Source organism: Anguilla anguilla, chromosome 9 (assembly GCF_013347855.1).
Source record: "Anguilla anguilla isolate fAngAng1 chromosome 9, fAngAng1.pri, whole genome shotgun sequence".
In the NCBI taxonomy this organism is placed as follows: domain Eukaryota; kingdom Metazoa; phylum Chordata; class Actinopteri; order Anguilliformes; family Anguillidae; genus Anguilla; species Anguilla anguilla.
The window spans coordinates 28,261,849-28,333,937 of NC_049209.1; the positions used below are offsets into that span (position 1 = coordinate 28,261,849).

Genomic DNA, 72,089 nt, shown 5'->3' on the forward strand with positions numbered 1-72,089 from the left:
CACCAGCGGCTGCTGGGAAAAGTTGTGAGTGGGCGTTACTTACCAAACCACAGCCTGGAGACCCTGGACAGCACCAGACAGAACAACTGAGGTGACACCAGGCAGTACCATGGACAGGGCTGCAGCAGAGGGAAGGTAAGGGGAATTTTCCACTCTGCTGCACACCTGCAGCTGCTTGATAGATTGGCTGCCGGTGCCCACCTGAAGCTGCTTGCGCTGACGAGCGGGCAGGCTTTTATAGGACGGAGTGTGGCACAGTGGGTAAGGAACTGCGCTTGTAACCGAAAGGTCGCAGGTTCGATTCCCGGGTAAGGACACTGCCGTTGTACCCTTGAGCAAGGTACTTAACCTGCATTGCTTCAGTATATATCCAGCTGTATAAATGGATACAATGTAAAGTGCTATGTAAAAAGTTGTGTAAGTCGCTCTGGATAAGAGCGTCTACTAAATGCCTGTAATGTAAATGTAATGTTATAGACCAGCACAACCACAGGAAGAGAGAGCTGCTGGGGCTTTCGTCGGAGCTACACCAGGCGACTTTCTGCACCTGGACCAGAGACCGTAAGCGGCCGTGGGCCACTCTCTCCTAGGGCAGAGGAATAGATGTGACAACTTGCAAATTGTTTTGTGTAAAGAGCAACCGTGAGTCCAGGGGACCGTGTGACCGGGGGCGACGACAGGGACCGCTCAGGGCTGGACCTAGGAGGAGGTTGGAGCGCGACCGCACTGGGGAGGGAGACCTTCACCCCTACACCCCCTCTCAGACGGGAGGAGCACCAGTCGGCACCTGGAGGAAGGAGCCGGACCCGGATCGGACTGACCAAGCCCCGCCCCCCTAACCTATGTGCTTCTTGTTTCTCTCCAGAAGGGGACCGTGTGAATATCTGGAGTGGAGCACCGATACCCTGACCGGGAAGACGTTTTAGTTGTTTTTGGCTCCCCCTACCTTTACCCCCACTCGTTACCACCATTAAAGAACTTTTTGTTAACCACTACCTCAGTCTCCCTGCTCTGGTTCTTCTGGACTTCCGTCACTCAACCCCCGTTGGCTGAGAGAGTTCACAATGGATATGGCAATGGGTAACCTATTATTGTTGACATTGTTCTTGTTGTTACTGATAACAAACATAATAGTGGATTAAGTATTGTTGCAAATTATATTTTATGCCATTTTATGGCTATATTAGTCGCAGTTGGTTCAGCAGTAATATTGTTTTATTTTTCGTATAGTCTACTAATGTCCATTTTACTTAATGATGACAATCAATGATGATATCAAGAAGGTATCAGTATCCAAACTCTCGAGGAAGCCTTGGCGTATACATGGTGTAATCACACACTTGTAGACTATTGCACATCTCACTACGGTGATCAATATTGATTCTAAATGTCCTAAAACAGTCCACTCCTGTCAAATAGAATTTGGTCTTATAGGTGCCCAGACAAGAGGGTGAAAGATCAATGATCTTGGGAATCAGACCTTGCTTCCCACATCTGGCATTCACAACATGAGTGCTGGAATTTCTGTATGGCTTCCCATCCTCATAGAACCAATTATCGGTGGTGGAGTTCTGCTAGCACTCATGCTGGCTCGGGAAGAAGTATAGTCTGGTTGAAGTCTTGCATGAGTAGTCTCATAAGATGCTGATGTAGTTCCAAGACGATGGAATGGACTGTATCCATCAGTAATTTCTCAACTTAGCATTGCCTGCTATACCAAGTAGTCCCTTTGCCTTGTTATACTATGGAGATAAGGGCCCCAACTGACAGTCTGATGGGCGAGACCAATAACTTAAATTGTGCCAGGATGAGATTTTTAGCAGCAAGGTTGTCATCTGCATTGGTAGGTGGATGGGTGAGTCAATCAGGCACTCTGCGTAAAGACCTGGTTGTGCCGTGGATGAGTTACTTCTATGTGGAGAAGTTATTAAAATCTGGGAGCTGAGGACTGTCACTGGTGGACACACTGCCAATGAAGACAGACTTGTTCAGATCACTGTCATCAGGCTTCACACCAGAAGAGGCAATGATTGGCCTTCATGGTGGGGACTTCAGTCTGCTGGACTGTCACATTTTAAGGTACTGCACCTTGCAAGTCTTACAGGGTTGTTTAAGAGTAAGAAGTGTGTCCAACACCATTGGCTATCCTTGATCCATTACATTACATTACATTACAGGCATTTGGCAGACGCTCTTATCCAGAGCGACGTACAACAAAGTGTATAATCATAACCAGAAACAAGTATGACGAAACCCCTAGAGAGAAGTACCGGTCCAAGTACAGGGAACAACCGCATAGTTCAACTTGGACCCTGATGATTAAACTGATTAACACTAACAACGAGAACGGCAACAACGCAATCTATGGAAAAATAAAAATAAATAAAAATACAAGTAGTCGTTAAGACAGGCGCATCAACTAAGTCACCTATGAAACAGCTGCCTAGTTACAACCCTAAGTTTAGTCATTTACAGGGGGGAAGGGAGGGATGGGGAGAGGTGCAGCCTGAAGAGGTGGGTCTTCAGTCGTCGTTTGAAATGGGTCACAGTCTCAGCTGTTCTGACCTCCACAGGGAGGTCATTCCACCATCGTGGGGCCAGAACAGACAGGAGACGTGTTCTGGAAGTGCAGGTGCGAAGAGGGGGAGGTGCTAGGCGTCCTGAGGTAGCAGAACGGAGGTATCTGGCTGGCATGTAGGGTTTGAATATCTTGTGGAGGTATGCTGGGGCTGATCCCTTGACTGCCTGGTATGCTAGGACCAATGTTTTAAATTTGATGCGAGCTATAACAGGCAGCCAGTGGAGGGTAGTGAGCAGGGGAGTTACGTGGGAGTGTCTGGGCAGGTTGAAGACCAGACGAGCCGCAGCATTCTGAATGAGCTGCAGGGGTCTGGTGGCAGATGCCGGTAGTCCAGCCAGAAGAGAGTTGCAGTAGTCCAGGCGGGATAGAACCATTGCTTGGACCAGCAGCTGGGTTGAGTAGGTGGTGAGAAAAGGGCGGATTCTGATCCACTTCAGAACCTGGCTAGTCATCAGCTTCTTGAACTCTGGGTATATATTAGGGAAACACTTTATTACTGGAGTGTGAACAGTTTCAGCTTGAAAGTCCTTTGAGTACACTTTAAAATCCTACTTCTTTTGTTTTAATTAGTTTGCCTAATCCGGAGGTCTGCAATTGGTCTTGGAGAGCCAGATAGCCAGTTGGTTTCTGTTTGAACTTTGTTGCCAGCAGCCAATTAAGGACCAAGAAAGTTGGCTGTGATTGATCAAGTTCTGAGTAACAAAAACCATCAGACCCTTTGGCTCTCCATCATCAGAATTACAGATCCCTGGCCTAAATAAGGGAAAATTAAGTACATTTGCATTTAGGAATGTAGGATGCTTGGGTCCAGACTACGAGTATGTACATGTAGACTACAAGAAAAGCAGTAGTCCTTGAAAATAGTCATAGACACATCAAGTATTTGTAAAATACCATTCAGAAAAATCCAAAATATAATGTAACCATTATCAGTAGGTGGCAGCAGTGGATCTTTTGAAGTATGTACTCAGAGGAAGAGGAAGAGGAAGAGGAGGAGCCAAAAGAAAACAAAAAACGTTGCTGCCACACTGCCATTCAACATTTCTGCCATTTTCTTGCTTTTAAATGTATTTTAAAGAAAAGAGAAAATTGTCATCGTAATTGAAATAAAATTATTATTTGTAATTTATATAGTAGTATAAATATTTATGCACGTGCATATGTTTTAAGGAATTAAGACTATCACACGTGGTGCTGTAGGGCTTTTCTGACAAGTGGTGGACCAGGGATTTATCTGCAAGGATTAAAAGCCTGCCGATCATCATCCATTGCCATCATATACAATCCAGACATAATAAGGTCAGTTCTATCGATTTTTTTTTTTACATTTGGGGATTCAAAAGAATAGCCATATGTGGTCATTTTTTTCCATCCTCACCAAACAAAAGCCATATGTTAGATTCAAAGGAAAAGGTACGAGGTAGCAACTGTACACAATTTAACATTTTAATGCCAACACATAATTGTGCTGGAGATCAGCACTGAATTTAATTACTTGAACTAAATTAATTAAATTACTTTAATTATATGTTTTAGAGATGCACCTATCCACTTTTTTCAGTTCCAATACCGATTCCGATACATGAATTTGGATATCTGCCGATACCGATTCCGATACTAGAGCTCTTTTTTCTTGAATAATAACAATTCTATTATTATTATTATTATTATTACTATTATTATTATTATTATCGTGTCTGTCCTGGCCCCTCGCTGGTGGAATGAACTCCTCGTGGCGGTCAGAACAGCAGAGAACCTGACTACCTTCAAACGCAGACTAAAGACTCATTTCTTCAGGCTGCACCTCTCCCCACCCCTCCCTAGCCTGTAGTTTAGCTCAATGTACCTAGTATAGTTTTTATTTGGCAGGTTTTTGTCTGATTCTGATTAGGCTAATGTGATTTTAGTGCTAGTTTGTACTTGGCAGGATTGTTTGTTTGCTGAACAGGTTACCCTACAGGGTTGGAGTCCTGATCTATGTGGTCACTTCTGGCACTACAATCTTTACTTCACTCTAGTGTGTTTCTTTTGCACCTCTGCACCTTGAACTAATGCACTTGTTGTACGTCGCTCTGGATAAGAGCGTCTGCTAAATGCCTGTAATGTAATATAATGTAATGTAATATTATTATTATTATTATTATTATTATTATGTGTAAGGTTATATGAGGCTGTAATAAACACACAGCACTTCTTATTAAAAGAAATTTGTAAAATATTCAAAAAATGCATTACATTTAAATTCCAAAGGAATTTATCTGAACTGTAGGTTAAGTAGGCTTCAAATACAAACTGGTAGTAATAGGAGTGTAAATTGCAATGGCAACTCCTTTAACGTTTTGAAATACTTGAACAAATCAAGTGCACGGCAATGTATTATCAACTACTAGTAAGTAGATTTGCATAGATTAATTCAAAAGCAAAAGTAATAAGAGAATTTCAAAGAAACATCAGTTGGCTACAATGGCAAACTGACAACTCCTTAAAGGGTTTTTCAAAGTGAATATTTAAAATAAAAGTGCAAGAACTGTGTAGAGAAACGAAAATAAGTTTAAAACAACGGTCTACCTCCTCAGCGCAAGCTCCGCGTCGCTGTTTTATACACTCACTGGTCACTTTATTAGGTACACCTGTTCAACTGCTCGTTAACGCAAATATCTAATCAGCTAGTCACGTGGCAGCAACTCCATGCATTTAGGTATGTAGACATTGTCAAGACGATTTGCTGAAGTTCAAACCAAGCATCAGAAAGAGGAAGAAAGGTGGTTTAAGTGACTTTGAACGTGGCATGGTTGTTAGTGCCAGACGGGTTGGTTTGAGTATAGCAGAAACTGTTGATCTATTGGGATTTTCACGCACAACCATCTCTAGGGTTTACAGAGAATGGTCCGAAAAAGATAAAATATCCAGTTCTCTGGGCGAAAATGCCTTTTCATGCCATGTTCATGGCAGAGATCAGAGGAGAATGGCCAGACTGGTTCGAGCTGATAGAAGGGCAACAGTAACTCGAATAACCACTCGTTACAACTGAGGTATGCAGAAGACCATATCTGAACGTACAACACGTCGAACCTTGAAGCTGATGGGCTATAGCAGCAGAAGACCAACCCGGTACTAGCAAGGTGTAGGCTACCTAATAAAGTGGCCGGTGAGTGTACTTCCGGGTAGTCTACCTAGTTCGCGTAGTTTACGTTGTGTGCGACACTCGCGAACGGGCCGATCAGTCCCCTTAGTGCGGCATGTTGCGCAAGTCACGTGATTACATTTTGTTACTGACAGTTGTAGTTCTAAAGAAAATAGCCTACCTTCATTCATATTTCCAAACCTACTAAATGCTGCACCAATGACCACAAAAATGCTTAGCTAGATGTAACTTGTTGCAACGAAGACATTCACCTGACAAAAGCGCTTTTAGCCGCATATTTAACGTTGCCTATCGGTTTTGTGCATCAACTGTTATAACCTGGGGCACGTTCAATCTGAAAATGGTGCGCACCGTTTTACTACGGTTTCTGGGTTGAACGACGTGTTTCCTCGAAATGGTGTACAACGGGCTTTGAGGAACGTTTTCTCTGGTTTGGTGGGTGTGTCAGAGGTGTTACCCAATCAGCAGCGACGTGTATGCATTGGCGGCACTTTCCCACCGGAATACGCCCCCTCAGTCGGGACTGAGTGGCAAAACATGCTGCTTTTAGTAGAGGAAACTGCAAAACCGGGAGTAAAACAAACGATTATCTGCTTAAATTAAAGGCAGTTGGACTCAACAGTGATCATTACAACTTACCAGAGAACCGGTGGTCCATGGACATTCAACAAGAAATCGGAGCTATCTTTTTACAGACTGCCGAAAGCTAAAGAAAAGAGAAGCAAACGCATCGCTGCAATTCGCAGAAACAACTCGAATCCAGGCACCGAAACGTGGATTTGTGGTTGTTATTTTGTGTCAGGTATGTTGGATTCGTGGGTAAAATCGTATCTTAGTATTATCTAGCCAAGCATATAAATTATTAAGATATGATTTTACCCAAAAATCCAACATACCTGACACAAAATGACAACCGCAAAGAATTCTGGGAGAAAAAAATAAGGAGGCTGCTGGATAACTTTGTAGAACTGTTTAATTATGATGTGCGAAAACGTTTTGACTATGGGCTTAAAATTGATACATATTTATAATTTATAATAAACATCAGAGACTGATTTTTTGGAATCTGGATCGATACGTGGATCGGTGACCTCAGGCTGATATCTGATAGGTGAATTACGTCAGCATGGGAACCCGATACCGATATTGGATCGGATCGGTCGCAATTGGGATGGCAGGTATGCCGTCCCGCCAAGTTACGCCTTGGACACTCAGCCCTTAAAAACATTAAATTCTGTACATTCTCACCCCATTTCAACAGACAGAATTCATAAACAACTTCACATGTCCACACAATAAAGCCCCAAACTAAGGGGATTTTGCGTTTCTTCTTCTTCTCCTTCTTCTCCTCCTTCTCATTCTTATTTTTCCTGCCACCTATCCCACTAACAACATGTTTCCCCATTTGACACTCTACCGACACCAGCCAAATCTTCACCTGCACAACCCAATCAAAAACTTGCATACATACGCCTAGTGGGCAAGGTTACAGTCTTGGGAACATGGGGTCCTAGGTTCAAGCCCAGCTAGGAACATATTTTTGTAACCTGCTTTTACCCTCACTAATAATTGTCTACTATTTCTCAATTATTGCTTTTGCACCATATCTACCCGCCGTTCACCGAACGTATACACTGCATTATGACGTACCATCTGCACGTTCAGTTATTAACTGGCTACAATATTGCAAAGCCATGTGGATTCAACGGGAGCTCTTCTGTGCTTACTGGCCTGTGTTCTTCTTTAAAACCACGGACAGGTTTGCTAATGATATTTCAAGCATTGCATAGCTATGTCATGGTGCTGCACTAACAAAGTCACAGACTGGTAAACCTCCGGTTGAAGGATTGAATCCCGCCTCGCCCGCAGGCAGATAATTTCCTCTTTTACACTAACGTTTTCTTACGCTTATATTTTCTTTACCAAAACTCACTCACGACCACCCATATGCATTTCATGATGGCAAATGTATTCCTTTTATTAAAAAGTTACACCAGTTCACCACTGTGCCATTTCTACTAACTATATTTCTTCACTTGGCTACCGTACAAAACCTTCTTATCAGCAAACGCCATGTTTCTACATTCATGTTACCTCGCCCTGTTCTCTATCTAGCCACATACAAACAATTACTACGTATGTACGTTCTGCAACTCCCCATTAAAACATTACATTTAAAATCATGACTCACTCATAATTATAACTACTAGTACTGAACATGAGAAAAGCACATCAGTGCAACAGATTTCACAAATTACTTAATCCTCCACTTTAATGACTACTGCTTTATACAGACTGTTATATATACTATTCGATAAGGAAACTAAGCTCGCTCATGGTCACTTCATTTACTTCGCACTATAGTCTGTGATCATGTCAACCTTCACCTTCATGCCCATTCTGCTAAAAACATATTGTTTCAACTACGCAATTTCATCATTTCTCCTCATTTCTCTCACACTGTTGTTATTTTCTCATATGCAAAGCCTGCTGGGACATATACGTCTGCTCCTATTCTCCACTATCAAGTTTTCCGGTTCTAGCTTAGCAAAACAGCGAAGAGGATTCCTACCTGCAGATAAGCCTATCAAAATGCCTTATTAACCTTACAAACACTAAAAGTGCACCTCCATGAAATAACAGACAACGGAGCAGGACAGAAGGGTACACAAGTTGCGACCTAGGGAGCTCTAATTCTACGGGCTTGCTGATTCTTTTGTCAAACAAGGCTCATTGGATGGCCGTCAAATCCGTGAGTACATACACTGGCCATATTTCACCTGCGTTTCTGATGATTTTACACTTACGCCACCGCACCCTTTGTCACAGCCACTGTTTTACATATATAGCAAACAGAAACTGCTAAACGGTACATGCTAATCAGACTGTACAAATTCACACAAGGATAGCCATAATCCACAACCGTTTCTTAAAGGGTAGGGTCACTTTGCATTTCTCAATCTCATAATAAAACGCTTTGCAAAAAGAAATGATATCTCATAAAAAAACACATTTTCAACGTATAAAAATGCCAAGTTACTCACACATACAAGACATACACCGTCTATAACTCATTCATTCAGACTGCCAAAATCCAGGCCTGCCAATAAAAGTATTGATATCAAAATGACGCCAAGTTACGGTACTACAAACAATATAGGCTATCTAGCCTCACCGAAATTAAATAAGATGTATTCCAAAGCAATGCTACCCAATATTTCCTCAATTCTTTCAAGTCACTTGGCCCTGTGTTTTGTAATCTTACCATTTTACAATGTCATGCAAACTTTGTGCCGGATCAAAGTGTCAAATATTTCGAATTGCCTAATGGAACACATTGAAATTCATGTAGAAAACTGCTGGTGAGTAACTACAGGAAGCATTTTTCTCCAGAAAACATATGTTTATACTTGCTTCTGAACTGAATTTGAGTAAATGTACAAGTGATTGTATATTTGCTACGTACAATAAATACTGCATGTAAAATACATATTGTACATACATACATAGAGAACTTCTTTATCCCCATGGGGACATTTCCCTTGGAGCATGTTACATTCACATTTACGAACAGACATTTATACCAAGAAACATACAATCATTCACGCAACAGAAAGGCTGGGCAGCGAAATACATACATACCAATACAAATTGGACATATAGATGCCTATTCAATCAATCTTGACTGTGAGAAAGCCATCCACACATATGTTTGGCCTGTCCATGTACTGCATGCTTATACACACAGGGCCAAGTGACTTGAAAGAATTGAGGAAATATTGTGTAGCATTGCTTTGGAATACATCTTATTTAATTTCGGTGAGGCAAGATAGCCTATATTGTTTATAGTACCGCAACTTGGCGTCATTTTGATATCAATACTTTTAATGGCAGGCCTGGATTTTGGCAGTCTGAATGAATGAGTTATAGACGGTGTATGTCTTGTATGTGTGAGTAACTTGGCATTTTTGGACATTGAAAACGTGTTTTTTATGAGATTATGTTTACTGGTTCAAGTGTATTATTAGCCTACTTTACCTCACTTTTCTTTAAAACTTAATCCAAATTATTTTTTTCAAGAACACTCTGAAATCAAGTGATGTTGGATGAAAAGAACTCAAATGGCCTTTTACATAATTTAAACAAATTTGTTAGCCTCTAAGATTTGTTTTTAGGGGGATGCATTGCTGGCTTGATAGTTTGCCAACCACGACTATATTCACACAGAATTTACATTTTTTAAATGTAGCCTATGCCCTAGATCAGTTACATTCAATAAGATAAAGTTGTGAAGGAATGACTTCAAAGCAATATTACACATAAGCTAATATCTGTGAGTGGATAGCAACTTCTCGGTTGAATGAAAAATAAAAACAATAAAAATCAGTGTGAAAATCTGTTGGATCAGTGGTGTATGTGGTGTTTAGAGGAGGGGGATGTGTGTGGTGAGGGTTTGTAAAGTGCAAACTCAAAGAAACCAAAATGAAAGCGTGGAGATGGGGGAAGGGAGAGGAGGCCGATGTGGGCACCTTTTATAAACTGCAGGACCCAGCCTGTCCAAGCACACCACACCAACTGACGACCCTCCAAACTCTACCGACCAGCCTTCTGCAACAGACGAGCAAACGAGAGAACCCAGCATGCAGAGTAGGTGTGACGGGTGACTCACAGTTGGCTCTAGCATTGCTGTGGGATGGGAGGACTGTCAGTTGACTGGGATGACTGTCCTCTAGTTTCACACAAAATGAATGCACTTCGTAGAAAGTAAACGTAGTGAAATAAATAATTTTCTTATTAGGAATAAATTAGCCTCCTGCATGAACTGTGTGTAGCTGAATAGGGTAGGCCTACGCTATTGTAATTTAATGTCTGTCATAATGGTGGTACTTGGAGAGGCAAATATTTCTGAGGTGGTACGCAGTGTAAAAAGTTTGAGAACCACTGATTTATTGCATATTGATTAGTTGACAGAATATATTTTTTGTTCATCAGCTGGTTTTTAGTGCTGTGCTATTCCATCACTCATGTCATGTCTTCTTTTTTTTTTTTTTTTTTTGGTCCTCATCACTGATCGAATGGCCTGAAATAACAGTGATGACTCAGTGTACTTCGCTTGGAGAAAATGAAGTCGACCTTCCAGGTAATTTTGAAAACAAGAATTAAAAAAAAAACCACATGGTCGGTTAACAGTGATCTGGTATAATCCACCTTGAGAGATACACACATTTGACAGACATATAACGAAAAGGCTAGTAATAGTAATGGCTTCCCTAGTGTCACTGTCATTTGGTATAAGAGATGAATGGTGGCAGTAGATTGGATGAAAGGAGGTGAGGAAATGAGAAGTATTGGGACCGACGAGCTGCCTACTACATGGGCTGCTGTTTCTTGTTCCCCACAATAAGAGCATCTTCTGTCAACTTGTTTATTCATCAAGAAAAAGATTAGGCTACTGTTTTAGACCTGTGTGTCCTAATCTTAATCGGTGTTTACATTGCCCCCCTTCCCATTCCCCCCTTCAGGTCCTGTTTTTCAGAACCATTAATCCTAAACAAATGACGGTCCTTACTTTTCCCTGACCCACTCCTCTTGCAGTCATTTTTAATTTTAATTTTATTTACTCCTTTAACCTCTGATTTACTGATTTTTACGTCTATCTGTATATGGTCTGTCTTGAATGACTTCAGCCATTTTACGAGCTGAAAAGGCATTGTAAAGCAATTCAATTCACTCGGTTGTCATTTTGTGTCAGGTATGTTGGATTTTTGGGTAAAATCATACCTTAAGTTGTGTACTGTACTGACTACTTATCAATTAAATACTTAGCATCTTTCATTTATATTCTGTGTAACTGTAAAGTTTTTGTCAGCATTTATTAAAAAACATCCATGATGATGAGCCTTGTGTTCTACAAACAAAGGGGGGATGGTTAGATAGTATTAGCTAGCCAACCATATAAATTATTAAGGTATGATTTTACTCAAAAATCCAACATACCTGACACAAAATAGCAATCGCAAATCCACGTTCCGATGGTTCTTTCGGAAATAACCGACTTCACGAGTTGACGAGGACCGGCCGAATGCACCATCAGTCCCGACTGAGGGGACGTATTCCAGTGGGAAAGTGACGTCAATGCATACACCCAGACAGGTCATTTGATCGTCCTCGCCCCCGCCCCCGCCCCCGCCCCCGCCACCGCCAAACGAGGACACGTTTAAGCCGACTGGGACATTCGGTGGTTACCGACATCCACAATTGAGCGGAGAGCAAAACAAGTGGCGCCAAATTCAGTTTTATACAAACAATTGCAAGAAGCTATTTTGAACGACTGCGATCTCGGTGCGGTATAATGTGGGTCGCTATGGCAGGTAGTGGAGGAGGTTTTGGAGACGAGGGCGAAGAAATTGCGTTTGAAGAAATTGCTGTCTCAGGTAAGAGAGGACCAGAGAATGAGGACAACAACGAGATGCGGTTTGTGTGGAGGAAAACGGTTGGTGAGGAATTTAACGTCATTCTGAAATCCAAGCAGGGTAGTGAAGTGAACTCGCTGAGTCCGATTATAGCCTACATAACAGCTGATTTGAAGAAAGCTATAGGAGACATAGAGATGGCGATAGTCCTATATAATGGGGGTGTAGGCCTATTGATTAAATGCAAAAGTGCGAAACATTGAGCTATGAGAGTGTCAGTGTCTGCAAAAAAGAGGCGACAGAAACTGCACCCCATTCCAGTTATGGGTCCCTCATAGGCTATACACTTCACTTCAGTGAACGTGCGAGACAGTTAACTCTATTGCCTTTCGTTGGCCAGCTAACGCTGCTAGAAACCGTTACAATAGGCTATGCACCACTGGAGCATTTTCCATTTAATGTTATTGCTCTTAGTATCAGCCAAAATATTCCACTTTTGGTCATTACTGTTATCGTTTATAAGTTTCCATTATTCCACTGCCACAACACGTTGCGCAGAATAATAGGAATGTGATATTACTCCTCTTGCGCAAGACATAACACCACCGAAGAAACATGAACATCTCTCCCACACACCCAAAAGAGAGCGTTTCCCCGAACACAACAGGTTCTCACGGAGTTAAGAAGCCAAATATTTCATCCAGTCATGTTCACGGAGCAGCCTCACTGCATGGTAGCCTATTAATCTGACCTCAGAGCAAATATGGTACAAATCCACGGCTTTTCGTGATACTTAACTAACGTTAGATTCCACTAGCTACCAAGTGTGTTCGTGTGTGTTCACACATGCAGTAGAAGAGCAGATGCTTTTGCTGTGGAGTCTCTGCGTGTGCGTGCGCCATAGTAGACTAAAAGCCGGGCACCCACCGCACGCGTATCGACCGCGAACGCACTAGAAACCGTTACAATAGGCTATGCATCACTGGAGCATTTTCCATTTAATGTTATTGCTCTTAGTATCAGCCAAAATATTCCACTTTTGGTCATTACTGTTATCGTTTATAAGTTTCCATTATTAATGTACCAAGAGTTTCAGACGCAAACATAGGCTACTCATTCTTTACAGTTGTCATGAGTTTTGTTTGAGTTTTGGTTTGCGGGTGCAAGAGTAGCGTAAAGATACGGTGGACATGTGGTTATATAGGTTAGTGTCAACAAACCTAACAACACTGCCACAACACGTTGCGCAGAATAATAGGAATGTGACATTACACCTCTTGAGCAAGACATAACACCACCGAAGAAACACGAACATCTCTCCCACACACGGAACCAGTGGAGACACGCTACGCGCCGCGCTGTGCTGCTTACGCGCCGCTTACGCTACGCGTGCGGTGGGTGCCCGGCGTTAACACTCGCGCTGCACACAGCATATTCTGTAGAGCATTTTACATTAATACATTTAGCGGTAATTTGACTTCAACATTTTGAAAGGTATGCGGGATTCTGTTCGCTAAAGCTGATCTATGGAGCTTTGGAACTTTGATTTAATCACTCGGCAAACCCCAGGCCAGCCTGGAGTTGAATGGCTACAAAAAACGTGATAACTTGATAGTTTATTTGAAAAAGTAAAACCTTGAAATTTATAATTGAATTGCATAATTGAAACTGAAAGATTTGCCCATTTAGAATGTTGGCTTTTGGCTGTGAATACAACACATCAACATGAGTGCATTGGTTGAGTTTTAAATAATTTATGGAAAAGTTAAAAGATCGTTCAGAGGCCATTAATAAATTAAAATGTGTCCTTAATTAAAAAATATTTTTCTTGACTAACTCTGTTTGGTTTTTAATTTTAATGACGCTTCAATGTAAGGTGGATTTAGATAAATAACCTCTTTCATTGCAAATAGATATTTCACTTCAGACTCAGCCACAAATTCCGTTTGCCCGTTAAACGTGATAACTTTTTTCATTAGATAAATGAAATTATAACTAAACTTGTTGAATTATGTTTACTCAGGTTCCCTTTGTCATTTACATTTAATCTGAAGATCTGAAACCATTCAGTGTGACAAATATTCAATAATATAGGAAATCCGGAAGGAGGAAAATAACTAGATAATCTGCAGTTTGTCAGTGACAGCCAGTGACAGTGACAGCCCTCTCCTGAGCTGATATACCCTCTCCTGAGCTGAGTAACCCTTCCTCAGCTTATATACCCTCTCTTGAGCTGAGTAACCTCTCCTGAGCTGATATACCCTCTCCTGAGCTGACATTCTCTCTCCTGAGCTGATATATACCCTCTCCTGAGCTGACATTCTCTCTCCTGAGCTGATATATACCCTCTCCTGAGCTGACATTCTCTCTCCTGAGCTGATACACTCTTTCCTGTGGTAAGTAACCTTTCCTTAGCTGATATACCGTCTCCTGAGGTGAGTAATCTCTCCTGAGCCGAGTAACCCTTTCTGGGCTTATATACCCTCTCTTGAGCTGAGTAACCTTTCCTGAGCTGATATAAGCTCTTCTGAGCTCATGTACCCTCTCCTGAGCTGATATACTCTCTCTTGAGCAGAGTAACCTCTCATTCTGCTTCTGACCAACAGATGATGAATGTGATTCCCTGATGAGGGACAGATGTACCAGGAAAATAATCAAGAACAAGGACCACCAGTTCCTCGTTGTGGAACCTAACGGCTCCTTGAAGTTTGAGTACAGAAATGACGTATCAGGTAAATCTGCTTCACTCTTGGCAACCACTACACACTTAGACCACAACCAATTCAGAATGCAGCTGCTAGAGCTTTAACTAATACAAATAAATCTGAACATATTACCCCAGTTATCAGATCTATGCACTGGCTTCCAGTGTGTCCGAGAATTGATTTGAAAATTCTGCTACTTTTTTATAAACCACTAAATGATATAGCCCCGAAATACATCTATGACATGCTCTTGAGATACAAAACCTCCAGACCTCTCAGATCTTCTGGATCCAGTCTTCTAAACTGCATTGTTATTATGCACCACATTGGTGGAACAATATGTTCTTTCTAAAGCACATTGAATTGTCACTGGAAATGAAATGTGCTGTATAAATAAACTTGCCTTGCCCTGGCATCAACATTTTGTCAGTGATATAGCACATGAATCCATTTATATTTCAGTGTTCAAAGCAATAATCAAATATATACATGATATGTTCTGAGTAAGGACCCACACGCAGACCAGGGAAATCCAAAAAACGTTGTCTTTAATCAGTCCGAGGTTCGAAGCCAGGTAATCAGGGAGAGGACGGTGCCGAATCGAGTTTCCAAAAGAATAGTGAAAAGACAGGCAAAAAATCAAAAACCAGGAGATCACAATGGCGAAGGTACAAAGGGACAGGCAAAAGAGAAGTCAAGGCAAAGCGAAGGTCAAACCAGAAGCAAACAAAACCAAAAGGGGCAGGCAAACTCGAAGTCGGGCAAAGGGGTGTCGCAGGAATCTCGATAGACAAAGGCTTACTAATAATCGGCACAATGAATTCGATCAACGTTCCGACTCTGAGCTGGTGGAAAAGACTGACATTTATACACTGGGGAAGGTAACAATCAAGGAGGGGTTAAGTGAGTGAGGGAGGAGTAACAAACAACATCCAGGTGAAGAACATTAGGAAAACTAATTCAATGACAGGGGACTGACAAAACGCGGACTGGAATCACATAGACAACAATGATAATAGACGGCCTGGGTGAAGCAGGTAAAACACGTGCAGAGAGAGAGAGGTGCAGTTAGAGCAAGAGACAGGTGCAGGCAATTGCAGAACTCAGCGTTAGAGCAGGCTAGAAAGAAAAGGGGCGGAGCTACAGCGCAGCATGGAAAAGGGGAGACTGGTTAATGTATTAGTATAGTGATCTAAACTATCAAAAATCCAAAACTAGTGCGTGTTAGTCCATTAGTAATATTCACATGTTAGTATATTAGTGAGGTTAGTACTTTACAATCTATAAATTAGTAGGGATTAGTAGAAATTAGTAAAACTAGAAATAAGCAGGAAGTAAGTAAAGCGAGACTGGAAAGAAGGGGGGAAACCACGAAAACCCGGAACCACCCGAATAGTGAAATCACACAAGTACAGGGGAGTGAAGCAGCTCAGGGAACACAGACACAGAGACAGTACTGGGGAGACAAGTGACCGGGAATACAGACTACAACATATACACATGCATTATTTACCTCGTCCTAAGGCTGAGGTTATGATTGAATTAGCATTTATTCTCAGTTTTGACTGAATATTAAATGCAAGTGTTTTTTCTTCACATACACTGTTTGGTTCAACACTAAAATTTACCCACTCTTCTGTGTGTGAGAGAAAGGGAACAATTACATTTTTTGTTTTAATTTATTTTATGCCAGATTTTATACCATTTTCCCAACCTCAAATTCAGATTAACTTGTTGATCTCCTGCCAGCAACCCTTCCTGCCGACATCAGGAGGTGGCAGACATGTGACCCCTCCAATTCACGTGGCGCCTATTCTTGCTATTGTCCGCCCTGCAGACGCACCACCAATCATATACTGCCCATGTCCTTGGAGGATAACGAGATCAGTATATTCTCGGTTTATGTGTCTGCAGGAGCCTGGTTTGACCAGGAGTGGCTGCTAGAGAGTGTTGAGACCAACAGGACTAGCTGGCTTAACCCCTATCGTTCCCTGGTGCCAATGTGGCTCTCCATAGCAGACCATAGCTCAAACACCCAGTCACAAGGCTACCGCTTTTGCTGTGGAATGAGCGTTTTTTCAGCGCAAGGCACCCAGAGGCCCCGAACAATTGAACTTGAAACAAATACTTATTGAATGAATCCTGGTCCTGAATTCTAGTCTTTGGTAATGGACATGTGTGTAAAACAAACTAGTTGTTTGTTTGCTGTTTCAATTTTTAACTTTTTTTCCCCAATTTTCAGATGATAGCTGCTTCTTGTTCCAGATGTATAAGAACAATTGCCAAAGCACACCCAGGGGAGTAGCCATCATAATCCATGTCCTCCTCAATGAGCAGCAGTGCGTTCTGAGTTGCGTTGAAGAGGGAAATCAGAAATACGTTTATGCAAAACAACCGGTAAGCTGCTAAGGGTGTGGGACAAACATTTCATTCACCGCCTGCCCATGTAAATCCCTTGCCAACATCTTCCCATATCCACACTTGGGACATCACCAAAACTTGGTCTTGCCCCCCTGTGCATGCTGTGTCTTGTTGCAGCCAGTCTCGATCAGTTAAGGGCACTGAAAACATGCTTGCATCCTTGGGTTGTTTGTCCTTAATCTTAGTAGCACAATACAGGTTTGGCTCGTTGCCATTTGCTTTCAGCGTATTTCCACAGATGGTTTAGTTTTAGTGACTGGGTTACTATAATGTCACCAGTTAGCACTTTCTCCTGTCAGGCCATAATTGAATAAAAAGAAAGGAATTTTGCACATAGTAAATTAATTGATAATATTCATTTATCTGATTGACTACCAGTCCCGGGGTGTGATATTTATTCTATGCTTAGCTGTTTCTGACATACTGTATGACCTTAACATTCAAATCCACCACTGAAATTTTGTGGACCAGGGGTTCTCAAATTCAATCATGGGTGCGCCCTGCATCTGCTAACAGTTAAAAACCCTGAAATGTAACAAGCTATCAATTGTTCATAAGTAGACACTTCATATGTATTGTGGAATATTATAATTTGACCAAATATAATTTCTTTGCAACTTCATTACATTTTCTGACGCATTGTTGGTTTGTTGATCGCTGTGTCTGCTGAGCCAACGCATGATACTAAGTTGTCAGCCATTCAATATTTTACGGTTTTCAAACCACCAGATTGTCAACCAGACTTTTGTGTCTCCAAACCCTTATCCCTCTGCAGTGCATTGAGCTCTATCATTTCCTTTCATTTTCAGGAGTCCCCCCTGCCAGATATAATTGAGGACTCCCAACATGAAGCTGTGTTCTTTCTACAGAGAGTTAGACCACCTGTAGTCATCCCAGGAAGAGGGGAACAGTATGGGAAATACAAGCTAGAATCTGCTAAGTGGCCAAACTGGTATTTTAGCTTTAGAGGTGTAGCTGAAGTCACAGAACCTGTTCTGAGCAAAGTCACTGATGATATTGTCAATGAACAGATTGAAGTTTCCATTATGTCACCAACTTCATAAATTTAAAAAACAGATGATAAACAACATCTAATAAAAAAACAACAATTTGTATAAAAAGTAAAACATAAATAAATTTAAAAAATTTAAAAAGAGAAATAAAAGTGAACTCATCAGATCTCTGTTTAAAATACAACATACTTTCTTTGCACTCATCACCCTCTCATGTCATTTTCCTTTCGAAAGTCACTAGAATTCAGTTATTTCACCGCTGTTCCATAAAAATAGCTCAGAAACAAAGGCCCCCCCACTCGTTATCAGTGAACTCCCTGGCTATTTACTGTTCCTAGAACCTGGATGATCCCAAACCCCTTTTGGATAATGTTCTATGGACTGATTTTCTAGGACTTTTTACATGGGTCTCTCTATGTCTGGCGTAAAACAAATACAGCATTTCACAGTAAGAACACCATACCAACAGTCAAACGTGGCGGTGATCGTGGGATGGTGTGGGGATGCTTAGCTGCCTCGGGATCTGGATGAGTTGCCATTATTGAAGGAAGAATTAATTCTGCTCTGTGCCAGAAAATTCTTAGGGAGAATCCGCCCCTTTCTCACCACCTACTCAACCCAGCTCCTGGTCCAAGCAATGGTTCTATCCCGCCTGGACTACTGCAACTCTCTTCTGGCTGGACTACCGGCATCTGCCACCAGACCCCTGCAGCTCATTCAGAATGCTGCGGCTCGTCTGGTCTTCAACCTCCCCAGACACTCCCACGTAACTCCCCTGCTCACTACCCTCCACTGGCTGCCTGTTATAGCTCGCATCAAATTCAAAACATTGGTCCTAGCATACCAGGCAGTCAAGGGATCAGCCCCAGCATACCTTCACAAGATATTCAAACCCTACATGCCAGCCAGATCCCTCCGTTCTGCTACCTCAGGACGCCTAGCACCTCCCCCTCTTCGCACCTGCACTTCCAGAACACGTCTCCTGTCTGTTCTGGCCCCACGATGGTGGAATGACCTCCCTGTGGAGGTCAGAACAGCTGAGACTGTGACCCATTTCAAACGACGACTGAAGACCCACCTCTTCAGGCTGCACCTCTCCCCATCCCTCCCTTCCCCCCTGTAAATGACTAAAACTTAGGGTTGTAACTAGGCAGCTGTTTCATAGGTGACTTAGTCGATGCGCCTGTCTTAACGACTAATTGTATTTTGATTTATTTTTATTTTTCCATAGATTGTGTTGTTGCCGTTCTTGTTGTTAGTGTTAATCAGTTTAACCATCAGGGTCCAAGTTGAACTATGCGGTTGTTCCCTGTACTTGGACCGGTACTTCTCTCTAGGGTTTTCGTCATACTTGTTCCTGGTTATGGTTATACACTTTGTTGTACGTCGCTCTGGATAAGAGCGTCTGCCAAATGCCTGTAATGTAATGTAATGTAATCCAGTAATTTTGAGTGGGCTAAAATTCCTCCACTGCAATGTGAAAGGCTGATATCAAATTACAGGAAGCATTTGGTTGCAGTTATTGCTAAAGGTGGTGCAACCAGTTAAAGTGACTGTAAAGGTAAGTCTGTGAATGGCTTCAGACTATATTCAGACCTGCCAACCTGCACGCATTTTGTGTACCAACCATGCAATTCTTGGTCAAAATACGCAGGGACGAAATGCCAGCTGAAACTACGCAAAAAAATATATTATTGTAATTTAATTACGGAAAACAACCAATTAATACAAAACAATACCGTACATTTATTCGGTATTTAAACTACATCCCTCGGATTGAACCAGATGCTACGACCTTGTGCTTGTGGTTCTGTAACCAGTAGGAGTAATAATAAAGCACAAAAATGTGACCGTAATGTTAACATAAAACGGTAAAACATGTTCGGTAACTTCGATACGAGATGATGCATTTCAAGGGGTATATCCTAATGAGATAAATTTGTGTATATAGTTAGCCGTAGTAGTAGCTCGCATGCGATTTAGCCTCGTTACGAGACGTGTGAATAACTGATGGAGTAATTTAGCTGCAGTAACTCAAACGCTACGGAGACTCCCTGTTCAAACTTTGAATCGCGCACGCTCTGTCGGAGCAAAGTGACCATTGCAAAGGTGTTTGACTATAGACTGCTAACGTACCAAATAAATCCTATTATTGCAGCCAGTCACCCGACCAACCTTGCAGTTAGAAAATAATCATGACGTCAGATGACGAGGATACTAACAAGGAGAGAGAGAGAGAGAGAGCAGCAGACCTACTAAAAATAAGCGAGTCCATGCCCCCCAGCGAAATACATACATACCAATACAAATTGGACATATACACGCCTATTTAATCAATCTTGACTGTGAGAGAGCCATCCACACATATGTTTGGCCTGTCCATGTACATGCTTATACACACAGGGCCAAGTGACTTGAAAGCAAATATTGGGTAGCATTGCTTTGGAATACATCTTATTTAATTTTGGTGAGGCAAGATAGCCTATATTGTTTGTAGTACCGTAACTTGGCGTCATTTTGATATCAATACTTTTAATGGCAGGCCTGGACTGGTCTTGTATGTGTGAGTAACTTGGCATTTTTGTACGTTGAAAACGTGTTTTTTATGAGATTGGGATGGCAGGTATGGCATCCCGCCAAGTTACGCCTTGGCGAGGGCATGCCCCATACCTATACAGCACCGAGAGTTTGGCACTTTTCAGGGTTCCCCACAGAAATAACCACAACAGCCACAGACACTCAGCCCTTAAAAACATTAAATTCTGTACATGCTGACCCCATTTCAACAAACAGAATTCATAAACAACTTCACATGTCCACACAATAAAGCCCCAAACTAAGGGGATTTTGCGTTTTCTCCTTCTTCTTCTTCTTCTATTTCTTCTTCTTCTTCTTCTTCTTCTTATTTTTCCTGCCGCCTATCCCACTAACAACATGTCTCCCCATTGGACATTTCACTGACACCAGCCAAATCTTCACCTACACGACCCAATCAAAAACGCGCATACACACGCAAAATACCCATACCTTTTTACTCTGAAACATTTCCAGTTTAAACAGCTAGTCCGCCTGTGGCCTAGTGGGCAAGGTTACAGTCTTGAGAACACGGGGTCCTAGGTTCAAGCCCAGCTAGGAACATGTTTCTTTAACCTGCTTCGACCCTCACTAATTATTGTCTACTACTTATCAATTATTGCTTTTGCACCATATCTACCCGCCGTTCACCGTTCAGTTATTAACCGGCTACAATATTGCTAAGCCATATGCATTATCACTTACCGTCTGTACGTTCAGTTATTAACCGGCTACAATATTGCTAAGCCATATGGATTCATCGGGAGCTCTTCTGTGCTTACTGGCCTGTGTTCTTCTTTAAAACCACCGGCAGGTTTGCTAATGATATTTCACGCATTGCATAGCTATGGCATGGTGCTGCACTAACGAAGTCACAGACTGGTAAACCTCCGGTTTAAGGTTGGAATCCCGACTCGCCCTCAGGCAGATCATTTCCTCTTTTACACTAACATTTTCTTATTCTTGCTTATATTTGCTTTACCAAAACTCACTCACGGCCATCCATATGCATTTCATGACGCAAATGTATTCCTTTTATTAAAAAGTTACACCAATTCTTTCAAGTCACTTGGCCCTGTGTTTTGTAATCTTACCATATAACAAAGTCATGCAAACGTTGTGTCAGATCAAAGTGTCAAATATTTCGTATTGCCTCATGGAACACATTGAAATTCATGTAGAAAACTGCTGGTCAGTCACTACAGGAAGCATATTTCCCCAGAAAACATGTTTATACTTGCTTCTGAACTGAATTTGACTAAATGTACAAGTGATTGTATATTTGCAACGTACAATAAATACATGTAATATACATATTGTACATACATACATAGAGAACTTCTTTATCCCCATGGGGACATTTCCCTCGCAGCATGTTACATTCACATTTACGAACAGACATTTATACCAAGAAACATACAATCATTCACGCAACAGAAAGGCTGGCCACCAAAATACATACATACCAATACAAATTGGACATATAGATGCCTATTCAATCAATCATGACTGTGAGAAAGCCATCCACACATAATATGTATTACACATATTATGTTTGGCCTGTCCATGTACTGCACGCTTATATACACACAGGGCCAAGTGACTTGAAAGAATTGAGGAAATATTGGGTAGCATTGCTTTGGAATACATGTTATGAAATTTCGGTGAGGCAAGATAGCCTATATTGTTTGTAGTACCGTAACGTGGCGTCATTTTGATATCAATACTTTTGAGTAACTTGGCATTTTTGTACGTTGAAAACGTGTTTTTTATGAGATCGAGATATACAAGAATTGTAGTTGTAGACTGATTGTGAGCATCGAAAGCGCATGCGTATTGTGCGTGTTGCCAGGGCGGACGGGGCTGCGAACGTGTGATCTGTTCGGCTCCTAACTTAAAAGGGAATATTGATCGTAAGAGGCATTTAAAGAGGTTCTTAGCGTTAGAGGCTTTCTGGAAACCCGTCGTGGTTCTACTTAGCCAAGGTATGTGCATTCACGTTTGCTATTAAACATTGCAAGCTTTATAAAACATATACAATTGCTACCAGTTAGACTACGTGCAATTCTAAAAAGTAGAACGAGTAAGTTATAGCGTATTTTTTTTTACGTTTTCTCTTCTGTCAAATGTACAGGCTAATAATGTAGACTCTGAACTATGGGAAAGAGTTAAGTACTGAAATTTAAGTGATTTATTTCACAAAGTAATGAATTGACAGAAAAAGAGCAATTAACTGATATAAAGGCAATGCACTTGTATAAAGCACATAGTTGTACTGACATCAGATGCAACGTGCTATTAGTAAGGTGTGACACAGAACATATCCTTCGCTTTTTGGGAATCGAAAGCGAAACAAACGACCAGACCAGTCCTTGTAAGGTGTCTTAAAATCACTCCAAGGTTTGTACTGTACTTCAAACGTTTATAGATGTGCTTTTCTTTTGTCTATTAATTCTTCTAGTGTAATGCACCGGGAAAATAGTACTAATGACTTATTTTAATGAAACGTTATCGTAGAGTGCGAATTTTCAAGTAAAACCGCAGAAAAGGAATGAACAAAGGTGAACAGCTGCTATTAATACAACATTTGTTTAAACCAGTAAGTTGTATTAAGTTAAATTTGATGGGAATTGCAACTATAGTCTATATTTTCTGACCTTCTGTGTTACAAAATGTTACGAGTTAAATTAGCTGCATCTTCTAAGAAATCTTATAACAAAAGCAGAAAAACGAGAGATAAACGAAACCTAAATCCTTGAAAATATTTTTTTTATTGTTGTATGTAGCTACAACTAATAATAGCGACATACATTTAGTGAGCGTGTGTAAATGTTTAAATGAGCTTAGGTACAGATAAAATAGGTGGTTTTAAATGATATCGGATTTTTAAAAAAGTATATTTACATTAATTTCCAGAGCCTACAGTAGTACGAAACTATATTAAATCGAATTATATGGCTAATAGTGCCAGAACATTACAGACCACTGAGTTGGCTACTATGAGTAACATCTAAAGCACAAATGCAATTGAACTTTACTATGCAAGAAAATACAAATCCTGGATATTATACAGTTTACCGTACATACATCATTAGGCCTTAAAAGAAAAAATATATAACCATAAACAATACTATGACCTAAACTGATGAATTATTTAATTTCTGAAATTATTTAAATATACTGTAAATATAGTTTTTTTTTTTTTTACTTCAAATGAGTGAACTTCTAACTTCTGAACACAAACCAACGGTATTTTACAGGAATGTGGTTTGTACAGTGACATTGTATATTTTCCTCATCCCTCTCTCTTTGAAAATTGCAAGTCCTCACCAACAGGGGTACAGTACTCCAAATATCTGAAGGGTGCAATTACTCTTGTTCAATGTCTTGCGTGACATGTTTTTTTTCTCCCAGGTTTCTCATTAAAACTGAAGATGCCAGTCACTTTTTCAGGGTGGCAAGTGGTGGAAGGCAGAAAGCCACTGCATGGGGGTGAGGAGCCTATGGGGGGGCAAGTCTACACCATGTACCATGGCACGCACATCAAAAATGCCACAACTATCATCACCCAGGGCTTCCAGCGCTCCCAAGATGGTCTCCTGGGGGCTGGTGTATACATTAGTCGAAACAAAGATAAAGCCAAGTGCTACCCTCTGAAGGTGGATAAGAAAGATAAGGTGGTCTTTAAGCTGCGGGTGAATGTGGGCAAAGTGAAGAAGATTGACTGCGACAACCACCCTCTACAGAAATCCTGGCACCAGAATGGCTATGACTGCGCCTGGGTTCCCCCAAAGAGCAACATCAGCAGCATCAAATCCGGCAGAGAAGAGGACTGTGTGTGGGACCCCAACAACATCAAGATTGTGGACGTGGCTTGCTGTATGGACCGGGTCAAATGCAAGGACCTCCGCAAGCTGATAAAGTCCCAGAGGATGTCAGGAGAAGAGTGCACCTACTGCCTTCAAGACATGGGCACTGGTCCACATCCGATCCAAAACTGCTGGCAGTGCAACAAGTCAATCTGCCCCTTCCAACGGAAACATTTCTGCGAACAAAATTGAGACTTTCCACACTGGAAAAGCCTCATTGTTGCAAATGGGAATGGTTCGCACCATACATTTTATCAATTAAATTTATCCCACAGAAATCATAAAGACTGACATATAATCACACTGCATTCTGAAATATTGAACTGTTGTAGGCCTACTCCTAGATGATTAAACCTGCATTGGGAAATTAAGTCTTCAGAAATAAAGATAATGATAATAACATGAGCCTATTGTTATAATCAGTTCAGAGTAATAATAGAATAACCTTTTCTGCATTTTTATTTTCTATTCAAAAACAGGAGATATTGGTGAAGCCCTGTATTGTATTAGACTATGGTCCTGTATGCATGTCATAATCGTAGTGTTAAGTATGACCGAACAAATTAACTTGTAAATTACAAAAAATGCTAGTTAGGCGATGAGTATTTCTATTCAAAATAAAGCCCGACCTGTTGCTATTCTACAGGGTAGGCCTATCGGATTGTGTTCTCACGTTGTTTTCACGCAGGGGACCTGTGCCACTTATGCAACTGGCGCAAGCACACAGCAGATCAGCCAAAGAATTCCTGCTGTGCGACGTGTATTTTTAAAATAATGTGGATAATTCTGCAAAAGAGCGGGGTAAATAACCTGGAATACTTGAAGGCGTTTTTGTTTTAATTCATACGACTTTATTTTAATTCATATTACTAGGAACGTTTGCAACAGGAACTATTCCAATAGTTTCCAGTAGGCTACAGTAGGGACAAGTTTGCACTATGATCACGTCAGTTGACCGTACGTTGCCGCAGACAAAGTTATGCCATCTCAGTCCACTGAAAGGCATTTTTAACGTAATCGATATCGTTATAATGTTACTGCACCGAAGCACTGGCATTTAATTTTAAAGATGTTTCAGGGACTCAAATCCTTGGGTGCCTTCAGCCAGAGACAAAATCCTCTCTGGTTTAGACTACTCACATTATTGAAACGCGTTTCCCCCTTTTCGACCACTGGTGAGCCCAGGAAACGTCACGCTGGAATTACGGGAAGTAAACATTACAGGTGTCTGGAAGATTGCGTAAACCATTGTGGTTAAATACGCGGACTTATTCCACTTAAAGCGAATTGCTAAATTTATTTTTCTTTGCCGATGTTGTTCAGTCGAATTGTCCTGTGACATAAAGGTATGTCGACCGGCACGATTTACGTGCAGAACTACACGGTGTCGGTTGCTAACGTTACGGCTTTGGTCACCATGAAATTAGATTAGGAGCTAATAATAACTTGTTACCTTGCTCCAGCGCAAACAGCAATTTTGAAGGAATCTTGTCTTGGACGTAATATTAAATAATCGGTATATTTCCATTCCAGATTTGGGTTGCATGGCATCTAAATGGAAACCTAGCAACACCAATATTGGTTTACTATCTTGCTGTCTAGCTTGCTGGATAAATAGATTTCTGTGACAATCAGCTAGCGCTAGCTGCCTAATGAACTAGCCAGCATATTGGTAGAGGCGTATTACTAGCTACTACCTTGAAAGAGGGGGCGACTTGCTTAAATCAGTCTGAGAAATGAGTGGATACGATGGATCAGGATACCTAGCCTGCTAATTAACATAGGCTACTGTATACCAAGCAATAACCAATTGATGGAGACGCGCGCGGTTATAGCTAATCGTGTATTTTGTACAAGTATGTCAGGAATTGCATTTATGTCCGAAAATACATTTACATGTTTTTTTGTCCAGTAAAGCATCTTGTTTAAAAAAAGATGAATTCATTTTGAATTTCAATACATTCAGCTCACCACCTAGAGCCACCGTAAGCATAGCTGTTTACAAAAACATGGTGGTGACTGATTCATGATATATAGGCCTACTTATACGATATGTATGATATAATTTCATGTATTTTGATATAGATACAAAACTAAGGGTGATGATCATTGATTAATCACATATATTTTGATGTAGATATCTGGGCCACAAAGAGAGATGTCTCAACCTGAGACTGTAACCCAGAGTCCATGGGCTTTGTCAGAGTTGCTGGGGCAAAGGAGACTGTGGGGCTTGGGGGCCCTTCTGGCCTGGATGGTTTTGTTCCACTTGCTGGTGAACATTTGGCTGCTGTGCATGTTCACAAGCCTCCTGGTGGTGCTGGGCGGCTGGTTGGGGTACCAGGCTGTCCTGGATGCCAACAGCGTGCTCCACCTGGAGCACTTCATCTCCCTGAAGAGGGTCCCAAACTTGCCGGAGAGTGAGTTGCAGCTGGACCGCGAGATCCAGAGCACCATCTGCAAGATCATCCGTGACTTTGTGTCCTCGTGGTATCGCTCCGTGTCCTCAGAGGAGGAGTTTGAGGTGGAGACGCAGAGGGCCATGCTGGCTGTGGCTCAAGGGCTGAAGACCAGAGCGCAGAAGGTGGACAGGAAAGCCCTGACACAGAGGGTCTTGGACTTGTGTGGGTGCCACCTCCAGAGCTACATTAGGGTTAAAGAGGTCCTGGCTGAGCAGGAGAAGAACCTGGTGGTGGACAGAGATGAAGATGACCGTTGCCTGGACAGCAGCCTCTGGAAGATATATTGTAAAGTGTGCAGGGCTCACCCAGCTATGGAGAGCTCTGCTGCTGAGCTAAACTATGCCAGGGCCATAGTTGACCTGCTATTGCACGTGCTGGTCCCGCCCCCTCACCTGGAGACCAGAACAGGTCGGTTTGTAGTTGGGGAGCTAATCACCTGCAATGTTCTCCTCCCCCTTATCGCCAAAATGTCCGATCCTGACTGGCTGAACTTGCTCATCATCGACATCTTCACAAAGTCCAGCAAGCAAGCCGTGGAAGATGTGGATGACCTGGAAGCTACACCCCCACCTCTGTTAACCATCCAGCAGCAGCAAAACAAAGTAATTGATGTCCCCTGCTTCTTGAACCTGACAGTTCGGCCAGAAACTCCCCTTGTAACTGAAACCCCGCCTCCTGAGCTGGCTGCCTATGATGTCATTGATTGTGCTGAGCTGTACTACCAGCAGGACATAGAAGAGGAGGCCAGGCAGGAAGGTGTGGCCAATCATGGCAAACCAGGGGCAGGCAGCACCTTGGACTACCTGAGACCTGACATGTTTAACCCTTTCTATCAAGAGTCTGACTCTGACCAGGAGTCGCCCATGTCTGATTTCAAGAAAAGCTCCATGGAGTCACTGATCCTGATTGGCCCAGAAGAAGGGCTGACGGACAGATTGTGCGAATACACTGCTGGTATTGCAGACCAGGATGAAGAGCCACAGGGCTGTCCAGGGCTAGGGGAGGGTTGCTGCCCAAAGGTGCTGGTCACTGAAGACCTGGACCAGCCTGAAAACCAAGTGAGCATAGAAGGAACAAAAGCAGAAAGGAAAAGTAGCTGGGGAAACATCTACCAAGATGGAGTCCCAGAGAAGGAGTCAGGGAGCATGAAACAAGCAGGGCGAAGCAACCTGAATGACCTCTCCATCGAAGGTCCCCCGCAGACTTCAGGTGCTGTTGCTGGGGGGGTCCCTCTGGCCACCTTCAGCTTTGAGCCCCTCACCAGCCCGGACGGCCCAGTGGTCATTCAGAACCTGCGGATCACTGGCACCATCACAGCCAAGGAGCACAAGGGTTCAGGCTCCCACCTTTACACCCTCTACACAGTCAAGGTATGAAAGTTGTTAAAGTCCTGAAAAAAACAAAATAAAGAGCTGAGAAGAGTGCAAAGCCATTGGAAATGGATGTCATTCACATGGAGATTGATGTGAAAATGCAATCATTTATGAAGTTTAATTATTTAATGGGAATTGTCTACCTAACATTATGGTAGCCCTATTCTTTAATTAGGCCAGTCCCATTTTATAACTATAATCCTTCCTTTAAGTTAATCACCAGTAGTAAAACCACTGGTAATGGGGATCATTTTAGAATATTCAGTTTTATGTTAGCTTTCCAGACAATACATCTCCTTTCAATTGACCTGCTATCTCTCATGCAAATTCTTTGATTGTGGTCTTTCCCTTCTCAAATATCAAACACCATATGCTGACTTGCTCACATTGTTCAATAATAGTGCAATAGACATTTCCCTTTATCAAATTTTAGTAGTGCATCAAGCGTTATTATCAATGGAATGTGTGCCTTGTTTTTATTTAATGTTTGCATATTTGAATCGATGAAAATATGAAATTTGATAATTGTGTATACTATTTCTGGGTTCTTTTCCTTTGGTTAGCTTGTCAGTCCTTAATTCAGAGGTTGATGTCTCTGTGATTCTTCTGAATGTGGTGCATTTGCATGCTCTTGTGTTGTTGATATTGTCTGGTCTTGGTTGCATGATGGATGGTTAGTCGGGTAAGGGGGGCGGGGGTGGGGGGTGGGTAGTGTGGCTGGGGTGTTCCTGTTTCTGTCTGACTGTCCCTGCCTTTGTGATGCAGTATGAAACCACAGTAGAAACAGAGAACCCAGGCACATTTCATTCCGTTGCCTACCACATGGTGAACCGGCGCTACAGTGAGTTCCTGAACCTGCAGACTCGCCTGGAGGAGAAGGCTGACCTGCGGAAGGTGATAAAAAGTGAGGAGCATTCTGAGAAACACTCATCAAACAGCTCCATGATTATTACTGTGACTGTGATCTGCAGACGCACTCAGACGCTAATGTATCTCCTAGAGGCAACCTCCTCTCCAGACATTAACCAGATTAATCTTGTAATACCTGAAAGTTTCAGGCTCAGACTTGATCCTCTTGGCTTGGCTGTTGTTGGAAAGAGAGCATCTTATCCGTCAACTTTCCTGATAAAGAAATAAAGGATTAAATAAAGTCAATGAAATATGCTTTGGAGTGCTCATCCCATCTTTGAAATGTTGACAAAGAAAAAAATTGACAGGCTGCTTAGAGACAAATTTTGAGGTGTGGTGAATTTCTGTTGAAAAGGAATGACATTTTGTTTAAAATGTAGATGTAAAAGGGCCCAAGAAACCTTTTCCGGATCTTTCCTTTGGAAACGTGGATATTGACAAAGTAGGGGCCCGGAAAGGCCAACTGGAGACATTTCTCAAGGTAGGGAATGAGCCTGTGACATTTGTTATACTGTATATACAGGTATACTGTACAGTACTATTTTCATTACAGATTAAGTTATCTCCTTATTATATCATGTACTTTATGTTAGTGTGTATTTTGTTTTGTGTTGTCTCTTAGCAACTCTGTAATATTCCTGAAACTGCCAACAGTGAAGAGGTGCAGGAGTTTCTGGCTCTTAATACTGATGCGAGAATAGCCTTTGTGAAGAAACCTTTTGTTGTATCAAGGATAGATAAGGTATATGTAATCTCCTTCCACATGTTGCCTTGTGTCCCTTATCCAACAGTAAAATTTAAATTCTATGATTTTATTATTATTATAATACAGTATGAACCACTTGAACAATGTAAACTCTGATCCCTGCTATAACATATGATATGTATCATGTCCATTTAATCAAAGAAGGTAGTTCATTGACAACAAGCCCTTAATCTTACCATTACCATTTGCGATTTTTACTTTGTCGGGTCTTAAATAAAAAATGTATTTGTAAGCACCAATCATTACACAAAAATAACATGGTCTGTATTGATTATGATACTGATGCTTGGCACATTCTCCTAACACTTTCCAAGGGAATCCCTTGTTGCCTGTGATTTAGCAACTTTTTAGATCCCCGCAAGTTTTTTTTTAACTAAAAGTGACAGAAACAAAATTTACCCACTTGTCAGATTTTGGCTGGAAACTTTTTCCAATAGGTGAGTGACTGCATCTATGAGAAACTTATGGTTGCTAAATAAATTAAAAAAATTACCTTCTTAAAATCTGACAAGTAGCACTTGTGGCACATGGCTAACTGTCAGTGTTCCTTTCGCCTCTCTCTCTCTCTCTCTCTCTCTATGATAACACACAAATGTGTAGATCGTGGTGAACGCCATCGTGGACACCCTGAAAACGGCCTTCCCCCGCTCTGAGCCCCAGAGCCCCACAGAGGAGCCGGAGGGAGAGGCCGACGGGAAAGCACAGTCCGACGGGAAGAAAACAAAGTACGGCTGCATCCCTTTCTCCGTCTCCTGAGAGGAGGATGAGACCTGCCCTGAAGTTGACCTCCTCTTACTCTCATCAAAGTTAAAACTAAAAAAAAATGTGTGAGGTAGCATACCCCACAAATAAACATCTGGAGTACTTACATTTGCACTTATTTTATTTTGGCACACACTAAAAAATATTAAAAGTTGAAATGCTAGGTCAGCCTTCATCATCATAATATTGCCTGTCACTTTTACTGTGATTCCACAGCTCGGTGAGCTGCAGTATCTGCACATGGCTTGGTACAAGCAAGCCTTTTACTGTGAAGATTGAGTGGATTTCTCTTGCCCAGCATATCCATTGAAATCGTCCTCATGTTATGCTTTTTATGATATAAGCTTTTATAAAAAAATATGCTATTCTGATCTAAAAGGACAAGCTTTATCTGCTTGCTTCTTTTGAGTAAGAGGGTGATTTGGCTTAAGTATACTGTTATGGTTTTACCCTTTTAAATCATTTTTTATCATGACTATGGCAAAATTTAAATGTATTTCATGCTAAAATCCATAAAACATTCTCTTAATAATTTTGGGCCATTTTTTGTGCCGTGCCGTGCCAGGTCTCGCCTCCGGTTCTCCAGTAAAATCTCTCCCGCTCTCAACCTGGACGAGCTGCAGCCCAAGGTGCAGTACTGCTTCAATGAAGAGAACACAGTGAGTGTTATCGTACGTCCTGCCCCTCATGTTTGGTTGCCATACAGAGCTTTTCACGCATCTCAGAGCTTTATTCAAATTAGGAGCGATACAGGACACTGTGGATGCTGTTACAGGGCTTTAGGGGCAGACCATATGGCACCACTGATGGGGATAATATGTAATGTATATGTATGCTGTGTGATGTCAAGTCAATGTACAGTGTACCCTGTGTATATACGTGATGTATATGTCTTCCTTCTATATCTTCCTTCTAACAATTATTGAGTATACTTGTGGTGTTTTCTTGTGTTGCAGAATTCCAACTGCTGTAGAATTATTATTCAATGCTTTGGAAATGAAATGTATCGTATTTCATGTGTGTTTAAAGTGAAAAACAGAAACCAGCAGACCCTGTGGCACTTCAAGACCGGGGTAGCCACCCGCACAAATAGAATGTGATGCAAGGATACTCAGACCTGGTCCTCGAGTCTGGTAGTATTGCTGGTTTTTTTTTCGATCGATGGTAGATTTATTGATTAATGGCCATTATTGGCCAGAGTTTCCACTCACCTGGTGTCCCAGGTCTAAATCAGTCCGTCATTAAATAGGTAGAATGAAAAACAGCAAGACTACTGGACACAAGATCCAGACTTCAGTATCCCTGACGTAGTCAGTCATTTCTGATATATTGACACAGTATTGATGTGTATTGCGCCTTCCTTTGTGTGTCTGCCCTGTTGGTGCAGGTGTTCAATGGCCTCTCCCTAACCGCCCTGGAGGGCTTCCTGAAGGAGCAGGAGAAGGCCCTGAGTAGGGCACAAGACCTCCAGGAGCCCAAGGGCAGCGAGGAGAACAGGGACCCGGTCAGCTCCGCGTGTCTGGAGAACAGAGTGCAGGGAGCTGGTGGGATACAGCACAATTCATTGTCTCGTTGTGCCTGTGTGTTTCATAATGTGTTTTCTGTTCAGTTGTTAGCTGCGTATAGGGTGAAACGTATCTGCCTTACTGCCAGTGCCTGAGGTGTTGTGTTGGTGTTGTGCTTGAGGCCCAAAGTGTTTTATGCTTTAACTTAAATACTAATAGAACTGAGAGAAAATTCTTGATAAACTTTTTCCATTTTAGACCATGTTGTTTTTGTTTTAGGGTGAACTTGGAGATTGAGTTAAGTGCACTTTAAAAAATAATAGGCATACAAAGGGAAACCTTTATCTTGAACTGCACTATTAATGTGTAGTTCAGAGATTATATTTCTGCTCTTAATGAAACATCAGATATGTCCTATCACCAGTTTTCAGTTTATTGTATCAAATTCCATCCAGGAATAATGCAATTTCTGCAATTGGTCTGCAATTGCTTCATACATCTTGATTATGCTACATCTTGTCTGTGTGCGTCTATCTAAAAATCTGCACCTCAGCTGTTTGGACACAAGAGGGCAGGTTCACATTATGCATGAGCCAGACTTTTTCCCAAAGGCACCCTCAGCTGGGGTCTAGAAGGAACATGCAAGACATTTCCTTGTCTTGTTGTGTGGTCAGAATAGGTTCATGCCACATTGTGTGGGATGCAGGTGATCTGGTCATCGGTCCTGACCTCTTTGTATTCAAATTTAGGGTATGGTGGGGGGTAGGCCTACTTCTTTGTACCCCTGAGCCTGGAACATAATCTTAATTGATTCAGTAAAGACAAAGATGCAAATGGTTTCAGTTTGAAACCCAGTTTTCAGATAGCAGATTTCTCTAGAATGATGTATAGTTTTTGTGATTAGGCTTTAATTTCATGTTGTCATGGACATTCAGGTGCAGTTAAAATGTACAGCCGACTTACAACTAAGAAGCTGCTTCTTTCTGTATTTATACATAGGTCTAGGTCTAGTAGTTGTTGTTTAGGTCCTAAAACATTGCCAGATAAGTTTTCCACAGTGCGTGTGTAGTAACAGTGGAAGACTCCCTCTTAACAGTGTTTTTTATTACAGTGCAAGTGTACACAAGTGCCCAAGGGTTCATAGTTAATATTTGCTCAACTTCAGTGTGTGATTGTATATTTGTGGTCAAAGTGGTTTAGGAACTTTTCTGAATTGTTTGTTTGCTGTGGTTCACACACAGTGTGTTTCTGTATGCTCTTAGTTACAGCTGCATAGGTCCTAAGTGTGACTGTGTTCTTGTATCTGCCGTGATACTGGCCTAGGTACTGTATGTATATCAACTTAAAATGATAGGATTTTATCTGGCATTTTCTTTGTCAAAATTCTTTTATTAACATGGGAATGCTCATTTGCTATACACCTGAAATTTCTTTTTTCAAACATATTCAAACTCACGTAGGTCCAATACAAAACAATGCTGTGATTTGGGACTGATATGGGAAGCATATAGTACCTCAGTTACTATACTACGTTATCTGCCAATGTATTTCTGCATTTCTAAGCTCTGGATTCACTGCAGTTAATGTTCTGTGTGTGAACGTGCGTTTGTGATCACTCCAGCAGAGACAGCGCTAGCAGACGTGGCCTTGAACATCCTGTGCTTGCTCATGAAGGACCAGTGGAGCTGGCTGTGCACTGAGAATGTCCAGAAGACCATCAGGCTGCTGTTTGGAACCTTCATTGACAGGTACCCCATCTGTGGCCTTATTTTACTGTGAGACCTTGTCACTTTGTATCTTTTTGGTGTGTGTATGGATGTGTGTGTGTGTGTGTGTGTGTGTGTGTGTGTGTGTGTGAGGGGATGGGCGTCATCCCTTTATGATTAAAACCAGCCTTTCTATCCAAAAGGATTTGGATTTAACATCATTGGACTTGAGTTTTAAAGTAGCTGCAGGGCTGTTTTCTGGCCATTCTCCTCTGACCTCTGCCATGAACAAGGCATTTTCGCCCAGAGAACTGCAGCTCACTGGATATTTGCTCTTTTTTGGACCATTCTCTGTAAACCCTAGAGATGGTTGTGCGTGAAAATCCCAGTAGATCAACAGTTTCTGAAATACTCAAACCAGCCCGTCTGGCACGAACAACCATGGCGCGTTCAAACTTAAATCACCTTTCTTCCCCATTCTGATGCTTGGTTTGAACTTCAGCAGATCGTCTTGACCATGTCTACATGCCTTAATGCATTGAGTTGCTGCCACGTTATTGCCTGATTATATATGTGCGTTAACGAGCAGTTGAACAGGTGTACCTAATGAAGTGGCCGGTGAGTGTATAGCGGAATGGTAGCAAAAACAAATTCAAAAGTCTGATGAAAATAATTATAGAAAAATACCATAAGTAACATGCTGTTGGAAACACAAATAGGTTGGAAAAAACATTTGAATAGAATATACTGGGCCTGATTCACAAAACTTTTTAATTCTTGTTACTTTTGTTCTTAAGAAAAGTGGAAACATACACAGACCTTCAATTTGTACATATCCCAGGTGTATCAGATGATGAATGCCACTTGTTCATAAGTTGGATGCGTGCACCTGTTCATTTTGATCAGCCTGAGGGAACACTTTAGTAATCCCGTAAGAGGCATGCCGCCTTGAAGGTCATGTGTATTGTGTGTTCATCGCGCTCCGGAAACATATCGGCACAGTCCTTATAGATATCAATGCCAAATTGTTTTTTGTTCATGTACATGTTCATAAGCGCAGTTAACCATCAAATCTGTTAGTTTTCATGTTTTGTGAACGAGGCTCACTGAGTTTGTCTGTTCTGGGAGAAAAGCTGCTTGGTAAAAATGCTTTGGATCAAATGGTGTAATTTGCTGTGGAGTGGTAAAACTTCTCTGGAAATAAATTTCAGATGAATGGAGCTAATTACAGCTGGACAGCATGCTGCAGCCTTTTAAGACCACAGTCATGCCAAGACTAATACTTGTTTGCACGCACAGTTTGCCTTGTGGCTTAGCAAGCATGCTTCCTCTTAATTTGAGTGAGCAGTTGTAGAACGTATGATTCTGTCAGTGGACCTGTACTCATTGCTCTATAATTTACAGTATTGTGAAAAAGTATGTGCCCCCTTCCTGATTTCCTCCATAGGATATTGCTTCAAAACCAAATTGTTCCTCCTCTTTGTCTGAGGATCCTTGGGTCACTAAAAGAGATGTGAAAGGACTCAAATTTCCTCATAGTGGGTGTGCATTATATTATCTTCTAGCCTAACAGCATTACCATACAAGTCTACATGTTGCAAATACTGCTCTGTAATTCAACAGTTTATGACTCGCTGACACAGTTCACACAGGCGATTTATGGCGTTTTTTTTATTTTTATGTCAGCCCTCCCACCTTGTAAAAAAAAAAGTTTTAGATCTACATGTAAAATGGGGTTTCATGCTAAAATAAAGGATAATAAAATAAATAAATACATTTAGGGACCAGTAAGGTTTTAGTGTGGACTCTAGTGTGGAATTTCCCCCTTTCCATGGTGTTTTTCTGCCCTGTTCCTGCATAGTCATAAGATGTGCCTGAATTCTATTTTGTTCCTAACACTGTTACTAACAAGGACCTGAACTGGAGAAATGGAAGTCAAGGTATCACTGCATAGGACAAGAAGTGGAGGACAAGTGGCTTGGACATTTATAGACATCCAAACAGTGCATTTATGAAACAAGGGCAGAAGTTGTCATTATTTGAAATGAATGCAGCACTGGAAGGTTCTCGGCCTCTGAAGGTTCCTTTCCTGGCTAGCTCTGCCTGTGACCTCTGTGCTGCGCATTCCGTCAGTACTGGATACACACGTATCCACTACACAGATGCAGGTCTGACCTGCTGGAGGCTGGATTTGCGCACTGTAGGAAGTGCCAGTGGCCTGTTGTTTCAGTCCCACGTGAGTATCTGACGGAGAGTGGAGTACAAAGAGAATAGCGGTCATTCCTTTTTGGGTTCCAAATTCCTTGTTTCTTCCTGCAACCACCTCATAAGAAAGGAAGCTGAGAGGATCAGTGCCATAGTTGACAGGGAACATGTCACAAATTAAAAAAAAATTTTTTTAAGATTCTCCTTTCTTGGCCTTGTTGCTTTGCTTCAATTCGACCAGCTGTCAGAGGTCATGGAAGGTGAATTGGGACTTTTTTTGTTGAAGCCAGATGTTTTCATGTTTTTGAATCTGTTTCTGCCTCTATCTTAGGTAAAACCATTTAAAAGGAACACTGTTTTTAACCGACTGTTTTTCAGTGGTGTATTTTATTGAGAAAATCATTGCCCCTGGTTTTTTTCCCCCCATCCATATTGTTTGTCTGTACTGTATAACTGGCAAGAAGCAGAAATCTTAATCTGGTCAGGTCAGGGGTCGTCTGACCTTTCCTTGTTAGAAACCTGAATGTAAGAAATAGTGCACTGCATGTGCTTTTCTGGCTGGAAACACGATCTGTAAAATACTGTAAATTAAAAAAATGTGGAGGGGAGGGCTGCTTGGCTATGCAGTAAAATGATGGCAAAAACGAGAATATAAGACATTCTTTGGTGTAGGGGTCTTGGAGAGAGATGAGATGGGGTCATCCTGGCTGACTGAATCCTTCCATGCGTGGTTCTACTGTTGTTGCGCACTTATGCGTTACCCTGCAGGGGTGCCACGTACCAGACTGTGAGGCCCATCCACCCCCATATCACAATTTAAACCCCCACAGGTTCATGTTGGCATCTTACACTGAGGAAGTTTGAAATTAATTTAAAGTGAAATTATGTTCACTGAATTAAAATGTTGAAAACCATCTGCATTCCAGCAGACTAGCTCCAGCAGGAATAGTTACCAATTTCCTAATTATGACAACATACAATAGTGTGGCTCTTCCTGAAGCCCTACACAAATGAAAACCTTGAGATCAGATAATAAGAAACTGTTCTTGTCGGTAGGATTCTTTGCAAAAGGCATGAAAATGTGGATCTGTTTGCTTTTTCCATGTTATACTTTTATACACAGTATTTCACAATTTATTAATTAAAGGCAGACCAAAAGTGAAATGGAATGCTGCCATTTTCATGTGTATTGAAGGCCAAAAATGCATAGTTTGCTGATTAATAGTTTTTTCCCCCTCAGTCTCAAGAGCGACTGGCAGTTATTTCTTCTGATTAATGATTATATTTGTCGCAGATGGCAAAACAGAGAATGTTGGAAATGGCAATTTCCTCTTGCGTATTTGTGTGTTTTTGTTTTTCTCTTTTTATGGCTCAGCCTTAAAGTTTTTTTTATTTTTACATATTCGGAGTTTGACTGGTTCTTTTTTCTGTTTTCCTTGAAGAAGACATGAGCACCATAGGTACACTGTACATATGTTACATATGTAAGTGGACTGTTTTTTTTTTTTTTTTTTTAATCTCAGAGGTGCTGAATCTAGCATTGTTTAGAATTATGGTTTTGCTTTTATTGCCAAACTGCTAAATAGAATGTTAACGACCTACCCCTGTTTGTGCTTTTGTGTTTAATACCAGATTTTTACATCATTCATTCTTTTATGTTAAGCAGAGAAAGTGAGTTGAGACATGACACGTGACCTCCAAACAGCAATGTTGAAAGCAGTCAGCTAGGCTGATGAATTTGGTTCTATTTTGTCTGATAAAGGTAAATAAGGATAAGGTATAGTGCTTATTCAAATGGCTTACAGAAGTGAGAAACTAAATGTTGTGCATGCTTTGAATCATTAATATACATATTTAAATGAAAAACGGCACATTAAACAATGCTAGGTATCACATTAAATAAAACCTGCAGTGAAACTGACAGAGAGGGAATAATGGTAATAATTGTTCATAAAAGAAATGACTCCCTTGGGTGCAATTTCTTACAGTAGCTACTGTGTTACAGTGTGAAAGGCTGAAAATCTGAGCAATTCAAGTGGGGTTTGAGAGTTTAAGGCAGCGAGGTGGTGAAGAAGTGCACTAAGCAGTGGTGATCTAGGCACAGTCAACTATACTGCTTCCTGCTAGCACTGAATCAAGCATCAGAAGCAAGGAGCCATCATCCCAGTGACAACTCTGGGCCTGTGTGCAGACTTTGGCTGGACGCAAGGTTCATAAGTGAGGACTGTGCATTGGCTGTGCTGTTTAAGGTACACGACAGCCAGGACTGGATACTGGATGAAACAATCCCAGCTCACAATGTTTAGCACGAGACTATCACTTCTCCTTTAATGACTTGGGTTACCCTGGAACAGCCCAAATAAGTTAATAAAGGCTTCAAAATAATCCTCTGGAGAGGTGGTTACTCCCTGATGATAGAGTTATGTTATGATCATGTATGATCGTTGCATTATATATTTATATACAGTATTTACTTATTTATAACAATAGATCTATATAGATCTGACTATGCCTGCTGTACATTAAAGCGGACATACATTGACAGAAAGGCCCAGTCTGTAGGCTTTTTTCACCACAAATTGTATTCTGAAAATAGTGTTTCTCTGTCCTCAGAAATGATTGACAGGACTGTCTTCTGGTCCTCTGGCTGGTGATGGCTCTCTGCGATTCGAGCCGGATGGGTAGTCTCCACCATGCTGCAGAGCACACAGAGGGCTGAACCTGATACAGCCAAACGCCGGCTTATTTTAATTCCTATAATTTGTAAATAAGTCTTATCCCATGACCTTCACAGAGAACCCATGTCCCAGTGGTGTCTGGTTGCATAACCCAGCATTAGTGTTGACTAACTCCTGTGTAAATCATGAGGTAAATATAACACATTTCCCCTTAAGGTGTGAACTGGCTGTTGTAGTATGTCCTGGAAGTCCAGGAGAACTGAAGGAATAGCACAGAGGGAACTAAGCTGTCTTATAGAAAAGAGTTTATCGGGCTCGCATAAAAATACCTGATTTCAAGGTTTTGTTAATGGCATAACAGAACATTGATTATTACCAAATTATATTCAGTCTTTGCCAATATAAAAATATATATTTGTTATACATACTCTTTGCAAAAATACACATTTGCAGAATAATGACATGCATTTTTACTGATGCAATAGCTAAAGTAAAATGGTTTAATAATGTTATTTCTAAAGTCTGTTTCTAGAAAGCTGGTGTGTTTTGATGTGCACTTTTGCCAAATCACTGAGCTGTCCCAGGACTCAGGGCGTCGTTGCATGAAGTCTGTGCTCTGCATGGGGGTTTTTTGCCCCTCTTCATGCCCTCTTTTTCCTTCATTTACCTACATTTTATTTTAAGGCCAAATTGATACTGATAAACAGCACAGTGGGGTGATGGGGGACTAGTGGCAGATTGATGAAGGGAGGGCTGCTTTTGTGGCTGCTGGGAGGTAGTGGGGGGCAGTTTCTGTCTACATAAGTTGAGTTTGCTGCAATTGTGTTGCAAAATTTCGCTGATCTCGGCAGACCATTTTTTAAAAAGCAGCCTGGGTTCCTCCTTTAGTAAACCAGGTCCAGTTCTGTCCAGAAGTTAAGGAATGGAGCTGAAAAGAATTCTGGGCATCCAAGAGATCGACTGCACCATCTCACATATGTGGACCCTGAACTGTGTCCCTTTTAAGGAAAAAGAAAAGGGAAAAAAAGGAAGAAAAAAACAGACCTGGTGGCCATCCAAAATCCAATTTTTTTTTGACTCACTTGAGAGTTCCTTCTGCCTTGTTTTCCAAATACCTTGTTAAGTACTCAAGAGCAAGTGTTTTATTTGGAGAAAAAAAAGACTTGGTTTGTCTCATTTGTTTTGCCCTGCTGCCCCACTGCCCTTGTTATTACTGAAGACTTTGCATTGGGCAGATGGCACACAAGAGACAGCCTCTTCTGTGACATACCTTGCCTATCATAAGGCATTTCAGCAGAACTTCCCACCTTTTTATTACCATCTGCTCAACAGATGCGGGACATTACATGTCAAATGAGTCATTTGAGTTCTTAATGTCCAAAACTCTCCAGGTCCTTGCTTAGCAAAATATTCGTCTACAGGGGAAACAGTATTTTGGGAGAGAGAGAGAGACAGTGTGATATACCAGATTCCCACTGCTTGATACAACAGCAGAAGTGTACATACATTTCTCTTTATAGGTACATTGTGTGGTTACTGGGCAGTGCATCCTACATTCTTTGATGATGTTATGAAGAGACCCCTGATCAGGAGTTGAATTTTGTCTGCGCTAAGTCCAAATATGGCCATCAGCCCCTTTGGGCAGCATGTGATTGGTTACAGTTCTGGCTGATGGGAGGGGGGGGGGGGGGGAGCAGGGGGAGGTGTTGGTCGGCAGGTTTGTCCAAGACTCATTATGCAAGGACTAGTGACTTCACAGCTTAGCTAGAGGACTGCTGAATGAAAAGAACTGGCAGCTGCTTGGCCTTCCTTTGGAAGAGATGCATGCTTGTTAGGACTCTCCTGAAACTGACCAATGATGTTTCACTGGTGGGACAGGCTCACAAATCTGACTGGACCTTTCAGTTCTTGAGAAAAAAAAAGGCGTTTTGCAATCGATTATTAGGCTGACATTAGGACATTTATTGACCAGTGTCATATTTCTGGTTCTAAGTATAAGTAAACATCTGGATCAAAATGGTACCAAGCAGAAACATGTTTGTGTTCTGAGCTGGTCTGGAACCAAATGAATTCCATTTCGCTGAACTGGAAGGCTGTGTGCTTTAATTCAGTATTTTTTCCCCCAAGTGTGAGTGTCTCCTGCTTTCCCCTGGGCGTGTTTTTTTCCACGTAACATAATGCAAAATGCCTTTCTCTGTCGCGGAGACTTTTCTCCAAACCCAGTCTGAATCTCTGACCCTGAAGTGGAGATTCCGCAGATTTATAACGGCACAGAGTGTTTTCTTAGCGCCAAGGTCTTTTGCGCTCCCTCGCATGCTTCAGTGAGAAGAGACGTGCTCTTCGCCTGCGGATGAGGGTCTCCGTGGGAGTCTGCTACAGCTGCGCCGAGGTCTTCATTTTTAATGCACGTTCGCCTGTCAGACGACTGTTACACAACAATTTAAGATTCCAAGGGATGAAAAAGTGTAAATCAAACGGTGGGGCATGCCCTTGGATTGAAATATACGGCTTTGTATTGAAATAAGTAATCGTCGTCTGAAACAACAATGCAAGAGTTCACAATGCATGGGCACAGATATAAATTACTGCTGCTTTGATGTATTACAATATTTAAAGAAATTATATATAGAGAATTATATATAGAGAACTGTGGCCCTCTCTCTCCCATGTCCTACTGTCCTGAGCTTATAAGGGCTGTGGCAGCTCCGAAGATGTGATCAAGACAGCAGCAACACAAAAGTTTTGCCATTACTTTGGAATTGTTTATAACAAAACATCAAAATAATTCTATTAATATTTAGGCATATTTATTATTTGATATAATAATTTGTGTCACTATTTTCTGATTATATATACGTATATTTATCACTATACATTTTCCAAAAAGCTGACAGAATATTGTAGCATATTTCATTTGCGTAGGGGCAGGTCTGTCTGTTCCAGCAGAGGGGTCATCAGTGAACATAACATGCGAGGAGGAAGGCATTTCATTTGTGATGTGGGTTGCTTCCCTCTTTCTTTGTATGGTTTATACCTCTACGCTATCTGCAAGGCAAAATAAGCCTCTGACACTTTTATTGTAATGTATAAGCATGTTCTTGGATGTGAGTCTCAGGGACTTGACTGGCTGATGCAGACTTAGGCTCCACCCACAGAGGGGTCCACCCAAGCAGGCCTTTGCCCTAGGGGACAAAAATGCAACACTGTGGATTCATCCTCCTGTGCCGCTGCTCCCTCTCAAACTACTATAAAGGGCTGTCTGCCCTCCCTCTCACCCTCCAGCAGCCCGAAATCAGTGCAGCCCCAGGGGCCCGCATTCCCAGACACACAATGAGATGTCTATATCAAGCTGCCTGTTGACAGACGCAGTGGGTCGGAGGGATGCAGCTCCCACCCTGCTCCCCCTCCAGCCGAAAACTCAGAAACTCGTGATGCAAGAACCCCCAGACCGGCCCGGCCCGGCCACAACGGCCCACAGAGGATATTTTTAGAATCCTAAAAAGGGGGCTTGAGTGGTAACACAATCCCATGGAGTAACATGAGCAGGACACGAGCTCATGTCATAAACATTCAGTGACATTAGGTCATCGAGTAATGCGGCCCTGCTCCTCTCCTGCACTCTCTCTCTCATCCAGAGGTTTGCTTGCCAATTTTGATTCAAAAAAAGGTCTCTGTGAGATCGTTTTTCCACAAATGGTAACGTTCCACTGAATGAAGGGGGCCATCATCTCAACTGTTGGATTTCTGTCAACAGACAATTTTTTTATTTGTGAATCCGTGTGTTATTGGCATTTAGTAAATAGGAATTGTAAATCCAGGCCAAATATTTCTTCAGTGGCTTGAGATTGTGACCCATTTTCAATGCGTTTAATGATTTAACTATATTAAATCTAAGATTATGTTTATTTTATGTTGCATTTGAAGGAATTAAATACAGTCTAAGTACCTGCCTAGCACTGGAGGTGCATGACTAAGTTTGAAGATTGAAGTAAGATGAATTAGAAAAATTGTTTACTGTTCCCCCTTATTCTAATATTTGGAATCAGCCATTATGCTGTGCTTTTCTGTCACCTCTGCTCCACATGTGTATCCACCCATCCTCCCATACAATCCCTTGTGAACCTGTACCTATTTCCCACAGTACAACCACACAGTACTATAGGAGAGCTAGTGCTGATTGGAGATGAGCAGCCCTCACTGACTGTAAGTACTACATTCAGGACAACAGTGTTACTGCCGCAGCCTGAAACACACTTATCTAAGCTGGTCATATTTATTTTATTCCTAGATTGTCAGGACTGTTCTGCATTGTCCTCTTCATTGAAGAAGGAAAACCTGTGGAAGTGATTGTGGTTGGCTGCTCCTCTGTATATCCATATTTGCATGTGCCCTGCTTCTCCTTAGGGTTCAGGATATTTGCTAAACAGCCAGCTTGGATTGCGCAGGTATGCCTCAGGGGCCTGCGCTTGGCTCCACCCTGGCTGTAGTCGCGCAAGGCGAGAAATACATGCCTCTAATAGGGAGTTGGAGCAGGGGTTGGTTGGTGTGAGGTGGTGGTTTTCATAAATGTTAGTTTTAGACACCTGTTTATACTGGTTATTTCAGTGGTAAATCATTCTGGAAGCAACGGTTTTAATATGTCTCTGAGCCCTGATTCATGGCTCGCCTGCAAGTTTCATCACACCCCAGAATGGCCGGTTGGCCGGCAATGACAACTGAGAAGTCATTCCCCTGCTGTTGATTTTTTTCAGCATTATTGGCTGTAATTGGGAGTGCACATTATTCATACTGTATGCCTACTTTTTGGAGGCACATTATATTGGACTTTATTTGTATATCCGAAAGAGGTTCAGCCGGTCTGGCCATTGCATTTCTTAGACTGCGTGTCAGAAGGAGCTAGAGACCACGTGCCCCTGGAGATTCCTTCTAATAAAAACCCCCCAGCTCCCGTCACATGCTCAGCAGACTCTGAAATATAGGTGTCAGGAGGCCAGTGCCTGCAAAAGCCAGTCTCCGGGAGGCTTTGGACGGATGACAGCCCCAGTGTCAAAACACTGGTGAGATTGCTGTTAGTTGATGGCCAGAAGACAAAGTGGGACAAACATTTAGCAGTATCTGTAATTTCATCTCTCCAAATCAACTAGAAGGGGTGGGATGGGGGTGGGGGGGTGGGGGGGGGGGGGGGGGGGGTACTGCACTCTCAGCGGCCTCTGGATGCCAAGCAATGCAGATAGAACACTGAGAGTCTCCCAACACATGCCAGAGGACATCAAGCAACAGAATTATAGTACTACAATCCAGAAAATAAATTCAGTTTTGGGCTTTGGATTTGCATGCAGTCTTTAACCAGAAAGCTGACCTCCTTCAGTCATTCAGTATCCACGGCGCAAATGGTTACATTAAAATGGTTACATTAAAAAAAATGTTCAGCTTGGCCCTGCACTGTACATAGCAATGCCTGGGTATACATGCTTGGCATTAAAATCCGTAGATGAACAATGCTGTTTGTCGCTAAAAACATTAATGTCAAAGTATTATTATTGTTTGTATATTATGAATTTTCAGCCCAGTAATTTTTTTGTAATGACGAGAATAACTAAAATGTTCAACATCTGTAACACCCATGAAATCCATGAAAATCAGCCTGATACAATGCAGTATGTACTTATCGCTACAAACTTTTACCTAGTTTTATACATACAAATGCTACAATTATTATTTTAGCTGTATCCGAACATTCATTGAAACAGCAACATTGAATATTTAGAGTTCTATATTAACTTCAGACCAGGCTTGCTATTACTCCCTATGGGGGCACATGCACACGCGGAAATATTTCACATCCGTCTGGTCAATTTCTGGTCACAAAATTTTAACAATGCGCAGACGTGTTGAAATGCTATTGGATAGATTTCTGTTCTCTGGTGGCTGGGCCTAGTACTTTCTCTTCCCTGTCCTTCCGCTGAAGGCTATTATGAGCTGGCCAATTTTAAACTTGAAATAAAAATATGTACCATCACTTTCTGAGGTTCCTACTGCAATCAAACAACAATTTGGAATATGGTTTTTATAAGAGGTTTCGCTGGTACCAAAATTGAGATAAATTAGTATGTTCTTTTTCTTTTTCCCCTTTAAATTTTTAAGATGTTTGATATCATCCCTCCGGGCTGTGTAGTTCTCTGTAACTCTGTGACTGTTTCTTGTTCTGGCTTCTTGCCCAGAAAATGTTCTCAGTCCGTATCAAGGTAATATCTGACTTTTTCGGTGAAAGATGCAGTTTTTTCTTGATGTGTGTAAAACAGTGTTATTTAATAAGGAATTTAATTTTAAATCTACAAGCTATGAATTCCTTTTCATAAATGTAGTACCAAAGTTACATAATTATAATCAAAAATTCATGCTTACAATTCATTGTACATTCATGCCCACATCCTCGTGGGAGAGGAGCCATGAATAGGGAAGCTGAGAGGTGACACTGGGCAATGATAAATAAAAAACACATCACAAAGAAATTTCAACTGGTATCCAAAAATAAAAATATGATTGCTGAATGAGTATCATAATGTGAGCAGAAATATGTTTATCTCTACAATTGAATCCCAAAGGTTGGAAAATCATGGAGATGTCAAACTAGGTCCAGCCAATAGGGGCAGAATTCTTGTGCTTTCAGCAACTCTGAAGCCTCCTCAGAGTCTTGGCTGAGTCACGTACCACCTCTCTATGTAGTAACTACCTCTTACCACACAGTGGCAGGCCACACCTATGAAGTATTTCCACATTAATCGCATACATCATAATGGTTATATTTATATATGTATATACACATACGGTATATATATATATATATATATATATATATATATATATATATATATAAATATATGCAAAACCATATGCATATACTGTATGTGTGTGTGTGTGTGCGTGTGTGTGTGTGTATATATATGCCAAAGCCAAAAGCTAAAACAGAGAGAGAGAATTATTTGGGATTTATTTTTTTCAATTTAGTCTCAGTTTGAATGATTCTGCCTTCAAAATCCAGACCAATCAACATCCAGCCAACACACAGTATTAATGACTGTGAGACTCCCAGGCCCTTGTGCGGGAACACTATGGCCCTGGTGTGCAGCCCCTGCCACGGTCACTGCTGGGAGTGTCACACTGTGGGATCTGCAGTCCTTCCCCATTGTGTCACAGTCTGACCCTGTGGCAGGTCTGCATTTGCCTAAGCAATTGACTGCCAAATCGGGGAGGGGTGAACTGGAGTGACCCCTATAATTGTCGCACAGATGGGAAAGAGTCATACAAAACGCAGGTCACCGCCCTGCCTCCTCTGGGGGGTGCTCTCAGGCTCCTGGACACACTGAGGCCTACGTGCTAGTGCTAAAGGTGCTAAACTGGTCTAGTCTCTGATGGGACTGTCTTCTGTTATGGCTCATCTAATGACCCCTCTGCTAACTGCACAGCAAAGTTCACTGTGTTAAATCAACACTGATGAACTCTGACAGCATATTTTATTCATTTCTGGCTTGTGTAAACTCTGTTCAAGCTGAAGTGACGGTTTTACTGTGCAACACTTAACACATTGTGATTTTGTTTGTAAACTAGGCATGCTTTCCCGATGGTTTGGTTGACACTGAACCGGGCTTGCTTTAGTGTACAGTCTGTAACATTTATCTTTGTCAGGCAACACAAAACTGCAAAGTGCTTTTGATTTGAAATGAGTAATATATATATATATATGTGTGTGTATATATATATATATATATACACTATCGTCCACTGAGAAATCTTTGTTCATATTCATATTTTATTCAAATATAAGTATAAGACCTGCACGACTTGCTGTTGTTAAAGTAACCATGAATTCTGCTCTATACCAAAAAAATCTTAAGGAGAATGTCCGTGAGCTGAAGCTGAAGTGTACTGTAATTGTATACTGTAAGGCAGTGATCCAAAATAGAAAAGCAAGTCCACATCTGAATGGTTGAAAAGAAACAAAATTAAAGTTTTAGAGTGGCCTAGACAAAATCCTGGCTTGAAGGAGATGCTGAGGCAGGACCTGAAACAAGCAATTAATGCTTGAAAACCTACCAATGTGTCTGAATTAAAGCAGTTCTGCAAAGAGGAGTGGGCTAAAATACCCCCACAGCAATGTGAAAGACTGATGTCAAATAATAACAAGCATTTGGTTGCAGTTAGTGCTACTAAAGGTGGTGCAACCAGTTAAGTTTCATGGGTGATATGGGTGTTTTCTTTAAATTAAATGATACTTTAAAAATGTGTTTTGTGTTTGCTGAGGTTTCCTTGTCTAGTATGACATTTGTGTAAAGATCTGAAACCATTCAGTGTGACAAATATGCAATAATAGAAATCAGGAAAGGGGCAAATACTTTTTCACGGCCCAGTACACACACACACACACTTAATTTTGTGTTACTCAGAACTAACTGGGCAGATTGAGAAAATGGTTATTTATTTGCCATTTTTTAACCCATGCTTCCCTGGAACAGTTCATCCTGGGATATGGTCAAATTGATCTCCACTATAAAGTATATTTAAAAAAAGCATCCATCTGATACCCACTCCAAGTGTCTTGTTCAGCTTCAGGGCATCTAACTCTGATTCACTGCAAGGATTAAAGTCAGCTGCCACAGGCAAGGCCATCTGGAGGCAGTTTGGTGTTCTGGCACAGCTACGCGAAGTGGTAGAGGAGGCAACTAAGTGGAATGTGAATATGTGCAAATCTGTTTGGTTTTAATTTCTTTTTAGATCAAAGTAGATTTGTTACAAGTAAGTAAGCCCACGGACAGGTCCTCAGTAGATCTCTCTTGGGGGCCCAGAGTGCCTTGATTGAAGGGCCCTGTGGGGTCATGCATTGCTGAGCTTGTTCCCTGCTAGTGCAGACCAGTCACAGAGGCAAAGCAGGAAAAATATTATGAAGTTGCTCAGGAGAAACACTTGGTTCCTATAAAGACTTCCTCTGGGGTTTTTTTTTTTTTTCCGAAAAGAGTTTCTTTGCATGTAATGGTTGAATTAAAGAGTACCTTCACAGACTGTGATATTATGCCTTTGATTGTTCTGTCAAATAGATTAAGCAAGGCAGGCCTTGGCAGCCCTGACAGGCCATTCCATCCCCATGTAGCTGCAGGTCTATGATGGAATTATATGCGGAGCCGTTTGCCCGAATGCACAGCCCACGTGCATCTTCAAAGCACATCTGCGCCGGGCACTCTTTCCCTCCTCTTTTCACTTGGCTCGTCAGGCTCTCTCGTTACACTCCCCTCCGTTTCCCAGAACAGCATCAGAATTTAAAGGGAAAATATCTGGCCTGGATTGAATTGCCGGATAAACGCAGACCAATTTTAAAAACATGCAAAGTGCCGGATTAAAATACGTTGTGGCAGCCAACATTATTTATGCAGAAGTGTAAAGTGCTGATTTACGACGCTGACCTTAGCGTACACTGTCATTTTAATCGCATGTATTTGAAGTCTGTTCAAATCAATATTAAAAAGATAACAGTATAGTTTTATAGTTTGACTATACAATTTTAATATTAATTTCAACCATTTTAAACATAAGCCTAGTTTCTAATTTTATCACAGTTGACCATTTTATTTGCAAGAGATTTTACTTTTCTGTGATTGGCAAGAAAGTAAAAACAAAGTGGCATAGATTTCATAATTGACAATTAAACTGTCTCCTCCAGAGCGTCATTTTTCTATGTGTGTTAGTGTTAGTATAAATGACACGTGCAGGCAGATTCAACCAGATCCAATAGTGGTGACAGAGGATCTATTTTATGCCTACCAAATATGGTCCTTGTGTGTAAAACGTTTGTGGCCAGTTAACTAAAATATTTATATTGCCCAGTCATTTGTAAATGATAGGGTGCTTTGTAGTGATTAGCAGAGATAGTTCCTTTTTGTGATTGGCAAGAAAGTAAAAACAAAGTGGCATAGATTTCATAATTGACAATTAAACTGTCTCCTCCAGAGCGTCATTTTTCTATGTGTGTTAGTGTTAGTATAAATGACACGTGCAGGCAGATTCAACCAGATCCAATAGTGGTGACAGAGGATCTATTTTATGCCTACCAAATATGGTCCTTGTGTGTAAAACGTTTGTGGCCAGTTAACTAAAATATTTATATTGCCCAGTCATTTGTAAATGATAGGGTGCTTTGTAGTGATTAGCAGAGATAGTTCCTTTTTGAAAATGAGTTTTAACTAAGAATAAATTGAAATTCAGTTGGGAGCAAGAAATATTGATGTATTTCTATGTGGTCTTATTTTAAATAGTCATTGACCTACCTGAGCCAAGGAAAGGAAAGATTTTGGTGTAAAATGATTATCAACAGGCAATACAAAGAAAATATGGGAAGACCCCAAGTGACATTTGAAAATAAAATGGATCAAGGTATTTTTTGGAAAGATAACTGTCGTTGGTTAGCATTGCTATTGCTGAAACTGGTAAGACATCTTACAAAAAGTATTTGAGGTGCTTGCAGCATTGAGACCAATATTTTAATTGTGCCATATGGTGCAAAAATTCCATGTTTGGCATGTTTATTTATTTATTTATTTATTTATTTTGAATGGACGTTGTTTGTTTGTTCCTCCTCTTCCTCTGTTCCTTACCTGATCATTGATTTAGTGACACATACAGTGGTTTGCCTTATGTAACCTGACAGAGATGTTTATGGTGAGCGCCTTGAAATCCAGGGGAGTCCAAGTCTTGCCCGGAGCCTGCCATCATTGCAGCGCCAATTACTCAAAGACGCAATACCCAGGAAGCTGACAGCATGGGGGATGAAAGGAAACATGTGGATTTAATAAACAGTCAAACAGCATGCAGCCGTCCTATCCTGTAACCTACGAGAAGAGCGTGGTACCTCGTAGACACAACGTATCGAATCCCCAGCACGGAAATGAAAATAAATTGGAGGGCTGGGGGCGCAGCGCGAAGCATGGAGATGGGTTGCCTCATTCGCATTCGCAGGGCAGACCCGTTCATCATCACGTTTGCCAGACGCGCGTCCGGTTTTTATTTCCTCGCTGAAGTTCTTTATCCGGGCCTTATATTCCCCAAACTCCGACCTTTCAGTCAGGAGAAAACGGGTTTTCACCACGTATTATTATTAATGTTCCCTCTGGATTCATTTAACAGGCAGAGAAAATAAGCATATATTTCCGATTGGAAAATAATAACCACGATGTCCTGTGTATTGTAGTAATGTCCTGCAGAGAGAAAGAGTGAGTGAGTGTGTGTGTGTATGTGCGCGCACTTGAAACTCCTGTATAGCCTCCCAGCACCCCTGAAATATTGATTGCGTCTCCCGGCTATAAAACACGCAGTCACATGGGGGATAGTGAAGGCGGCACTCTACCGAGAGCCACAAGTTTCCACAAACGTTCAGCTTTGTTAAAAAAGAGAATTAATCTGCGCGAGTCTGCGCTTTTGCCGGTGCCAGCGGTGTTACGTAAAGATGATTAATCGAGCCCGCCAAGGGTTTTCAAAGCGGACTTGAATGGATGCGTGTCAGTGAGGCTTCCTGTGGCGAAACTTGGAAGCGAGGGGGGACAAAAATGTACTGTGTGGATTTATAAAAATGAAATTCCTGTTAATATAAAACTTTCCTTTAGTCAAATCGGCTGCTAACTATTGTAAATCATTGGCGTTAACAAGCTGGTGATACACTACGCAAAACAACGTGCCCAGTAACGGTATTGTTTTTTTTCCATTAAAACTTCAGTTGAAACCTTTTCCATTTAACTTCCATTAAAGTTGTCTTTATTTGCTGTTGCTACATTGTTGGATTTTTAGGAAATATTTAAAGCCAGATGTACCAATTCTATCAAATGCATTAGGGTTTGCATGTGGAATGCACCACTTTACCAATGGCATCAGTAGAATTCTTAGTTTTGCTGTGGCTGAACACTTCTGCTTATTCTTAAACTTTGAGTCTGCCTTTTAGTTGTGTAATAATAGTGAAAAAACTACCTAAGCAACACAAGCAGCATAAAACAGGTATTAGTCGTATCTTTTGTAAGGATTGTTTTGGGATGAATAGGCTTCTGCACAGTTTTTTTTAAATCTCACAAGCATACAGGGTTGTGAAGCCCAGATGTGAGACCTTCACCATGTGATGGCTGCAGGGCCGGTCTTTCTGTTATAGAACACAGTAAATTGGAAGGGTGTGATGGAAACTGAGCATAAAGATCCGCACCATCCTTTCCCTCATGACCAGCTCACCTCCTCTGAACTGCTAGCCTTGCGGAGTGCGGAAATCAAAACGTTAGAGTCAATTCAGTTATGCAATTCAAAAAGCACACGATGGACAGGAAATCCTAAGGAAAATGCACATGTAGGGACTTGTTTTCTTTAAATGTTTTTGTGGAGTTCTCCAAGTTATGGTATACCCTCTGTTGTGAGCTATATTAATTCCTTATGTCATGGTTTTATCTTGCTTCTATCAAGTATGATGAATTCTGAATGTTGAATATTGCTTAAACTTGTGGTCTGCACTCTTGTTAAATTAAAATAATGCACTGTGAATGCATTTTACGCCTTTAAAGATGATTTATATAATGTGTTGTGATCTTATGATTTGTTTTCTATTATCCAGTTTTTTAAAATACATTTTTAAACTATTTTGTAACTGTGTTTTCTTACTTCTCTGTCCAGAGTCTGCATTTATTCAGTCTACACACTCAGTCTACGTTGCCACTCATTTTTACTAAAAAACGCACATGAAAATAATCTCTATTTTTATGTGTCCTCTGCCTAATTTATTTTTATTTTTATTATTATTTAAAGGTAGAACATTAGTATAAATATTTAATTGCATTATTTTTTCAGCAAGAGGTAGCATGCCAATAGGCTGAGACATTAGCACATGACAACAAGGAGGATTTTAATGCATTTTACTGAAAGGAATCGTAGCAATATCATTCTTGAACCTTTTGTATTATTTGGGAAGTGTACTTCTCTATTCAGCACAAGTATGACAGAATGTAAGTTTGTAAAGCCTATGGCTTCATGGGTCGAATAGGGCTGTCACACAGTGCATAATACCTCTGATGGCCTCACTCCAGGCAGAGATTTATTTTTTGCCTTTAAAGGTAGACCCTGAGATATTACATAGAAGCAGAACGAGTAACGCCACAAATTGGTAAAAAATGGAGAAACAAAAAAATAATAATAAAAACCCCGTTGTGAACACAGCACGTTGTGTTTTGCAATAGATCTGCATTGCGTGCAGCATCTTTCTTATGTTTCATGTTGCGCTCATTTAAGGCTGCCAGATGTCCGGTTTTCAAATTATGTGTACGTGTCTGGAATGTGATCCTGACCAGATAATATAATGTCTGGTCTGAGTCACTGATGGAAGAAATGTACTGGTAGTTTGTAGTGAATTTGCTTCTCAATCACCCTCCATTCTGCTAGAACCCCTCCCGATCCACCATCAGTCCTATCAGTATCAGCACCCTCCACAAACCCCCCCCCCCCCCCCCCCCCCCCCCCATACTGCAGTCGGCTCCAACAGCACCTCACCTCATTCACAATTAAGCATCCAGCTGCACATGGTGTCCGGTAATTATAGTATTCTGTAGACTACGTCACAACAGCAGTGTAAGGTGCGTGTGCGTGATGGTGGTGCACACGGTGGTCACCAGGTTGATTGACCTTTCCTGTGTTTGTGTGACTCCAGGTGGCTTGATGTGGGTATGGCTAACCTGACCAGTACCCCTTGCTGGGTAATCTACCTGCGGGTTCTCCAGGAAGCCGTTTGGCCCGAGGGAACCCTCCCCACTCAGCCGCGGCCCGCCCGCAGCAGCCAGCAGAAGGAGGAGACCAGACAGCAGTCCTTGCAGTGTCTAATGAAACTGCTTCCAGGTCAGTCACTGTTGAAACTGTTCCTAGGTCGGTGTCTAATGAAACTGCTTCCAGGTCATTCGCTATTGAAACTGTTCCTAGGTTGGTGTCTAAAGAAACTCTCACATCAGTATCTATTGAAACCTTTCAAAGGTCAGTTTTACCTTTTTTTCCATTTTAATCTTGGTGTTTTGTTTTAGTCAATGGGTTTACAAAAAGGCAAAACATGAATGGCAAAAGAACAGAAATCTCTCTCTTCTCCTCTTCTCAATAATATGCAATTTGAATTCAGTATATCTGCTGTCATTGTCACTTACAGTACAGTCTGTAAGTATTTCAACAGTGACACAAATGTTGTTTATTTGGCTCTGTACTCCTGCACATTGGATTTTTAATGAAACAATGAATATGAGGCTTAAGGGCAAACTGTCAACTTTAATTTGAGAGTATTCACATCCATACTGAAAAAATTTTGTTGGAATTATTATGCCCCCCCCCCCATTTTTTGGGAGTCTACTGTAGGTATGAATGCAAATTCATGAACAGCTTAATGGTGTTTTGATTTATATATGGTTGGTTTGCATACTTAGATTACCTTTCATTCATTTTTATTTTAATGTGTGAGAAGTTGGCATGCTCATATTATACACTCAAATGAAAATGTTTTATTTGGTAAATGGACTGCATTTATATAGCGCTTTTATCCAAAGCGCTTTACAATTGATGCCTCTCATTCGCCAGAGCAGTTAGGGGTTAGGGGTTAGGTGTCTTGCTCAAGGACACTTCGAAATGCCCAGGGCGGGGTTTGAACCAGCAACCCTCCGATTGCCAGACAATCGGTCTTACCTCCTGAGCTATGTCGCCCCTATTTCTCTTTCATGTTTACAATCATTGAAATCATTATCAGGCAAATGTCCATAACTTTTTGTCCAAATTACTGGTGGATAACCAAGTCCATCTGTGACAGATCAAAAAAAAAAAACGTTTGTAAGACCAAAGCTGTAGGGAAATAAATGTTAGCCTTTAGTACGGTTATAGAAGCAGAAGGGAGTAGAAGCTTCAGTGCTCCTTATAGGACAGACTGTGCCCAGTTTATATCGGGGCTTCAGGAGGTCTGCTCTGACCTACAGTCGGCACACCGCGGTGTGGGAGAGGCGGTTTGAGAACAGGTCGTTCCGCCGCAGTCCCCCTGTGTCACATTCGCGTCTCTGTCCGCAAGATTTATGTGTTTGTTCTGTTCGCTTCGATGTCTCGCACTCCTCCGTGTTTACAGATCTGATCCCAGACCTGCTGGGTTCTGAAAAGTACAGACTGAGCTGGCAGGCCGTCCTGGAATCTCTGCAGGACCCCCAGATCAACAGGTGATCTTCACGCGGAGTCTGCACACACAGTCGCACGTGTACGACCGCAACGGCGCCCTTGTACAACCACATGACCACACATGTATAACTGCAAGAGCACTCTTTTTTTGTTGCCATTTTCTCCCCAAGTTATACCAATTCCCCGTATGAATCACGGTCCTTGGTCGATGTGCTATCCTCTGTTGGTCTGAGGAGGGTGTGGACTACCACATGCCTCCTCCGATACATGTGGAGTCGCCAGACACTTCTTTTCACCTGACAACGACGAGTTTCACTGGGAGAGCATATCCCAGATCAGATCCCCTCCCTGCTGAACAGGCGCCCCGACCAACCAGTAGGAGTCGCTAATGCAACGATCAGGACTCATACCCTCACTGGCTTCCCACCCGCGAACACTACCAATTGTGTTCATAGGAACACAATTGGTAGTGTGTCAATCCCCGCTGCCGGGGATTGAACCTGGGTCTCTGCGGTGGTAGGCGAGTGCTTATACCTCTATACTACCCAGACGGCCCTGTAAGAGCACTCTTGTACAAACGCAAGATCACACATGTACAGTTCTATCACCACACACATATATCACTGCAGGGCACTCATGCAGAACCTCTCCATCACACAAATGACACAAACACAACTACACTATCATATATAACACATAGAATGTCATCACACAGCACAACTGTATACATATAACCAAAACAATCACACAGGTACTGCCATACGATCACACATGCATGATTATGAGATCACACATGTACAGCTGCACGATCAGCCACGTATAACACATTCATAAGCAACCACACCATGACAGATGTATAACACAATCAGTATCACCCACACGCAGCCACGTGTACACACACACATACCTAATCACAAAGCACAATCACAGGATCACACACAACCACTTATCATACTTGTGTTACACAAGCACACATACAGACCTGCACACAATCACTCACAAACAATCATGGTATCACAAATGTGTAACACAATTACAGTCACACACACACAGCCACCTACATGACTAACATAAATAACTGCTGTAGCAGGAGATGGAACCAGCAGCTTGCACCATGAAGAAGCCTTACCAAAAGGCCTCGATGCGCAGTTATCCCAAAATGTCCTGTTTTTCCTACGGGAACATGCTTTTCCAAGACTAACACCATCACAAGTATGCTAAGTGACTCATTAAGAGGTCACACTTGTGTTTTGCATTAGTGATTTTTTTGTTTTGTTCCGATGGGCTTGGCTGAACCTGCAGACCCCTGAGGGATGTGCAGAAAGCCAGAACACAGCCTGGTAAAAGATGGAAAGTCAGACAAGCGACAGAACAGCACCGTGCCCTGCTTTACTGCACGGCACTCAGATTTTATAAGAATTAGCTGTACCCAATGAATGAGCAATGCTTTATTTTTTGATGAATATGAATTTGTCTTGTTGAAAATTGCCCTGTTTCTGTGCTGGTGTTAGGCTGTGTGTGTGTGTGTGTGTGTGTGTGTTTGCGTGTGTGTGTGCGTGCAACTGGTCTTTTAATTAATTACTTCTTTCAGGATAAATGCATTCCCACTTCATTCCCGTCTCGAGTGTCACTGAATTGAATTGAGGCTGTTGATTTAACGAAGTCGTAAAGATTTGGGCCCAAAATTCCATTTGGAGACCAGATGGCAGATAGATAGTACAAGTGCTCTAATGGAGTCAAAGCTGTGATGGAGTCCACTGGGCAGCCAACTCACAAGCCCATATAAGAATCTGCCCCCACCCCCCCTTGGCCGGGGTTTGATTCCCACCTGTGAAACTTGCTGTACTGTGATCCCATCTCTACAAACGGATACAAAAGCATGGCAGACTGTGTACTCCAGTTAAAATGTGTGGTGAGTTGAGAAGTCTCTGTTGGAGTGGAGTATCTTGGTTGTCCCCTCTGTTCTGTCTGAGCGTGTGCCTGGTGTGAGCTCTTCTGTGGTTCTGTGCTCTGATCCCCCCACCCCCCCCCCCTCTCTGGGTCTCTACAGGCACCTGGTGTACAGCGTGTGTGACCTGCTGCTGGAGGTTCTGATCCCAGAGTCCTCTGATGAGGTCTTTCAGAGATCGCTACTGAGCAGCCTGTGCGGGACAGCAAGGAGGCCATCAGCATGATAACAGAGATGCACACAGAGACACACGCGCACACACACACAGTTGCACGGACACGCACTAGGGGATGCACAAACATAGGCAATGAACATATGCATGAAAACCAACAGGCATACCCACACCCACACCCACACACACACACGCATGTCCATACACAGACGTGAAAAGCAGGGGATAACCACGTTCACAAAGTCAGCGCACCTGCAGAGTGAGGTTAGTCTGAGTGTGGTTTGCGATGATGCGTGCTGAATTTCTCAGCCCGAGGTGCTTGAATTGGCCTGTTGTTACCAGTTTAAAGCATCCAGCCATTACACCAGTCCACACAGCTGTAATTACCGGGACACCTGTTCCACAAGTTGCCAGGATCTAAATCTGTGGACCTCTCTACGCTTAAGACTCCCTTATTAGTCTCCTATCAGTCCAACTCAGTTCACAGTACATCCTACCTACTACAATAATCATCCAGTCCACAAACTACTCTAATCATTCTGCGGCCTCTCTTTCTGGTATTAAGGGTTCATGGGAACGCCCCCAGTATCCGGAGGGGGCCGAGCAGGGTGTTTTCTAGGTGTTTCCGCTCGATGTTTAGCACATTGTGTTCTGCTTATTATTATTGTGCTTATTGTTAAGGAACATGTGTTGTTAGTTTGGTCTGGTGTCTTGTGTGCAGGAAACCAGTGCTGAGGGCTTGTAATATTTGCTGTTGCGCTCTTTGAAGTTCCCTGGTGTCGCAGTCACATCCGTAGTATTTGAGAGTCCTGTAACTCTTCTCCCTGTCTTTCTGTGCTCGGTCGCGTGAGAAACGAGAAGCTTTCACTCATTTGTTTGTAGCCCTCATTTTGTGACGTTTTGTAAAGGGCTGAAGTCACAGGTGGTGGTTGACCTGCTTGTGAAAGCAAACAAAATGATATTGGTTTGTTCTAAAGTTCCAAAGAAATGTTCCCATCTGAAATCAGGAGTGCAATGAGGATGAGGTGGAAGATCATTCCAGTGGGAAACACAATCCCCCCTAGCTCTTGCTGTATATGCAAATGAATGAACATAAATCTTAAAACACTTTGTATTTAAAAAGGCTGCTTTATAAACAAAGCACTTAGTATTCCATAGGCGTTAAAAAATTACAGAAATACAGAAACGCATTCCTTCATCATTGAAAAAATTAATACATTTTTATAGTTTTGTTAGTCTGTGTGTATACCAGTTATACCATATATGCAGCTCAATTTAATTTGTTACTTCTACCTCATCTTGTGGTTCAGTAGTTCTGGATATTGTACATTCACAGGAATGTCTTATTTCCCTTTATTGCATTACAATGAAATGGACTCTTGATCTATAAGACTTAATGTGTTTTCCCCTCAATTTCCTGATGAGCCTTAAGTCAGCTATTAAATCAGTAACTTTTTTATGTTTTAGTTGAAAAAAACTTATTTCCTACAGGCCCTCAGTCATCTTTTTAGTAGGTACTGTTTAAAAATAGGTACTATTGAAATATATTTTCAACTTTTACACAGCAAGACACAGACCAGATTACCCCATAAAGAGGTGGGTTTGAAAATCATCTGCAGTTGGGAACATAATAAGGACTCTGTTCATGCTCTAACCTCAGATAATATATTTGCCTAAAATATTTACAATCAACTAACATAAAGTGTTGTTCGGTATTAAAATAAGAGAAGAGGCTTTCAATATAGACATTAAATATAGTTACATTTGAAAATTTGTCAGAATTTATTTATTTATTTATTTATTTATTTATTTATTTATTTATTTATTTATTTAGTCATTCAGTTAATTATATGTAGTAATAGTCTCTGTATCAAAGTATTGGTACTCATTGAGAATAGAAGTTCCATAGCTGTAACCAAAATCATTGATTGATTGCTCTAAAATTCCACATGGCCTTTTACAAGCCTATAGTCTGAACATCAGTCCTGATTTGCTTCAGCAGAACAAAAAAACCTATTTGAGGCTTTGGGAAGTCTGGAAGTCTTCACAAACTCTCAAAAGTTCTTATAAAGATTTGGTCTTGCTCAATTCCAGGACGTCAGAACTATAGCCTTCGCAAATGGATTGTTATTCCTGATCCCATCTGGCCCCATCCCTCCACATCTGTCTTTATTGTGGGATGCAGTGCTTTGTCCTAAGTCTCAAATGTAAGGTTCATCATGTGATATAGCACAGTAAATGATCTAGCTACATTGCCTGTGCTTGATTTGGCAATTTGTAATGAAGCCACAGGTTTGTCTGTACCATGTGGTACTTACCCTGATACACAGAGAACACTACAATCTACTGCGGTCTCCAAATTCACTGAAACTGGATCCATTTCTGTGTTCCATACAGCCAGTCAAGTTTTAGTGCAAAAGCAAAACAGCTTATTTCAATTGGCCGAATTTTGTAATGTTGACTCTACTGTGTCTTTATGTACAGTACACTTGGATTTAGGAAATGACACTATCACGCCACTAGCCAACTTTTCTGATCTGCGCATCAAGGGAAATAGTGTTTATGGAACTGAACCTAATAAAACTACATTCATCTGATACAGTATTTCATATGAAGGTCAAAGAAAGTGCTGTGTTATTTCCAAAGAGAAGTCCTTTGATGTGAGTCCTTTTCCATTGAATGTGTAATGCTGTGTTATTGCACATGTGCTACAGTTTTATGGTGAGTGTGCAGTAAATTCATGTTGTTGCACCGTGACAGTTTGGCTGTTTGAAATGCTGTCGGTTGTTGCTTATGTTGTTGGCATGACCAACACACAGGGTGTTGTTCTCTCTGTATGAGTGGTAATGAAAACATTTTCAGAACAATAAAAAAACTGAACGTCAAATTGCCTATTTTTTTTCTGCGAACAGCAATTCATGGAACTTGCATTTTTCATGTGTACGTTGCTCACAACTAAATTGAGGACGTGTGGGTGCATCACTACCAAGTGTATAATCAAAGAGAGGGGAGATCTTTCACACTGCTCTCACCTAATGTAGGCCTTTGATAAGTTAATGTTCCAGCCTACAGCTGAAAGCATGACGTCTCCACATCTGCAGTTCCGGCCCTTTGGACGGTATTGGTGGGCTGCTGTTGTTTACCTGCTGTTCCCAAGACTGATTGCCAAACTTGCCAAATAAGTGCAGTTAGATTTTTCTGCAATATCATTTTATTATCTTGTTCATATTATTATTCATATCATTACTTACACTTAAAAAAACTTAAGCTACGTTGTACAGGTGTACACTAATCAAATTAATACTTTTTTGACTCTATTGTAATGTACAGGTAGAGTGAAACCTGACTTGATAGTCACCTGTGTACAGCCACCACTTTCATGAAATGTGTCCAATCATATTTGATCGTAAACTGTGTGTAAGAATGTTTCCGGTAACATTTCGGCATTCATAATTTTTTTCTTATCTGTATTTGTTCGTGGCTGTTTCCTTATGCTAATCACATGAGCAGGGTTGCAAGTTTACAAACAGTCAGCATTCATCATCTAATACACCTGGGATATGCACAAAAACGAAGATCTGCACGTCATGAATCCCATATCGTTTAGTTTCTCGTACAAACATTTTGTTCTGTGAATGAGGCCCAATAAATTCTGTTCATACATAAATTCTATGTAGGAAGCTGGTGTTCTGATACCATCCTCTCTTATATCATCCTGCCTTTCTTAACATGAAGGGCCTAATGGTGTTAACATCTGTTTTATGTTTTACTTCCCTGGCTACATCTAATCACTTTTTTCCTGTATTTAGAGTGTAAATTAAGGAAAAAGTGAGTAAGACAAAAATGTGTACTTACCTTTTTCAAAGGAATAGCTAAACATTTAGTAAAATTTCCTATTGATGTACAGCCTATGTTGTTTTTAAACATGAGCACTGTAGGGCTGAAGTTCTGTGAGGATATTCACTTCAAGCTCACTTATGTTTGGCAGTCTGCTGAACGGTACCAAACTGCTTTCGACATAAAAGTTTATTTCAAATCTCAACTGAATAGAATTGTCTTGATAAGTGTTTTTCATGCATAATATATTGAATATTTATGTTTTAAAACTGAGCAAATTTATGGAAGTGCAGTTCTCTTCTCCCATAATTCCTTGCAGTGGCCTTTGATGTGGATGTTGAGCTGAATGAACTGAATGAACCCTGAATGTCCTCAGGCTGTACATGTGCTCTGCGCATGGTGTACAGTATGTTGCCGTCCATGGTAGTTGAAAGATACACGATGAAGTTTCATTGTCTGAGACCATGTCTTTCCATTACATCCCCCCCACCCCCCTCCATGTTACTGTTAACTAGTGACCGTACTGTCTGCGTATTTATTATGTGATTGCTGCCTGGATTTCCCAGATGGGTAGAAAACTCAAATGTTGGCACAGATGTGCTCTCTCATAGCATGTTACTAAGATGGCTCATTCAACATTCTGGCCTTCTTTCACTATCTGGAATGCATGCACTGATATTGCCATAAATGACTCCAGTTGTTAATATTTTCTGTCAGAGCACTAAGATGAACTTGCCAGCAAAATTAAGGTTAGACACATGTCACGTGTCACTGGATATCACAGTGTTTAATTTACGTTTTGAATAGTGTCAGGATAACACATCTCACAGTATTTGCATAGCCTTAAAAGTAAACTAATTCAGTTTAATATTTGGAGCGTTTCCTTTAATCTCTGTTGTGATATGGTCATTAATATTCACTGCTTTGTGTTGTTTAATCTCTTCTTTGGTTATAGTGCAGGTCGTTTGCCACACATTTTTGGTTCCTACAGTCAAAATGCAAAGCCTGGTTCATATGGTTCCAAATACAATTTTATTGTGAGACTGCTTCATTCTTTTGATTCCTAGTTCTGCTATCTTCCATGAATTCAATGACTGTTGAAAATGACTGTTCTTTAAATAACACTTCAGTTCACTTGCATTTGCATAGACTAATCATTATACAAAATATATTACCGTCTCACTTTCTTGTCGTACTTTTCATTGCATGCAAATCCCATTTTTGGGGGTTTGAGAACTCATCTGGTAGAAGAGAATGATAAACAGGAATCCTGTTTGTGCAGTAAGTAGCCAAGCACATTGTTTTCATATACTGAAGGATCAGCTTGTCTTTGTTTAACAGAGATAACAATATTCTGGCCTTTTCCCCTTGCCTTGGCAGGACACTGTAGGCATGAGTGGATTTTCTTTTTTCCTTTTTTATTAATTTTATTTATTTATTTATTGTTCATAAGTTTGTGGTCTTTTCACGCACGTTTCTGTCAACCTGATGAGAACAGCTGGTGTGTCACATAAGGTACTTCTTGTGTGTGTGAGAGTGAGTGAGAGAGACAGAGAGAGAAAAGAGGGGAGATTCTCATGGAATCAAATAAATCATAAGTATATGGACACACCTGTTATTAGGCCCATACATAATCAATTTACATTAGATTTATTTATTCTAAGTGAAGCAAGACTGGTGTTTTTACCTTATTATTGCCTGTGCGTTCCTTTTTTCACCATTTTGAATGGCCAGTCACATCTGTTGGCCATCTCAGTGCATGCAGCCAGCCACTGCTTATGTTTACTCCACAGTCCACCACTGCTTCACATATACTTATTGTGCAGTTGGTGCAGACAAAATGCAGGTGAGTATTTGACTGGAGAGTTCACTCAAGCATAATAAAATGGGGAGATCCTATACAAACCAAAACCCTCACTCAATGGGAAATACTCTGGTCAGGTTATGTATTGCCCCCAGTGTTTGAAAACAAAAATGGGAACAAAAACGAAGGCATATTTTGCAGGAATTAAAAACAAAAACTGAAACAAAATCTACATTACTGTTCCTGGGCAGAAATCTGAAGTGAAAATGTAGGTAACCGTTAAAGATGTTTTTATTTTTATTTTTTCATTCTGTGCAATTTAACAAATGCCTAGCCTACATTTCCTCTGGTCCAGCCATCAATGCGCAACTAAAAAATAACTTCATTTTACCTAAGTTTATTATTGTTTTTGAAAACACGGTCACAAATAGGTTTTGTCAGAGGCTTATAGGATGGTTTCAATGTTTGCCAGGTGGGAGAAATGGAACAAAAGTAACCGTTTTCTATTTTGTTATAACCGTTCAGGACCATTATATTGCGGACAAAACAAAATAACAGAATAATTTAAATTCCTATTCTGCTTGAACTAAATGGATAGAAATAAATTCAGTTTTAAAGCCCTGATAGCCTCAGATGACTACAGCCCATAGTCAACACTGGTACTGTCAGGGTTCTCTGGACCTTGGGGTGCATCACTGAACCAAATCGATGCTTTGGCTGCTCTTGCCACCAGTGGGTAATTTTTTTGTTTGCCCACCAATCACACTTTAGCTGTATTTTCATCACAGCTGTTCAATCTTACGGCAGTTACTTCATTTATTTTAGTTGTACTATACCAGTCAATGTGGCTGCTAACCTGTTTTATATACTATGAATGTTTCATATTGTCATGGGAACACCCAAGTTGTGCATGTTCTTTGATAACCATGTTCCGCAGTATCTATTTAGAAACATAGGCATGGGATACATATACGTTTTAAAAATAGCATGTAGATCCTTAACATGATCTACAACATGTGACAAATCAGCATGTGACAAATCTTTTTTCCTAAAATACCCCAGCCAAGAGGGAAAATATGATCTATCCACTATTAACACAAGGAAGGATAAAACTTGTCCTCTGATGGACCTCCAAAAATTAAGATCAGAACAAACCTTGGACTGCTCTCATTGCGCTGGGATGACAGAGGAGGGAGCTTTGGCTGAGTGACTGTTTGTGTTAACATGAGAGATATTGTGATAAAGATGAAAGAATGCGAACGTGGTGTGCTGTCGAAAACACAATGAAGTGTTTCAATCACTGGATACATCCTGGTTGTTGCATAACAGCTGCGCGACTTTGAATTTAATATTGTTCTAGAATGTTCTTTTCTTAATGTAAATTGTGTGTCAAAACGTTATGGTTTTGCTGTGACTCGTGACCAGTGGAAATAAAACGCTTTGCGTTGTTCTCCTGTGTCATTCCTGTATTGTTGCAAATGAAAGGACAGAGCCAAATTAAGCTGGAGGTTAGCAATCATAGCCCTATTTTTTGCTTGTTATAAATAGCCAGTTTTTACTCTTTCGTGATGAACTTGAATATGCGCAAAGTTCAGCTTGATATATTGAGCAAATTGTTTTTTTTATCGTCTTATGTGCTCACACTGAATGCCTGTAGATGCAAATAGGCATTATATTTGTTGTTCTCAAGTCCAAAAATGCAAGATTATTAATTGTCTTTATACACCCCTGCCTGTTATGAAAATATAAATAATAGATATGGCAGGAATTTAGATAATTTGTCTGACTAACTGAAATCTTTTCTGGTCATTTGCTGGCAAAAAAGAGAAAGAAATCCTATGACAAACTCTGCTCAGTGAGAATGTGCTCCTCTGCTGTGGTGCACCACATTCAGATTCTTTTAGTAGGTTACGATTACTCCATTTTTACCCCTGGACTGATGGCCCACTGGGGAGTTGGGTCTAAATTCGAAGCCGATTAAGATCTGGATTTGCAGTGGCTCTTTCCGGCAACTGTTTACTACCGTTCAGTTTGCCAACTTTGCCTATGTTTATCTCTGCAGTGACCCTAGCATCACCTTACGTCAACAGACTGTGAAGAATGCACAGCCGTGGCAACCAGACAGGTAGTTCGATTTCAAAGGATACAGTTCTGATTTTAGAGGAATTACATCACTGACAACATCAGGACACCCCAAGAGGTTAACCAACAGTCAGGGCCATCTAATGTGCTTCTGTCAAATTCAAACCTTCTGGGTCAGAATGGCCCCCACATCCCCACAGTGAGGTGGATCAACCTGGCTGATGACCTTGGGGGCTGAGAGAGGAAGAAGGGAGATCTACACTCTCTGTTTGTCTAACCCAGGGGATTGAGACTTCAGTCCTGGAGGGCAACATTGTCCACTGGCTTTTTGGTTTTGTTGTTTCAGTGCTTAAGTGATTATTTGAAGTCACTGATTGGCAAGAGTCCACATACCAGGTTTCCAAGGCCTAAATTGGGTGCTCATCAAAAAGAGCTACAGAAACCCGCAGACATTGCTGCCCTGCAGGACAGCCCTGGTCCAACTCCTTACTTGAAAGTTTTGTTAAGGCCCTACAAAGCTGGAGGGGAGGGGTGCTGTAATGAAATTGATTGCCGATACCTCATGGAGAAGACTTCCACAGTGATTAAATTAAAATATAGTTTTATGTACTACTGAAATATGCACTTCTGTCAGGTGAGTTAAATAGAATGAAATTTCAGAAATATCCAATGAAATTTCAAGAAATAATTAAAATAGCATAATTGAAAATAAGAAAACTGTAGCCCAGCCCATATTTAGTACACATTCACAAATATTTTCGTAGAAAGTAACTTTATTGTTTGGCCGAAATAAACATCTGCAGAGCAAAAAATGTAGCTTTCTTATGAATTCCTGACTAAACCTTTAATCATTTGGGCTGAAATTTTTGATGAATATTGAGTCAGAATTTTAATTTTGCGAGGGAAACTCATAGTAAGCTGTGTTTGAAAGTGAATAATGAAGAACTGTTTCAGTTTTCAGTGAACCCAAGATTTTGTGTCCTCATTTACATGGAAAACACATGTTCTGTCTAAGGTTACATAATGGCCCACGACCATCTTTTCTTCTGAAGTCGTCTGACGCGTTTGCTTTTGGCAGCAGTGAGTAATCTGTTTAACGTTAGTCCTCCAGAAATAAAGATGCTTAATCTTGCATAACGCAAGGCAAACAACCATATGATAGAACTAACGGGGAAAAGGCCAGTTAAGAGCACAGATAGGACTTAGATTTATTTGAAGTCTTATTTCCATTATGGAAATTCCATACTGGTGCTTGTTGCCAGCACGCTGTTAAACTTTGAATAATCTATCTTGTTTCAGCCTTTTTGTGTCCTCTCTCTTTGCCAGTCATCTATGCTGGGTGCAATCGTTATCACTTCTATCTTGAAATTATCCGTGTGAAACGTGGATTTTGTAAATATTGATACACACACACTATTTTTTTTTACTGATTCCAATTCCAATCTCAAGTCAGTTTCTGCTCAACATCTTCAAACCAAAAACTAAATAGACAACCACAAAAATGAATGAGACCAAGTATTACCCTTTCTGCTTTGTCACATTTATGTGTTCAAGTGTTTAGTAAATTATATTTCTCATATCATTTATGGACACCAGGAAAACAGAGTTCAAACAAGTTTATCATGTTTCTACTGACGTCTCACTGACACTCTGTCAGTTTGCCACTATACATGTTTATCACACAAAGGTGTTAAGAGTACTACAGGAGAGCTGCTTTTCAATTGGAGGAGAGGCATGTCACTCACATGTGACTATGAGGTAGCCAGCAAGTACCTGGCATGTTGTTGGGATAGGCTAATGCAGCAGTAGCCTGAGGAATGCTAGCTGAATTTAATTCACCCTTGTCCTGGTGGAGCAGTCTGCAACCTTGGTCCGAACCAGTTGTTCTTTGATATCAGTTGTTTTAAATTGGTACTCGTCCTAATTGTCAGTCGAGTTGTGTGAACTTTATCTTGTTTCCCATGATACTTAGCAAAGTTTTTATCTATGATGTCCCGGTGATTTTGGTGAAATACTTTACAATGGGAAATAAAAATATAACATAATCCAATACATCAACATACAATGGCAAACCAGAAGACAGAAATGGAATATAATGCTGACGTACAGTATATCACATAAGCTTATCACTCATATAACTCCAGTGAACGCACTTATGTTATTTTACGGTGTAAGCTGAATGCTAAATTAATGTGATGTTCTGTTGAAATAAAATATATAATCAATGTATTGCAACACTTCACAATGCATGGGCAAACAGTTAATTTATTGCTGTTTTCAGATATTGTAAATGCACTGCATTTTCAAATTATTTCACCTAAGTGCAATGAATTACAATATATTCCATTTCCTCGTGGGATTGGCATGTTTACTGAAAAGTCTGAGCTGCAAGACTTTTAAATCCTGCACAACATTCTGTTGTTGCATGTTCTTTATTTGAACAGAAACCGCTGAAAGTCTCACATTTGTGTGCAACAAAATGGCACAATACTATTGTTGTGCATCAGGGTCGGGGTCATTTTTATTTCAATGAATTGAAATTCAATCCAGGTACTGAGAAATGAGGATTTTACAGCGAATGCATTTTGAACTTCAGTTGAATTAACTGAAATTGAATTGACTCTGCTCATACATCTGTAATTGTTTTGTGGCATGCACCCCTCACAATGCCATCTCTAAATGAGCCATTTATTTTATAATTAGGCTAATAAATGCAAGCAGTTACTCTTTGGCTCATTGCCTCGTTTGCTCACAGTGTTTGTGGAAGAAAGACAGACCACAATTTTTGCATCTTGTACTTGTGCCAACAGAGAGCACTGTCGACAAACTTTTTGAACATTTTACCGTCATAAGCATGTAGACTGGTGCTACCAGCAGATGGCAGTATATGCTCAAGTGTAATTCATCACCTGTTGATTTTACTGAATAAATCACTAAATACAAGCTGCTAAACATTACCCTATTTTGTCATTCTGACAAAAGAGTGGCACTGCCGGTAGAACCCCTACATGGACATTGGTAATTAATATACCAGCTCTGTAAGGTCATTGGGATATATTAAAGTCATATAATAAAAGGAAAAGATGTCTTCCTGTACAGTTAGTTGGGCCATACTCGTCTTGAGCATACCTCCAGGGCAACACACACAGCAAATAAGGTATAGGTACTTGCTGCCTGTTTGTATTTGTTTCATGCCCATCCAGCAAGAAAACAATGCCCGTTGTTGCCCGTCATCAACAACGGTCTGCTAGTGGACTGTAGAGACAAGGCAGTCAAGCTGAGGGTCAGAGGTTACAGGCTGGAAAATGAGCAAGCGGTGCATGGTCCTGCCACTGTTGGCTATTGGACCACTGTTGTCATGATTAGCAAAACAGCTGATGCTGACAGTGGTCCGAAAGGTGCTTCCTTGCTTGCTGGGTAAACTGTACCTCCGTTGGCAGTGTCGCATTATCGAGCAACGTATTGTGCTCACAACTCATGGCATCGGTATGTTATTTTCAGAGGCTGTATCCACTAAAAGCTGAACTAGAACAAGCCACTATGCATTGGGAGTGTTTCTAATTTAATTTTTGTTTAATTCAAGTCTCTGGCCACGTCGGCGTATCTCTAGTTTTCCCCGAACAAATATCTTCTTTCTGTGAATACAATTAGATAAAATCTCATCTGTTAATGTTCATAATTTTAAACTTTCACACACACATGCACAGACACAGACACACACATACACACACACACACACAGAAAAGAGAGTGAGAGAGAGAGAGAGAGAGAGAGAGAGAGAGAGAAACATGCCTTTAGGTTGAGAACTGCAGGAGGTTTCATTTCTTTCAGATATGGATTTCCATTTTTGTAGGACACATTGTTTCCCTAATTTCTCTCCAAGTTAGGACAGGGTAAGGAGAAACGGATGAAAACATAAGATTTCTTCCCGCATTTCTTTCTTGCTTATGTACTCATTGTCGCAGTTACCTATCATCAGAATGTTACCTGTACACCAGCCAACTGCCTGTGAAAACTTGCAAATGATACTGACATATCATAAATTGAAGAATCCTATGTCGACTGTATGTATATTTGATTTCAATTTAAATCAATCATTTCTAGTTATTTAGGATTTTGTGTTAATTTGCACCACAATTCTTTGTGAGATCTTAATTTTAGACAAGCTGATACTGAGAACTGCATTAAAAAAACTAATAAATGTACAAATTTAATTTCACTTGCAGGAAATTTGTCTAAAACTGGATGTATCCAACAATGGTCTGCACCATATTAATGTTGAGTACTCATTAGAGATGTTTGATGAGTAAAGTTTTCAGTTTAAAAAAAGAATGAGCATCATTATTGTAGCTCAGATTCGACGCTTGACACAGCTATGAGACGTGTCTCAGACAATTCTCTGCCATGTTGTGGAGTAAAAGTACACAAACAGCTTACCATTCTGCACTTTCCCTCCCATGGGTCATAAGAGCTGAAATCATACATTTTAATGAGCGATCACACAGAATTTAATTAGTAATTATTAACTGTTCTCTGAAACAATGGATGCTTTGCACTCATTTTTGTTTTTGTTTGAACACTAAAGAGTATCCTTCATTATGCTTTCTCAAGTTGCTTCTTCTGGGCATGGCAATATTGTGACTAGGGTAACAATCAGGGTCTTTTGAACAAACTCGAACACCTTTAAAGTGCAGAGAGCGTTTGGGCAAGTTGCGTAGCAGCCTTTCTGTAGCAGTCACAGATGACATAAATCTTGCACACCAGCTCAGTCCACAAGTCGATCATTGCAGTACCAATGTGCAAAACATAGATGCACCAACAGCCATGCCAATAGTGGGCAGCTAATGGGAAGCTACTGCGTGTTTGCTGGCTGGAAATTGTTTGCATGCAGTTTGTGTGGGTGCTCTTAATTGCTGTTGGTAGAATTTTGATTAATTTGTCTCTCGAGATGTTGGATTGTACCAGAGCTGCATGCTTTGTGCTACACAAGCTTATGCATTACTCATATTCAGCACAGAAAAATCCCCGATTTGCACATTCTCGTAACCGCACGGCATGAATCTGTGTATATCACAGAATCACAGATTAAACAAACATGCTTCCAGTGGAGAAACATGTGTGCTAAGGTCAGAAGGCACCACTTATCTACATTTGCTTCTTAAAGGTTGGTTTTCAGAAGGGGCAGTAAAGTTTTTGGTAATGTTTGAAGTGTTTCGGCCCTAGGTTTATGACAGGGCGTGCCCGTTCTACAATGGTACAGCCTGTCTGTCCCGCATGACGGAACGTTCTTTCATAACACCCACAGCTGTTCTGCTTGAAGGAATCTGTCATTATGGAGAACATAGGATACAAATATGGGGGGGGGGGGTGGAGGGGCATTAGACAATCTCTTCATTTCATTTGAACAAATGTGTCATGCTTACAAATGTGTCATCTACCCACATCCTGAGCTTAGCATGAGTCTGACAATGGCAGTCCTGGGGCTTATATTACAAAGGCAGTGTTCATCTCTTTTCTTTGTTTCTCCAGTGGTTTTCAAAAGGGCCAAATGATGAAAAACAAGGCTAATGAGGTTTGCCAGAAATAAAATATTCCTCCTGACAGCATGATTTAAGAGGAGGTTAAAGGAAAATCTTGCTAAACAGAGGCTAAACAGACTTTTGACTTGGTTTGTTATAGAGAATCATGGAACCTATTGAGGACGAGGTCAAGGTGGAAAGTTTGTGCCCATTCATGGGATAGACATATTCATTTCAAACACTGAGAATATTAAAGGGAAGATTCTTTGTTTTAATTGTAGCATTTTGTCTAAATTGTCTACATTGCATATTTCAATATGGCATGTTTGGTTAGAGGAATTAGTATTACAATATTAAGTATCATGCCTGATTTACATATTTTGTATATGTGTTATGTCTGTCGTGTCGTCATTTTTTTGTTTTATCCTGATGCTCAGCTTAAGTTCAAAATAATTTTTTTTTTTTTAAATGCTGTGTTAAGATATCCATCTCATTAGTTCTCTGCCTCAAGCTCTCATGTGACCCTAAAACCATCTCCATGGAGCTCAGCCAAGGTCCTGTACTTGAAAGGAGATGCTGAACTGCTCTAACGGTTACCATAACAGCTGCTTCTAAAGTGGTCCCTACATCAGTAGTTCCAAAACTTTCTGCACCCGCAACCTATGTAATGACTGAGTCAATTTCCTGTGACCCACCTCTTATAAAAATGTAGCCTGACATGTGATTAAACATGGACTTACTGTACATATAACATTTTCAGTGGAGTGAATCTCAGTGGAAAGTGCAGTTATTTTTTCATGTGTATCTTGCAAGCCACCCCAGCCTCTCTCAATCATGACCCGCCAGTTGCCTTAGGGGACCACAGCACTGGTCATGGAGAGCCACAGGGTCTGACACTTTCTATTCTCACCTTTAAAATCAACAATCAGAGACCGAAGAATACAGTAGTAATTTGATCAACTAAAGCAACTAATTACACAGCTCTCCTCACCTTTGTGTCTTGAGCCTCTAAGGATTGTTGACCCTGCGTGCTCTCTGGGACCAGTGTTAAGGACCCCTAGTCTATTTGGTCAATCTTATGCACATAGATCCTTCCTTTGGAGAATGCCGCATAAGGAAAAATTGTGACTGAGTAATGCTGTTGGTATCCATGGGCCACACAATTCAGGTTCTTTTTTCTTTTTCTTTTTTAGTGGTGGAGCACTTTGGAGCCAGAAAAATATTCTTGTTTAGGGTCAGCCCTGAAGCCAGAACACCAACTGACATTGCACGCAATCTTCTTCTCAATAACGGCAGGTCCATTCCATAAGGCATCGGGCGGTTTTATATGACTTGTTTTACCACACCCATGGTAAATAAGCAGTGCCAGATGATCCCTAAAGTACTGGCAGACTATAAGCATTCATACCAGTGCTGACCATCCTCACCCTTATCGTGAGCAAGCACACGGGCTAATACGGTCCCTGGCACTGAACCACAAGGCAGTTACAGGAGAGACTGACATCTGGTTCCCTGACTGGAGAGAAAAGATTATGATGGGGGAAATATGTCAGGACAGATATCCTCATTACTGACCCTTCCTTTCATGGTCTGCTCTCAGGTCTTCTTCAGGGTTTATCTTTTTTCCTGCGTTATTTCCCCTCGTCAAATCTCTGCCGCCTGCCGGATGCAGGGGATGTGGATCTATTACTCACGAGAATTTGATCTGCATAAGTTACTCCAGCAAGAGTGCAAAAACTATTATGCTGTGGAATATGATATTCAAATTGCATGTTTCAGTATCTATGAAACATGTCACAAATATAAAATGTATATTCAAAAATCTAGGAAATATTTCCATCATTATGTATCAATTACAAGAATGTTTTGTACAACACTCTGTAAAGTACATGTATATCCTACATCCTTCCATTAATGCTTACATGTAAAGTGAAAGTACATGATTGAGAATATTGATTATTAAAATATTGACTACGTATTGTATGTTGTTAACATGGTAACACAATACATGGTTTGAGTTCCAGCAATAATGTCAGTTTGCTTTCCAGGGTGTCTCCTATACATAGTCAGTCTTCACAGTTTTTCACATATAAACACATTTTAGCTAGACACTAATCTGCAAGAGGTACAAAAGAAATACTGTATATGATAACTGAGTGTTTAAATGGTGTGTATTAAAATTTTATATGCTGCCAAACTGCAAAATAATTTCCTGACTTTGCACCAATTTCTACTACAGATGAATACTCCGTAGGAATATGTAAAGGATGCAATATATCCTTTATTATGTGGGATTACATATTAACATTAACATTTATACTGTGTGCCACATGTGGAGAATACACAACTGCTTTATTGGAAAGGAGGGGCTGCTCTACACTTCAAGTAAAATGTTTAAAAAGTCTGTACTGTACATAAAAAGAAGTTATTTAAGGTCAT

At 41.0% G+C, this 72,089-nt stretch overlaps 3 protein-coding genes across 10 annotated transcripts; all 3 read left to right on the plus strand.

Annotated features, from left to right (window-relative positions):
• Window positions 1–3,660: 3,660 nt before the first annotated feature.
• On the plus strand, window positions 3,661–18,444 carry LOC118235124. 4 transcript variants are annotated; one of them, XM_035432164.1, is made up of 5 exons: window positions 3,661–3,880; window positions 10,819–10,866; window positions 14,746–14,871; window positions 17,087–17,241; window positions 18,075–18,444. In XM_035432164.1, the coding sequence occupies exons 2-5, from the start codon at window positions 10,821–10,823 to the stop codon at window positions 18,327–18,329; spliced, it is 582 nt and encodes a 193-aa protein (XP_035288055.1). In that variant the 5' UTR covers window positions 3,661–3,880; window positions 10,819–10,820; the 3' UTR covers window positions 18,330–18,444. The 4 variants fall into 4 exon arrangements, 2 of the variants coding, with proteins under 2 accessions (XP_035288055.1, XP_035288054.1); XR_004766789.1 differs by lacking the exon at window positions 10,819–10,866 and having other exon boundaries at window positions 3,663–3,880; XR_004766788.1 differs by lacking the exons at window positions 3,661–3,880; window positions 10,819–10,866 and adding an exon at window positions 11,924–14,535.
• A 4,165-nt stretch (window positions 18,445–22,609) lies between these two features.
• On the plus strand, window positions 22,610–25,364 carry gig2o (grass carp reovirus (GCRV)-induced gene 2o). 2 transcript variants are annotated; one of them, XM_035434039.1, is made up of 3 exons: window positions 22,688–22,837; window positions 23,155–23,252; window positions 24,267–25,364. In XM_035434039.1, exon 3 carries the CDS (start codon window positions 24,287–24,289, stop codon window positions 24,911–24,913), a length of 627 nt encoding a protein of 208 aa, XP_035289930.1. In that variant the 5' UTR covers window positions 22,688–22,837; window positions 23,155–23,252; window positions 24,267–24,286; the 3' UTR covers window positions 24,914–25,364. The 2 variants fall into 2 exon arrangements, with proteins under 2 accessions (XP_035289929.1, XP_035289930.1); XM_035434038.1 differs by lacking the exon at window positions 23,155–23,252 and having other exon boundaries at window positions 22,610–22,837.
• Window positions 25,365–25,478: 114 nt separating this feature from the next.
• Window positions 25,479–59,295, plus strand: LOC118236035 (sorting nexin-19-like). 4 transcript variants are annotated; one of them, XM_035434034.1, is made up of 12 exons: window positions 25,479–26,067; window positions 26,859–28,553; window positions 29,322–29,460; window positions 29,846–29,946; window positions 30,088–30,207; window positions 30,832–30,956; window positions 31,559–31,652; window positions 32,381–32,537; window positions 34,120–34,246; window positions 52,805–52,989; window positions 54,242–54,329; window positions 56,339–59,295. In XM_035434034.1, exons 2-12 carry the CDS (start codon window positions 26,880–26,882, stop codon window positions 56,460–56,462), a joined length of 2,934 nt encoding a protein of 977 aa, XP_035289925.1. In that variant the 5' UTR covers window positions 25,479–26,067; window positions 26,859–26,879; the 3' UTR covers window positions 56,463–59,295. The 4 variants fall into 4 exon arrangements, with proteins under 4 accessions (XP_035289925.1, XP_035289926.1, XP_035289927.1 ...); XM_035434035.1 differs by having other exon boundaries at window positions 34,123–34,246; XM_035434036.1 differs by lacking the exons at window positions 52,805–52,989; window positions 54,242–54,329; window positions 56,339–59,295 and adding an exon at window positions 39,023–39,431.
• The last annotated feature ends 12,794 nt before the right edge of the window (window positions 59,296–72,089 follow it).

Bases quoted from the DNA above. Each gene is read 5' to 3' on its own strand.
- gig2o (XM_035434038.1), top strand. From the start codon at position 24,287: ATGCCAGTCACTTTTTCAGGGTGGCAAGTGGTGGAAGGCAGAAAGCCA.
- LOC118236035 (XM_035434034.1), top strand. From the start codon at position 26,880: ATGTCTCAACCTGAGACTGTAACCCAGAGTCCATGGGCTTTGTCAGAG. The intron at 30,957-31,558 runs GTACGGCTGCAT...GTGCCGTGCCAG, and splicing joins TCCGACGGGAAGAAAACAAA to GTCTCGCCTCCGGTTCTCCA. The intron at 34,247-52,804 runs GTACCCCATCTG...GTGTGACTCCAG, and splicing joins TTTGGAACCTTCATTGACAG to GTGGCTTGATGTGGGTATGG.
- LOC118235124 (XM_035432163.1), top strand. From the start codon at position 12,079: ATGTGGGTCGCTATGGCAGGTAGTGGAGGAGGTTTTGGAGACGAGGGC. The intron at 12,161-14,745 runs GTAAGAGAGGAC...TCTGACCAACAG, and splicing joins TGAAGAAATTGCTGTCTCAG to ATGATGAATGTGATTCCCTG. The intron at 17,242-18,074 runs GTAAGCTGCTAA...TTTCATTTTCAG, and splicing joins ACGTTTATGCAAAACAACCG to GAGTCCCCCCTGCCAGATAT.